Source organism: Galleria mellonella, unplaced genomic scaffold (assembly GCF_026898425.1).
Source record: "Galleria mellonella isolate WM207_F2 unplaced genomic scaffold, CSIRO_AGI_GalMel_v1 utg4031, whole genome shotgun sequence".
NCBI classification, from domain to species: domain Eukaryota; kingdom Metazoa; phylum Arthropoda; class Insecta; order Lepidoptera; family Pyralidae; genus Galleria; species Galleria mellonella.
Genome location: NW_026442096.1, coordinates 270,706 through 330,281, shown reverse-complemented (window position 1 = coordinate 330,281; position 59,576 = coordinate 270,706). Strand labels below are relative to the sequence as shown.

Genomic DNA, 59,576 nt, shown 5'->3' with positions numbered 1-59,576 from the left:
TATCGCATATATTTTGGGTTTCTTTGCCTTACATTGTTCTACTATATTACATTGTTATTTTATACCTGCCGAGGTTTTCCCAAGAGACTACAGCCAAGACAAGAACCCCATATTCTTCAAGGGGTAAAGAGGTTTCTTCAGGGTCAGCAACGCGCGCGTAATACCTCAGGTATTGCAGGCGTTCATAGGCTACGGTAACCGCTTACCATCAGGTGGGCTGTATGCTTGTTTGCCACCTCAGTGGTATAAAAAAAATACCGCAATAATTATTATAAAACATATTCGAATCCGCAACCATCAGAAAGTGTTACAGTTGAACTAATGACGTCATAGTAAATTAGTCAGGTAAGTAAAGATATAAGTTTGGTAATAGTTAAAAAAGTTCGCTATTCATTCATTCATACATTCTTATCAGCCGTTAACTTGTTACTGAACATATCCCTCCCCATAAGGAGGATTTCGCCAGTAGTTGCACGTTTGGCAGTTGGGTTGGTTACCGCAGTTGAGCTTTATTCATGTTTTAAAAGAGAGGCTGCTGCTCATCTTTAGACCATTAAGTTTCTTTAGTCGCCTCTTACGATACCCATGGGAAAGAAAGAGGTAAATTATTCTGTGCTGTTACCACACGGTAAAAGGGTGGGATATGATAGGTAAATCATAGGATACGAATAATTATGTCTATACAACTCTCCTAAGGAATGGCAACACATGAGAATTGCTGTGGTCATTACAGTGTACTGTGATACTGATGGTGCTGTTCATGTATATGAAGACGGTTACCAATTTCCATTATCGGCCACTTGTTGCTTGTTTACTGTTGCCTAAAAAAAATTGAGCCTGTATTAATATTATAAAATACACGATAATGATTCCACTATTTTAGGTTTCGTATCAAAAAGTTACAAAGGATTCTACTCTACTCTTATGGTGCGTCTTTTTCCGTTTGCCTGTCTTGTTTGTCTATATGTCTGTTGTGACATACAAACCTTCCTCTTAAATCACTCTATCTATTAAAAAAAAACTGCTTCAAAATCCGTTGCGCATTTTTTAAGATATAAGTATACATAGGGACGCACAGACAGCGCCGTCGCTGTGTCGCTTTGTTTTGTACTATGTAGTGCTTATAGGAAAAATAAAACGAAATTTTTAACTAGCACTATTTTTGAGAAATTATCAAAAAAACCTTAAAATAAACTTATGCGGTCCAGTTTTTAACCACAGTTATGACCCAAAATAAGTAATATTAACATTATGAGTAATATTATTAAAATAAATAATATTTATACATTTATTCAAGGAACCCTAGGCGTGTGAATTTAATTCGCACTTGGTCGACTTTATTTTAGTGTGTTAATAAAAGTAGCATTAGATACTCATAAATGTAAGGAATCGAAGGTTATATGGGAAGTAAACAGTTGTATCGAATTACGTTGTTTGATACAGCGATATTGTTAAGAACAGGATTGAAACAAAATTATTCACTTGTTTTTCGTTGAAAAAAGTTCATACAAATAGGGAAGAGCAAACAGAATGTGCTTTATTCATGCGTGTTTTTATTTTGATTTTGCTTTTGATGATTTCTTTTCCTAGGATTATAAAAATACTGTTTAGTTGCAAATTCAATTTTTTCATGCTCGACATTAAGTACCGATAAGTATTTTTATATTGCTACATATAAATGTTTGATGTTCATTTTCCGAGTTTACATTTGATTTACCTTTCTCAGTTAGTGGGAAGGAAAAAGTAGCTAATTATAAACAGGGATCCTAAATAATAAAATGTTTTTAATAATAAAGAAATAACATATACACAATGTAATTTAATCTTTCTAACTTTTGTCGTGCCCCTTGATACTTATTTCACATCTGTCGCTTAAGAATTTCGTGAAAGTGTACATTTTTAAAAACATTTAGAGGTACGTTTTGTAAAGTTAATTAATAACTCAGTGAGAACACGTCGATATTGTGAATATTAAAATCCCAAATTTTTCAAATAAATTATGATTTAATTTTACTAGCGCGAAGAGAGAGCACAAAAGTGATTTGTATGAGTATCTTTATTCCACTCGTGTCTCTACCATCAAGTATCTATGCTTGCATAGATATATTTATATTGTTGTAAATAGCAGGATGCAGTAATTAAACATATATGTATTTGTGATATAAAATAATAAGTTTAGTGAAAAAAAAAATACGAGGCATGTCTTATAAAAATCTGACACAGAACAAACTTAAAAATAATACATTGTTCTAAAAAATCTCAATGTCAATAGTTATGTCAATAGTTGTCACTATTAAAACTCCAACATATATTGCTCTACTGCTCGACTATTATATTCTTATAGTTTTCATTTGAAGAGTAAGTACAAGTATTTTAGAATAAGACGATAAACTTACAGGGCACCGAGACATTGATATTTTTTTTTTTTATGGATGATAATGAAATGGCAACCCCACCCGCGCTATCGGTATACACCGGCGGGGCACCAGTGAAGTATGATAGGTGAGGATGAAGCAGGTCAGTTAGCCCATCGTGACGAATTCAGCAAGAATTGTTCACGATGGTTTTCCAAGGGGAACCACGTGGAGATCGACCTAATAAGGCATATTGCTAGCAATGGGGCTGTCAAACTCCATTGCTAACAATCCCTTTCCCCCGAGACATTGATATTGAGATATTATAGCTATAGCGTATTCTGTGATATCCATGGCTCGTATCTATAGGGGACAGTTACCACTTTCCGTCTGGTAGGTTGTCAGCTTGGTTGAAAACTTACCAATTCCTCTATTACCTAATCTAACATTGTACAGTCGAGTGTATATTTGTTTATTTAATTCGTTGTATATTTGAGCCCATGACACCATGTTCTATATTCGCATAGACAACTGATTGATGCCGTTCGATAAGCGCTTTGCCTACGTTCATATATTATGTCAATTTGATCTATTTGCATCTCGCTTGATCCTATCAATTGGGACAAATATATGACCGTCATTTAACAACTAGCAGTTTATAAGAATATAGCATCTATATACCTGCCTAGTACTACTTTATATTGTCATACCTTGAGCCCATACATTGCATACAAGAATTATGTTACGTGAACAATATAATACACAATTGTGATTTCGTTCGCATGAGTGGTATATGTTGATTGACCATGCTAAATAGAAAAAGGAAAATATCAAGAGGATTGGTTGAGCAGTTTCTTCCTTGTACATTTATAATATATTATTAGTGAGAATAATAATAATGGTGATGGATCGGGCACTCTCGAAGGTGTTTTTGGTGGATGTCACCATACCGCATGACGAGAACCTCGTGAAAGCCGAAACCGAGAAAAAGAGAAAATATCTCGACCTGGCTCATGAGGTGACGGAAATGTGGGGGGTGACGTCCACCGAAATCATTCCAATCGTTTTGTCGGTGAGCGATCTTATCTCAACCAGTCTAGAATAACATCTCAGACGGTTGGGATTCCGAGGCGGCTTACTCCCGGGAAAGATGCAGATAGCGGTGCTCTTAGATTCTGCCCGCATTGTACGCCGGTTTCTCTCCCTGGGCCCCTGAACCCCGGCCGACTGTGCTTCAGCCGGGGGTTAGTTTGCCATCTCCTCTCCTTAAGAGGGGAGATGTGAATTTTCTAAAAATTTTTTAAGAATCGGAGGGATGAAAACATAACTTCCAGTATGTGTGTGAGATATATTTCTAATTGACTCTATTCAAATTTCCATCTTCATATCTCACGTGATGGGTTCATGGTTTAGGGCTTCTATCGAGTCAGAAATTAGTTGGGCAACTCCACAGATGAAAATGTTATTAAAACGGATATTTAAGTAATTGTATTTCTACTAGTACAGGTATCAGTTATGATTTATGATAGTTAAAAAATAATAATGTCCACATATATATTGGGAAACAAAAATATTAGGCATTATCACAAGTGCTAAGTTACGATATACCCTTTCCGTGTACTAAATTTAATTCGAATCCGTTCAGTAGTTTTTGTGTGAAACAGTAATAAATACCTATCTATCCATCTTTACAAACTTTCGTAATACGTACAAACACGTGTTCAGCTACCAACTTAGAGAGGCCTAAAATTTGATATTATTTTTTCAATATATATTTTGTAGGATACCTACTCTTGATTTTCTGTTGTATAATTACATATATTGAAAAACGCATTTTGTATACTGTATACCTATTGCATACTTAGACATTTATAAACTGTCAGTACCAAGAAAATATTAAAGAGATAGAACACAATTTTGTGATTTTTATCTCATATTGTTTGATATTTAATTAGGTACTTCTAATTGAATTGGCCAGACTGATACAAGAAATGTCTTACATATCGTTTCCGCCCGCGCGCTGCCTACAAATAACTTGGCGAATATTTATGTGAAACGTACCGTAACACTGTGGAATTACCTTTTCCGTAACGTGTTTTCTTGATTCTATAACCTCGAATCCTTCAAACGTAGCGTGAAAAAGCACTTAGTGAGCCGACATAGCGCGGCCAAACGTTGAGAGAAGAACATTCTTTTTTCGGTTGATCGCATTCATAGACTATATAGTTCCTGTTTAAATATGATATAAAACTACTTTTGTTACTATTTATTGTATAAAACAAATAGCTAATAGTTATTATTATTTGTTTGTAATTTTATATTTTGTATCATAATTGTAATCAAAGACTATGTAATAAATTTATTTTCTCAAAAACGGTGCTGATACACTTTTATTTTCTGTAATAATTAAATATACCTTTTTAGCTTCAAAAATTTCCGAGATAAGATGGGAGGATTGTTTTGTTTCTCACATTTTTAATCATAACTTAATAATAATTATACAAAAAACAAATACAGTCCTTTCATATGACACCCCATTTGGACTAGCAGGTAAATATTGAAATTTGGAATACTCCTTTTGGACAAAGAAAATTAAAGTCCCTTTTCAAATCTTTTAATTGTATATATGCAAGTAAAATGTCAAGTCTTTTCATATGATAACATGGTAAATGCAGCAGGTCATCATGGTTTCGACGCAGAATACAGCATCGTATCATACGAGTAAAGCCGAATCTTTGTGTGGGAAGCATCTTACGAGAGATTTTTTTTTATACAACTTAGAATGGCAAACAAGCTGATGGACCACCTGATAGAAAGTGGTAATCGTCGCCTATGGACATGAGCAGTACAATGGACATAACAGAGTATACTGTTTCGCCCATGATATCCCACATGCGTTGCCATTCCTGAGGACTCAGGTGTTATTCCTCTGTACCTAGTAAATTCACGCCATATTCCACCCTTCAAACCGAAACACAGCCATGCAAACACAACTGCTTCACGGTAGAAACACAAATGGGACAGAGGTACCCAAGCAATCGACTTGTGTACAAAGTCTCCCTCTGGTGAATAAATAAAGTAATAGATAGAACACGACTTGTGAAATAACTTGTGAACCACATTCAATGCTCATTTATTTTTTATCCATAAAATGGTAGTAAAGCCAAATTTGAAATCACCTCTGTTTTTCATTTGAACTTTCAAGGCGCGAAAAAGTCTGTCATTTGTCTGTTGTTTTTATATATAAAATCCTGTGAGCAAAGCCATGATTTGTAGCAAATAGGTAGGTATTACATAATAACTGTAAATCACGACTTTGCCCCCGCGGGATTCGTAATAAAAGATGGTCTATGTGCAGGAGGGTGTCTCGGTGAGTTGTGGAGCAGCTAGTTCACAGATTTGTACTAGGTACTTTGGTGTTAACTATCAAGTCTTTGTAAATTAAAACATCACAGCGTCTTCGCTTGTATGTGAAGTGGCTTATAGCGTAGATAAAGTAATAATTTCTATGCTTATGGAACCATATTCAGCAGGATCCTTTTTAGCAGCGTATGCAGTTACCAGCACTGTCCAAGATCAGTATGTTTATGTAAGTATATAATTCTTAAAATATTTTTTATTACGTAGAGTTATTATTAGAATTATTATTGAATAGAAAACTTTAACATTTTAAAAGATCTCTTAAAAAAAACTGTCTGAAGTATAAATTATTTAAAAACAGGATTCTTTCGAAGGTAATTTTATGGCTTTCCATCGACTTTAAAAAAGTGATTCTCAATTACATTATAATATTATATTACTTTTTAGGCGTATATTTCTGTCAATTATATGAATTGATTTTTTCATTATTTTATTTTTTCTTGATAAAGTTAAATTCTGTGACGGTCCATATTATATAGAACATAACTATGTTGAAAATTTATACTGTGTTCTTTCTAACGCAAAACAACTGATTTCATTTACAAGTTAATGGATTTCTACAATACTGTTATTTTTTAGTTTTTATTTAGAATAAAATTCTAAGAAAAGAAATATATTGCCTGTTCGATTAATTAAAGAGCTCAAGTAATTCAATACGGGTGTAATGATCCCCCCCCCCCCCCTTCATAAAAATATTTTGGAAAGTAATATAGGTCGTCAACCTTTTAAACCCTAAACACATAAATATAATTAAATCACTACAGTGACATAAATATAATTAGATCATTACACTTGATCATTTGGCCAAATTAATAAATGTGTAATCATCTAGCAATGTTATTCAACTAACTCAGGGACTGACAAGAACTTGTCGATGACATCTACGTCGCTAAAATAAATCCTGCCATTTTTGATTTACGGAGGTATTTATTGCACGCCTGCGAGACGTTTGATTAGGCTTTGTGTAACTTTTAACTAATCTCTCTTTTTTAAGTTTTTCGATGGTCTTATATATGTACGGCGTTGTTTTAAATACCAGTATGTCGCGATCTCAGAGGCATATAATGACAATATATTAACCATATTAGAAAAGGAAGAAAATAGTTTTTCTATGGCAGAATCAGTTTCAGAAGATGACGATGAATAAATACCAAATACTCGTAAAACCAAATAATTTAGCGAATGATTACAGTATGGTGAACTTGAAGTAAAAAAGCGTAAATGTTGTATTTTTTGCTCATACAAAAAAAAAGCATATCAAAATTAGTGTGCATTCGATGCAAACATTCTGTGTGCATAAAGTTGATGGCTGTATAGACTGCTCCAAAATGATAAGTAGTTTTTAAAAGTCTGATTACTTTTAAAGATTAAATTAGGCATTATCCATTAATGGTAAAAAAGTTAATTATAATATTAAAAATAAAAACAATACTTTTGTTATTCCTTGAAAAGTAAATTTATAGCAAATAGGTACTAGTACTTGTTATTTAATTTTAATAAAAACTATGATTGCTGTCAACTTCGATAAAACTGCGTTTTATTATAAGATAATACTCCACCCTTACATATACCTTTAAAATTGGGACATAAATACGCATATTTTGGCTCACAGGTTAAAATTTATAATGTACGCCTCCGAAGCGTATAATTAGGCATACAAACCTCTGAGATAGATTAGGCTTCTAGGGTTAAAAAACTAATCTACCTAGTAGTAAAGTAATAAATAAATACCACATAACTATAATAACTATTTAGAAATGGTTAGATAAATTTATGCGCTTAAAATTAAAGTTTGCTTAAAATTAAGATTATTTGGATAATGAACTGAAACGGAGTTTAAGTTAAGAAATATCAAGTATACCTAATAATTAACGCATAACTATAATAACTAAATAGGAAAATAAATGAAATCGGTTTATGTAAACTCAGTATTTAGATAAATGATTCGTTAAAGTCGGCTTCGCGATCGATACATATAATAAAATTGCAACTGGTCGCCGTCCATACATGGAAGACGTAAATAGAAAAAAACCCATTATATTTATGAATGTGATAAAGCCAAAACAAATGTTTTCTAGAACTTGATGGATTGGGATTGTCGTGCATAACATTCTCTGTACGTTTGTGCACGACAATCCCAAAAACGGCTCAACTAATTTAAACGCGGTTTTTACTAATGCATTGCGATTTACTTTACTAGACATTTAGTGTTTGTTTTATTTCAATCGGTTCAAAAATAAAAAAAATATTTCAATCTTAATAATCGTGTACGAAATGCTATGAAATGACCGATCAGTTGAAATGGCCGAAACTTTATGAAGGTATTAGGTACATAATTAGCATATATCTAATATACAGAGGGAGACTTTGTACAAAAGTCGATTGCTTGGGTACCTCTGTCCCATTCGTGTTTCAACCGTGAAGCAGTTGTGTTTGCATGGCTGTGTTTCGGTTTGAAGGGTGGGATATGGCGTGAATTTACTGGGTACAGAGGAATAACACCTGAGTCCTCAGGAATGGCAACGCATGTGGGGTATCATGGGCGAAACAGTATACTCTGTTATGTCCATGGTACTGCTCATGTCTATAGGCGACGGTTACCACTTTCCATCAGGTGGGCCGTCAGCTTGTTTGCCATTGTAAGTTCTATAAAAAAAAAAAAAAAAAAAAGAATATAAAATTCTCGTGTCACGGTGTTTGTTACCAAACTCCTCCGAAACGGCTTTACCGATTTACATGAAATTTTGTGTGCATATTGGGTAGGTCTGAGAATCGGGCAACATCTATTTTTTATACCACACAATGATAAGGGTGACCCACCACTAACATTTTTTTTTTTAATTTTTTTGACAAAATTTAGTATTTTTATTTTAATATGATTTAGCATTGAAAAATACATACAAATTCAAATTTTCACGCTTTTACGATTATTCCCTGTTTTTTAATCGCGATCTTTATATTCTGCATTAGGGTTGCAAGATGACAATCGAACATAATAATTGTAGTACGATAAATTTTCATATACAGTTCTAGAAAACATGTATATGATAAAACAACGTTTGCCGAGTTAGCTAGTATATATATATATATATATATATATATATATATATATATATATATATATATATATATATATATATATATATATATATATATATATATAATACTATATAAAATTGAATTATGAGTACTACTTTTGGGAATGATATACGAAACTACATAGTTAGAAGCGGGTAATGCCGCTGGGAACGACTAATGGTTAGATAAAAAGTAATTATCATCAGTTTATTAGATAATGTAAAAGATGGTTAATACAAAAAATCTTCAAAATAGACCTAATCGAAATCGCTCTATATAAAATGTAGTATTTAGATAAGGATTTCGCTAAATTCGGGTTAAAATTCTGTTTATTTGGATAATAAAGTTAAATAATATTTAAGTAAAGAATAATCGAATCTACATAATTAGTATTACATTACTATAATAACTAGATAAAAGAGTCGTTAAAATGGGCTTAATCGAGAACAAAATAAATCATTAAATTCAACTTAACAGACAACAAAATGGCATTTAAATAAAGCATCATAAAAATTGATCTAATAGATGAAATAAAACCATAATAACTATTTAAACAAGGCTACCAATATCCTAATTTTAGTTAAATGAATTACTGAAATAGACTTATCGAAAGAGTATTGTATTATTGTTTGAATAAAATGTTATTTCAAAATATCATTAAAAGCGACTAAATTTTTTTTAAACAATAACAAAACGTTGAATCCAATTTACTTGATTATGTAAATTATTATAAATTCTAATTCAATGTAATACGTTCGAGACCTACACTAGCATTACGTTAAAATAAAATCTAACCAAAATGGACTTGGTAACAGACGTATAATAAAAATACAACGCGAATTATAGATTGACGAAAATGGTATTGAGCAAATGAGTAATTCAGAGATAGCATGTTTATAAAATATTCATAGGCAGATTAATGTTACGATAATTCATATTAAGTAGTCAGGTAATATATCAGCATGAATAGTTTCGAGGATTACAGTGAATTAAGAATATTACAGATTGCAAATTGTTCCCTATACCATACTCTGACGTTGAACCAGGCTCAGAACAACGCATCTGTATGACAATAAGTCACTATATAAAGCAACAATCGTCCCACAGATGGATTAAAGGAGTCTTGATATCAGAGTATTACGAATCGTTTCTAATATCAAAGCAACACGATAAACCAAATTATGAAATAAGAAAAATAACATTATTAGTCATACAATTAATAATTATTTAGGTCACACAAAGCATTATTTCCTTAATCAGTTTATGTTTTAATATCTTAAATATTCTCCTACGCTAGCTGAAATCTCTAGCAAAACCCTAGCTAGTCCTAAATCATTGAGCAAAATCTATTAATATTTAAATACCTTCTGAATTTATTATTTATAAAACTATACCTAGCTATTCGCTAAACCTAATGATAAAAGTTCTTCTCAATTTCAATAATCTTCGCTAGCTGAAAACCCTATTAAAACCCTAGCTATTCCTATATCTAATGTAAAATTGAATTTAAATTATTAAAATTAAAACTTGATTATAATGAATTTAAACTACTCTAAGTTGATTGAATCCTATTCTAAATATCCTGAAAACACGAAGAAATAATATGGATTAGTATAGTCAAGAAAACGGAACGGATTCACTGGATTATGCCAACTTCGAACCTGCTACACGCTAATCAGGTACCAGCAATCGGGAACCCGCATTACGCCACCCAGGAGTCACTCGCGACTTCCGAATTTAATTAAATTTAACACTATAACATTTAAAATAAATGAGCGAATCGGGCAGAGTCTCGATCAGCACGAAGGGGAGCCTTCCTTACGGATCCGATGAGTGTTCTTACAATTTTCGCTGCTAGCGCGCCGAATGAGAAAAGAGACCGAGCCCCTCCATTCAGGCTCTTTTATATGGTTTCCCTTCGTCATTCCTTCGTCACTCTATCCTTCGTTCATTTTTCCCTCCAATTTCCTATTGGTTATTTTTTTATTTTTTTTATACCACTGTGGTGGCAAACAAGCATACGGTCCACCTGATGGTAAGTGGTTACCGTAGCCTATGAACACCTGCAATAGCAGAGGTCTATTTTTTAGATATATGGCCATAAAATAATAGGGGTATTTGGAGGTTAATAGGGAAAGATTGTGCCGATATCAAAGGAACGAAGTGGTGTCCACTCCGTCCCCGCACTAAATAGGTTGTGCAAATTGCCAACACGGCGGCCGGAAGGGCTCCCGGTCCCCCACTGATACAGTAGCCGGGTCCACTCCGGTCTCGTCCTCCGGCACGACCACTACACCAGGGATTATGCACAGGCGGCGGTTCAATCTAGGGCGGAGATTAAGTAATCCCTGGGTTCGGGAACCCAACAACCTGCGGGCGGCCAGCGAACAACCGTTTCACCGGGTCTCCCTGAACGCCGTGTCGGCACCTCGCGCCTGCCCAACATGAAGACAGTATTAAAACACGCTGGTCCCACAAATATCGGCACAACCCCTCCCCAAGATGAAACTGGAAACCTTACTCACCGCAGGAACACAACACTATTAAAACAGCTTTGTTTGGCTGCGAACTTCTGCAAGGTGGAGGTCCTTCCCCAGGCGGGCGTTTCCATATATGAGCGAGAGTCCCGCTGTGCTCTACATCTCTTAGGTTATCTATGTGTATTATCTATGTGTGTATATTTAGGTTACCTATGTGCTCTATTTCTATCGGTTCGCGCCGGAATACCACGCTTTACATTATCCAACTACCTTCATAAATTATAAATGTATTATTCCTCCAAAATCATTCCGAATCAAAACATATACTAATATCATAGTTTTATCAAATTCATCACATATATAATTTAAATTTTAATCTACTATAACATTAATTACTATCCTTTCTTCCATTATTTTTCCTATTCAGGAGATAAATTTAAATTCTTCTCACCTATGTACATAAAATATCATTCAATTCATAGTGTATCTGTGGTAGTAAATTTAGTGTCCGATTAAATAGATTTTCTTTTTAAAGTTAATTTAGTAATCATATTTTCACGATAATGCTTTCTTATTTTATTACTAACTTTTATCATTAAATAATATCTTATAATTATTGAATTTCTATTAATTTATATACGCAATGCGCCCTTTTCACGTAAAAATGTAGAATATGTTTCCAACTTCCTATTCTTCTGTAAAATTCGACAGAGAAATAATTAATTTTAAGTCCTTATTGTATTTGCCTATAAGTTCACTAAATCCTACTCAAAATTTATTAAATTTTCTAATTTATAAATTTTGTAATATATATGATTTTCATATGAAAATTATTATTATTTATTTATTCAGATCCATTATGATGTACAATTTTTTCAAACGAGCATACGGCCCACCCGATGGTAAGTGGTTACCGTAGCCATTTTGATCATCGATTTAACAATGCATCAATATCAAACATCATAAATTAATATTAAATGGACGTTCATATAGTATTAATTTTGTTAGATCGTTTTCTAGCTTTATAAATTTTTCTGTAAACATTAAAATATTAATTTATTATTTAAATTTCTTGCAAGTTCAACACTTCTCCACAAGACGGCGTTTTTACGGTTAACGTGTAACGGTTCGTCATATGTGTATTTTTACACATATGACGAACCGTTACACGGGGACGAATCGATCCTGTATGTATACCGATTGGAGTTTTGAATATTGCAATTGCTTAATTGTAAATTGTTTATTGGAAAACTTTGGGAATTCAAATGATTAGTATGGAAAAATTTTAGCCGTAACAATGTATAAGGGAATTTCATATTGCATGCAGATCTGTTCTATACATTTTTTGACATATCGCCTTTGTTTATATTTCAGCAGCCTATATAAATAAAACACAGCTTTACTATTGTGAATTAATTTAATAAGTATAATTATAATTAAAAAAAAAAATTTAACTACTTTGCCCAAAAGAAACTATTTAAAAAAATAGCCACATATATTTAAATCTGTTGAGGTATTTAGTAGTTATTAGGTTAGTTAAGAGGGACGCTGCTGCTCATCTCTCTATAATTCAATTTCCTTAATCGCCTCTTACGACATCCACGAGAAAGGAAGGGGTGGCGTATTCTTGGATTGCTAAATATATTCGCGGATTGATATACAGTAAAGGTAAAATAGATTATTTAGGCCAACTTTTTCATACAATTTTGTGCGATAAATAGTTACGAGTGATTCCTTTATAACTTCTATATTTGTTTTGTCTTATAATTTCTGCATTTTTTTTAATGTGTAAAAAAACGAGTCAGCTTATTGTCAAATAAGCTGGCTGGTTTTTTTTTGTTTCAACAAAATTTCGAAAAAAGTTGACCCGTTTTTGAGGCTCGATGCTCTATCTATATAATTCAAGTAAAATATATATTGCTATATTTCTGTGTTAATAATTTTGTCTATTTTTAGTATGTAAAATTACTAATAAAGGTTAGGCTATGATGGAGCAGACCTTATAGAATAAAAGACCTTAAAAAATGTTTAAAAAATATAATTCAAATATAATCGATTTAGGCTGGCAAGATAACTTGGTCTAAAGATTTTTTTTTTTCAGTTTTTCGTCTCTTACATTGAAGTATTGTGTTTTGACTTCTACTTATCTGACGATACTAAGGGAGTGAAACGAGTGGAATATTTGCAACATTGTATTTATTATAATAATCAGCATAAAATTATAATCATTGTGATAAATATAAATATGCAAAGTACCTATCTACTTCACGATACCAATGTAAGTAGTAAGTTATTTAAGGAACGTTAGTAGAAAATCTAAATTTAAAATCAATAAAATTTATGGAAGTTATATTTTGTCCTTAGTTTGGTTGTCTGCAAACTGTTTACAACTCAAGAAATAATTTGCAAAGATTTTTTTGTAACTAAATAAGAGACTTCCGTATATAAAGAATAAGTGTATGATGGCTTTTATAAGTTTGTGAAGATTTATAGCAATAGTTTGGATTCACAAAAGTGCGTCCTTAACAACAGATACGTTACCTTTTATGTAATCCTATTCACACTTTTGTATATTTATAATAGAATAATTTTAAGGAAGAAATAGACTATTCAATATTGAGCCGAAATTGCTAGTTTCAGTAACAGGCAATTTTGTACAGGGATTTCTTGTAAATAATAACTACAGTATTAAGAAATGGTTTTTGGAAATAATTTATTATAAATGTTCGTGTGCTTTGGGAAATAATAGTTACTATGTAAACTATTACGTACGTTGTTACTATAATAAACTACTAGTGTTTCATCACGTTATCAATATTATAAATGATTACATAACAATTCGGGTTTTTACGATGCTGAGAAAAAAATTATCGTCTTCATGTCAATGGTGATTTTACATTTTTCAAGCTCGTGCTTCCCAAAATTGGGCAATTGCAAGATAAATCAAAATAACACCACAGAATGAAATATTATTTTTATTGTCAGTATTCTTTTTTCTAAGTACAGTACATCTTGATTATCCGAATCAAATAAAACCAGAGGTATTCCATATAATCGAAAATATAGATAATCAATTTCAAAGTCAAATGAAACAATAATTAAATTTTAATATTTTTTTTATTATATAAAGGGGTTTAAATACATTCATTTAGTCAATACGACATAAAAAAATGTGACCTATAGATAATATATTACATACTACCTATGTAATACATTATCTATAGGTAAATATTAATAAAAAAATATCATTTTTAAATCGGTAATTAGAGTCGAGAGAATGTATAAGTCTGGATAATCGAATATACATGAACGAGATTCTACTGTATCTACTCAAATAGAGCTGGCATCATATTATAATCTTATTTAAATACTAGTTAATTATTGATAAGGTGCAAAAGTCGAGACGCAATTCCCGAAACACAGACGTGGCACCCATAGTATTGCAGATGTCCATAGACTAGGGTAATCATTTGTGATTAGGCGGATTGTATATTTATTTAGCCACTATTGTGGTATACCATACTCACATTCTTCATTTTACAGTAAATAAAATTGCGTATTCAATAGAGAATAGAATTCAGCGCTATTCATTATTTTAATATTGACTGTTTATTATAATTGTAACAGATTATTGATTGAGATTTATACTAAGTCTGTGTGTAGATATAAAATATATTTATTTTATGTTTGATGATTTATTAATGCAAAAAGAACGGCAATAATGAAATATTATTTTTAATTTACAGAAGTATTAAGGATGATATTTAAGATATATACAATACTAAAATAGAGCTTGAACTGTAATTTTCTTATTTTTTAGAGACGGTTAAACTGAATATTTACCTATATTTCTATTTCTAACTTTAGTCTATGTTTAAATAATCGCTTATACATTAAAATTATCAGAAAATATAGTAAGAAGTTACAAAATATTTTTTAATAATGTCAAAATATGTTCTGTAATAAATAGTTTTCAAAAATACATAGACAACATAAGTCATCTAAATAATTATTGAAATGTTTATATTGTTTAAGTCATTATTATTTTTAATATTTGATAATTTTCATGCAATATACGAAAGAAGAATTTGAATGAAGTTTGGTTATATCACGTGGACGAAGCTAGAAAACAATTTCATAATTTGGCCACAGTACCTAATATTGAGTACAAGTAACGTTATGTCAGTGAAAACTGGCAGTTCCGATTCGTAACAAAGCGTAGCTACGCCGCGATATACAAGTATAAGTATAAGATATACAAGTAACACTGTGTAATTAAAGTGAGCTACGCTATCTAGCTATGGAACCATATCTCAACAAAAGTTACGTACATCATGCTCCAGCTATGCCGTGTATCGAAAGATATCCTATGATTAAATTCTAAAATTATGACTAATCATACTGCTGAACGAAGAGATGTTTTATACACAGATTAGACTGACGAACTGGCTAGAAGAGGCTCAGGAACGAGGGTGGTAGGCTCGTATCCACTTCTTCCTCTTCCGTTCTCGCAATTTCGAATATGGATTCGTCAACGATCCGCTGACATACAAAATCAAAGATGGATACAGGCTACTGATTGCAGACAATCAAAATTGGCCGTACCTACGTTGAATCAATGACTATCAAAAAGTTTATTACATCTAGATAGAAAAAACCTCAAAATAATGATAAGGACAATAACGGGCCATTGTCCATTAAACAAACATTTATACACAATAGGAGCCACAGACAGCCCTCTATGTCGAGGCTGTTTCAATGCTGAAGAAACGGCTGCTCACGTAATCCTGGAATGTGAGGTTGTGGCCCATCAACGTTTAAAAATCCTCGGAACGGTGAGGTCGCTCCGTGAGGCCTGTGAAGAACCCAGGAAGTTTCTGCGCTTCTGGGCGGAGCTAGGTTGGCTGTACTAGCCACGACTCATACGCACAACGGCCCAAATGAGAGGCTAAGCGCGGAAAACAAAGTCTTTCTCACATTCACATTCACCATTTATTATATTTTGGGATTTTAATTTTGGACTTGTTCTGGATTTAAATATATTGACACAAGTATTCTTATAAATATTAATTTGAAATAATTTAATATTAGAATGTTAATCAATGTTAATTATATTAAAAATATAATGTAACGGATTCATTATGTTTGATGGACAGTACTTATAAACATTTGCAATCTATTAAATATGGCGAAAAATGCTGAACATTAAAAAATAAACTGTAACATCATATTATCTATGTTTCTGGCAAATAAGTTACTATTATTATTATTATCGTTTAATAGATTTGAAACATGCCAAAATAATATTTAATTTTTTGTAAAATCATGACGTCTACACAACAACATCAAGATATAAAACGAAGGTAACTTATGTTATATTAAAACTGTATTACTAAGAAACTATTTGCTTTTATTTTACAAAAGCTACTTATTGTTGTAAAACCCCTTTTCGCACTAAATTCTTTCGAAAATATTATTTATAGTATAATACTGTTATGGCGATTCTATGAATTTTTTCGAGTAGAATTATATAAACTAAATACTAATTAAAATTGAATTATGATTTAGCCGGAATAAATTAAGCTCTATTAAGCCTGATTTAGTTCTTAAAATGTATACTATATTTTGATATAAGGTGATAAAAAAAGATGTACTTATATAACTTTACTAGCATTTTGCTAGTTACTTCATACATTATATCATGCGATATCCAGAAATACGAAAATTAATGAAATAGGTCCCTTCTAGATGGCATATCAAAATTCTATTCTATTTTTTATTGTATCTTTTATTATATAAAAACCTATACACACACATATATATATATACATACATATGTATATATATATATATATATATATATATATATATATATATATATATATGTGTTGTATACATATTTTTTTTTCAAATATCTTTCACGTATAGACATAATTTTATTATATAAATAAGAAGTAAGATTATAAGTATAATTATGACATCTATTTTCGAATAATTGATCAGATTATAAGATAGTCTGTCAATATCCAATAGTATAAATAAAAAAATGACTAAATAATTGGATGTTTCGATTAATTTATATTTTTGTTTTAATTAGAGAGCAGTTCTGTGATAATTTCAACAAAATATTTAAATTCTGTTAATTTATTGAATAAATATTTTTAATATAAGTGAATAGAATTTAATGAAATAAGAATAAGCCATGTTTACCTTGGGATACACATTTTGATGACGTCGTATTTATCAAAATATCAGAAAAATAAGGCTTTCTCTTGCTGTTTTGATGGGAAGAAAGACTTTAGGAAAAGTAAGAAATGGTTAAAATGTAAAAAAATCTCTTTTATGGATATTGGGCATATTTTGGAAGTAAACGATTTTAGTAAGTTTGGTATGTTAATAGTTATTGAAAAAAATACAACTATTCATTTTAAATGGTAGAAATGCGATTATATTCGCCGAAATCGTAAACAATTTAGAAAGTAGATCTTTCGAGGACTTCCAATAGATATGTAATAGAATATACACTACTTTCGATTGCATTTTCCAATTTCTTAATTAGATTTTATACAAATTTAATAGTATAATAATAATTTTCATTAAGAACTATTTGATTTGATTTAACCGCTTATATTTTGATCACCATATTACATGTGAATTGCGATGGGTACGAGTATAAATTGAATAGACACATAAATTACTTTATTACTTTACTATTACAGATAAATTGACAGATAATTACAGTCTAAAACTTGAATTTTATACTCTAAAATTAAAAATACGTTAAAATTGATCTAATTAAATATAAATATTATATATAAAAAAAATCACAATTCCCAGTGACTACTGTTGCTATCATCATATCAAATCATACTCGTAATCATGTCGGTGCAGAGAACTCCCACAAAGTATTCATCAAATCCAATCCTAACTGCTGAAAATATAATGAGATTCACATCTCGAAAAAGAAAACAACCAGAAGATTTTGTTTGCGAACAAATTGAGTGATTATTTGAAAAGTTTCTCGAAAAAATTAAAACTCCGACAAATTCGAATCAACAATCTCAAAACTGCAGGTATGCCAAACTAAAATTATTAAAGACATACATGATTTTAATGATGGTATGGTGGTATGAAAGTCTAACTAACCTACAGTGCGATGTGCAAAAGCGAGTATGCGAGTTAGAATCGGCAAATAAAACTTTAATGAAAACGAATGAAAACGTTTATAGTTTAAATAACCAGGTGGGTTAGCTAAGAAATGAAATAAACATCTACCAACAAAGGGAGCGTATGCTTAATTTAGAAATAATTGGTATACCTGAAATTAAAAATGACAACTGAAAGATCTGACAGTCAAGGTTGCGCAGTATGCAGAAGTGGTCATCATTAAGGGTAGCATAAAACATGCTAACCGTGTTCAACCTAGACAGATTGTGCAATGACGACCCAAGACTATATAATAAAGCTAAAAATTCGGCTGCATAAAGATAACATCGTGCATAAAGATAGCATGAGTAACTCGTGGACTGAAGACTAAAGACATGGATACTCCAGGCGAAGATCATCGTATATATGTTAAAGAATATATATAATAAAAATAGTGACTGTAATTGTTACTCAAAGAGGTAAAAGATAAGCTATTATAAAACAAAATTATATAAATTCGTATGCGTAAAAAACCTGTAAAATTTTCGTAAGACGAAACGAAAATTCACCGGCTTTATTGTGGAAATACGATACCGACATAACCAAAATTTCATAAAAGTGTCCGTATTGGATCTCATCATATATGTTGTTCATTTTTCTATCAAAAATCTCGGTCGTCATTTTTTAAATTTCTATTATATATACTGATATCAGGAATTATTTAAATCATATAACCATTAAAACATACACACGTGACAAAAAACCGACAGGGGTTAACTTTTTTTCGTTTTTCTTCTGTAATTATACTCATAATTACACTTAACATACACAATACCAGTTTTCTTTATATAACTAAAACTTTAATAATTTTATTTTTCTTATTTTTATTTTTTTTATTTTATTATCAATAAAAATACAAGTTACAGAATTTATGTTCCATTAGCATTTAGAAACCACGTAGGTTTATATTAATACTAAATACATTAAAATTATTTAGATTGTATTAAAACCATGCAAGAAGTATCGTTTTAATTTACACTTGATGTTGCTAATAGTAATATTATCTCGTACATCGGTGGGTAGTTCATTAATAAATCGAGGAACCAGGTAGTCAGCCGTACGCTCACCATAACAGTTATTTACGCGAGCGCTATTGGTACAAAGTTGCTTCCGTGCGACCGCCCTCGTATATACAGCATGATTAATTTCGTTCCAATATTTATTGTTAAAAAAGTTTTCCTTAAGAAATGTGTATTTAAATTGTAGATGTACAGGTAAAATATTGCAATGTCGAAAAAGACCAGTATCATCGTCATAATACTGCATCTTAATTTTGGGAGATACAATAGTTCTTAAAATTCTACGTTGAAGTTTAAAAATATCATTTAAATATGTTTTATAAGTGCGGCCATAACTTGACAACCCATATTGAACATAAGATTCGACCAATGAATTATACAGCATCAGTTTTACTTTAAAGGGAATTCGGTGTCTAAGGATGACTATATTAGCTAAAAATTGTCTTAATTTGTTACAAATTTTTTCGATGTGTTTACTCCAATTAAACTTACTATCTATAGTTAAGCCAAGATATGTTTGGCTGTCCTTGACCGTTATACAGGGGCAGCTGCAAAAGTTCCTTTCATTAGTTATATGTAGACACTTGTGGTTGTGAGCAATGATAGGTTTATATAGAGGACGAAATTTTAAATAGGGTGATTTTATGATCAAAAGTTGTGTTTTAATTGGATTTAATACCAATCCGGCATCATGACACCATTCAAGAAGGACATTGACATCAGATTGTAGAAGGTCTCGTGCTTTTTTGAATATTTTTGTCAGACAATACTAGACACGTATCATCTGCAAATTGGTAACATGAACTGTGTTTCAAGATATTATGCATATTATTAACATAAGACAAAAAATGTAGCGGACCTAATACAGATCCTTGTGCCGTACCTTCAGTTACTGGTACTTCATTTGTTGCTTTGTCGAGAATCAGACTGGTAAGAAAATAAAGCGACTTCGTAGCGACAATGGTACAGAATATACAAATAAAGAATTTTAAAATTATTTAGAACGTCGCGGTATTAAACACGAGAGAACTGTACCTCACACCAGAAGATAAGGAACGGTGTAGCGGAACGAACCAATAGGACGATAGTTTAAAAGGCTAGGTGCATGTTACATGATAATAATCTTGATCAGAGATTTTGGGGTGAAGCTTTGAATTGTGCTATATATTTAAAGAACAGATCACCCACTATGGCTCTTTCAAATAAAGTTCCTGAAGAAGTTTGGACAGGTAAGAAAGTAGATCTCTCTCATCTTAGAGTATTTGGATCATCTGCACAAGTTCTTATAAAAGATGGTAGTAGAAAAGAAGATGGATTCAAGACAGTAGAGATGACAATGATTAGATATAGTGATATGGGTTATAAATTCGTAAACTTGGCCAACCCAAAGCGATTTATAGTTGCTCGTGATACGATTTTTAATGAAATAATAACAGAGAGTTATATAGATCGAGAAAATAATAATTCTTTTAAATTTGGTCCAATAACATCAGATGTAGTGGTGGTTCCATGTGAAAGTAAAAGACTTCAGAAATCTTGAGAATATAAATGTGCCTATTGATATTGAAGGTCACACAACAACTACACACAGAACCTGTACGCCAAGATGTTCAAGCACAACAGACGTGGATGAAGTATTTCATGATTCTATTTGTACTGAACCAGGTGAAATTATGGTTGACTCTACAGAATCGGCTGAAAGAGGTATAAATGATCGAAATGGTATACAAGAGCTAAGCTCAGAAAGAAGGTATCCATTGAGATAGACGTTTGATTAGAGATCCAGATATGGTCTATAACTTTTATATGTCTGATGGTGCTGACCCTGTGTCTGTACAAGATGCTGAACAACGTTCAGATAGAGAGCTGTGGCGAAAAGCCATGGAAGACGAATACAGTTCTTTGATAGCAAATCATACATGGGAACTAGTTGATCGACCTAGAGATGCAAATGTTGTTAAATGTAAATGGGTTTTTAAACTTAAGACAAATACTGATGGCTCGATTCAACGTTAAAAAGCGAGGCTTGTGGCAAAAGGTTTTTCGCAAAAGTGGGGTAAAGATTATTTTGAGACTTTTGCTCCAGTAGTGAAATTATCTTCTATGAGACTATTGATAGCCTTGGCAGCTGAAATGGATCTAAAAATTCATCATATAGACGTAACAACGGCTTTTCTTCATGGAGATCTTAGTGAAGATATATATATGGAACAGCCAGAATCATTCGTTCAAAACCCTATTAAAGTATGTAAGTTAAAAAAGGCTATTTATGGATTAAAACAGGCTGCGCGATGTTGGAATGAGAAGATTCATTCTTGCATTGTTGATATTGGTTTTGAAAAGGTCTAAATATGATCCTTGCGTATATTTGAAGCGATCAAGCAAATATTTTATAGCGATAGGTCTTTATGTAGATGATTTCTATATTTTTGGAACTGATTTAAAACAAATACAATCAGTTAAAGACAAAATTGGAAAAGCTTTTAAGATTAAAGATTTAGGAGAAGCCAAAGACTGTCTTGGAATGCGAATTACGCGAAATCTGGATAAAGGTGAAATTAGTTTAGATCAAAGCCATTACACACAAAAGATTTTGAGTAAATTTGGAATGCAGGATTGCAAGTCTCTGAAGACTCCTATGGAGTGCGGCTTGAAGTTGGAAAAGGAAACCAACGAGATTGCCAACTATCAAGAAATCATAGGTTCCTTAATGTATCTGTCATGTGCTACAAGACCAGATATTAGTTTTGCAGGTGAGCTACTTAAGTCAATTTTGTTCTTGTGCTGGATCATCACACATGTCTGCCGTAAAAAGACTATTGGTATCTTAAGGGTACTATAGATGCGAGGCTCACTTTCCAGAAAAGCAAGACTGAGTTAGTTGCCTATGCAGATGCTGACTGGGGTGCTAATGCTGATGGACATTCGTTTACTGGCTACACGTTAATTTATGCAGGTGGGACAATTTCATGGCAGGCTTGTAAACAACGGTGTGTAGCACTAAGTACTGCAGAGGCTGAATACATTGCGATCTGTGAAGCAGCTAAAGACGTTATGTTTATTAAAGGTCTATATGGAGAGTTAACTGGTCATGTAGGATGTGTAACTATTTTTAGTGACAGTCAAAGTGCCAGATCATTGACATATTCCCCGGTAATTGGTAAACGGTCTAAACATAAATATTAAGTTTCATTATGTTAGAGAGTTAGCCGAAGGTAAGGACATTAAAGTTGAATATTGTGATACAGGCTCTATGCCTACTGATGTTCTGACTAAATCCCTTGGTGCTATTAAACACAGTTTTTGTGTGCAACGCATGGGACTCAGTGGGGGTGTTGAAGTAGGTTTTATGTGTTATGTTGGTCTGTGGAGCTCACGCGTTGCTAAGGTTACCTTTTACTGTTTACTCTCAATCTAAAGTTAAATAAAATATAATATACTATATAGATTTCTCCCTTTATTTAATTTCATCAATAATAATAAATTAAACAAAGATGATGATATATGAATGATACAAAGAATAACAAATTAAAAAGTTATTGAAACGGACACTGCCCATATATTTACAAAACTGGAAGATAAATCTATACAACCACTTAAAAAGGCAACATAATAAAATAAATAAAATACTCAGTGCACAACTTTATCGATCGTAGGTACTTTTGATTATGAATCGGAGGCACTATCACTCAATACATACATTGAGGATAGTAACTGATAGTAGTGATTACCCAGATTTCATACAAATGGTTCTTTGTTTAAAGTGGCGTGTCAAATGCAGCGCAGTTTTTTATTTCAAGAAAAATGAAATGGCGGTTACGGTTGTAGTTGAGTATATGTATATAAATATGCGATGTGACAAAGCGTAATCGTTTTATAATCTGAGTATGCTTTGAATATTATTTGTAGAAAAATTATAATTTTCAATAAGCCTCTTATATAACGCTGGCAGAAATAGTTATAAAAAATGACGATCAATTGCCACTGAGGAAAAGAACAGTTTCTTTTTTAATAAATGTAAATGGAATGGTAAACCCGCTTGCGCTATTGGTATACGCTTGCGGGGCATCAGTGAAGGATGATAAGTGAGGATGAAAACAAGTCAATTAGCCCATCATGACGAATTTTACAAGATTTAATCATGATTATATCAGAGAAAACATAAATTGATCGACTTGTTTATGCTTTGCAGTTTAACCTTCATTTATATATTTTTTGTAATTCCATAAATTTATATAAGAAAATTTATTATGTGAAGTACGGTAGTCTCACCTTCATAACACAGAATTTTCCTAGCATGAAGGCCAGATACATATATACTGGTAACCCCACCTGCGCTATCGGTATCTGTAAATCAATATGTAATGATATACACATGCAATTACAAGATTTATCTTATAATTGCATCTAATGCATCTTGCTTGAATCAATTATTATTATTATTGCTATTAACTATATTACATAAAAGTTGACGACCGCTGTTATTATTGGATGTCTATGGGTTTGTTTTTGTCCATGTTAAGGTATAGAGTAAGTTATTATAACAATAATACGTAATCTGTGTAATGCCTGTTCTCATAATTTGTAGCTGTCATTACGGTAGTCAACACTTGCCAACCAACAAATGCAATTTTATAGACTGTATTGTACTTAATAGATTTTTTTTATTTTATTTATTTTTATCAATCAATTACCTACAAATATTGATTAAACAAAGATATAAATTAACGATAAATATAAAATTATAGAGAACTATAGAGAAAAACCTTAGATTATAAAGTATATAGATTGGCGATGTACGAGACAGAATATATAAAAACCTGTATGTTAGAGAAAGAGAGAAAGACAAAACGATAACTATTTGCACAACATAAGCTCGAAGCTGTTTGGCGGGTGGTACGTGCTGATGTCTCCAACAGATCGTTAGAGGTCAATTTCGAATTGCACACTTGCTTGAATTATTCGATTTTATTTACGAATAGTTATAGAAATATAAATTTAGACGAAAGAGCCATTGCGTTGATCCATTTGAATTTTCAAAATCGTGCGTTGACACATACAGCAAAGTTTTTTAAAGTAAATGAAGTGGACCAATCCTGGGGCACAACCGGTGTTGCTATCATTCGCTTCTTACTGTACGCGACATACCTCAGCCTTGGAAACACTTGCATCTTCTTGGAATAAGGGACATATTTTTGTAAACAAACGGTGTATTGTGTCTGATGCTGTGCGTATGTCTGCTATTCGCGAGATGCTGTCCTTGCCCAGGATGGTAGCTATGATGCGCCTTCACTTCAATGGAGGTAACTTGTCTTCCTTAATAACCACGAGAGTATTAGGTTACAATGAGTCCATATTCTCCTTCTATTTGCTTCGGATCTGGAGTTCAGATTCCTGTTGGAGATTCCTGTGCTCATCTTGACCAGAAGTGATGACAAATCTCTTTTATTTTTTTATAGCGACTTAGGAAATTTCCTAAATGATTTCGTATATCTTCATGGCGTCGTGAGTTGACGACCAACTAGGAAGTGTGCAGGACTCGAGGAAAAAAGGTCATGAGGATCTGATGACATAGGGGAAAGTGGTCACGAGTTTAGAATCCTTTTACTTATCTAATCGTTTTTCTAAGAATAAGATCGGTTTAGAGCTTGAGTATATGACTCGCCTAACTAATTTGGTGATGATTTAAGAGGAATGCTTATAAAAAACTTTCCATCGTCATTGCGCGTTGTAGTTTTAATGAAAAGATTTTCCACTGTCTTTAATCATCCGTTAACGTCTCACACGGTTTATTGATTTCCTCAAGCTCCCAATTTATCTTAGTTGTGTATCAATATTACGAGTAAAATTACACTGGATTTGGCCCGTATTCTGCATGTTTACTTTTACGGAACTCGAAATAATCTAGCCTAGACGCGTATTTTGTAAAAACGGACCATTCGGTAATCGCATTGTACCGTTACTTAATAAATCCGAGAATTTTAAATTATTAATTATAAAAGCCTATTAAAATATCGATACTCTGGGGTTCGTAGAAGTGTGGATCTGCTAGTTGAACGTTGTTAGGGATTCGAAACTGCGCGTGTTGTTTCGGTATCGCTGGCAAGTAGATGTGATATGCAGCAACATAAAGCATCGCATGCGCATAGTGTAAAGGCTGGTACGGGATTTAATTTTAATATCGCACGTCTGTGTCGACTGAATTATTGAATTTCCAATCCCTGAATTTCTTAAGTAGACTGTATAAATGGCTAGTCTAGTAATTCGCATAGAGATCGCGTCATAATGCAATGTTCGCTTCCCGAGTCTAAGAGCACGCACACAGAATGAATAATGTTATATTTATCGTAAACATCAACTAACGCCGTTGACAAGAGAACACGTCGCATGCAGAATACTCAGCCGGCGCCTTGGTGGTCGCCGGCTCTGATGGAACGCGCGCTGGATTGCACGCCGTTGACGCGATAGCGAAAAGTGCGATTCGACAAGAGGATGACGTGTGAAGTGTGAAGTATGACGTGCACGAGCCTGTTTGGGACTCCCCCATTTTATGTAGCTTGTAAATCGGGTCGCTGTGCCAGATTTTATAAAAAGGCCTTTATCACGACAAAGATCAGGACGTCTGTGGCCCCTTTGAGCCTGAAGTGTCGGGCGTGTTATTATAATTCAATTTCAGTTCATATGGTTCGTATCCATAGCATGATAGGAACAACAATAATTGATATTAGTTCATTTCACAAGTTCGGCAAAATTTTTAATATAGCATAAAAATTAGCTCTAATACTATATGAACGAACATATTATTTTCGAACACATTTTTTCTTTTACATTATATAAAAAAAAAACGGTGTTTTTTATGTTTGTTGCCTTTTAACTCCATTAGTTATAAACCAATTTGGAAAATTCTTTTATTTTTCTGAAAGGATATACTTTTAGACTGATGTCATAGAAATTTTGCTAAAATCGATTCTGTAGTTAGTTATAAAATCAAAATAAGTGGTTTTAACATTTATTATTGTGTACTATGTAAATCTGACTTACAATACACCTGCCCCTGAGACAAAGTACACACAGACGAATTTATTGATAGAATCATTGTTTGTCGTTAGCGAGTCCATAAGATACCTAGCACGAGGTGGCTATGTGTGCTGTTTTGTTTTTTCACATGGGAGCGCTGGCCGAAACGATTTTATCGATATATTCGTTTCTACATTGTTTAGGGAGGATTCATACACATATAATACGCTTTTGTTTTTTTCATTAAATAACTGGTAAGATCCAAAACTAAAAATGGATAAGTAGTAGTCCTTGCCTAGTGGGGAAACACTGGTAGGGACAATCGTAACTGGCTTAAAAATCTCAATTATTATTTATAATTTATCGTAGTATGGCACAACATTGTACAATTATTCTGTTTAAGTATGTCAGGAAAGCAGAATTCTATTTATACATATCATAAATGTGAAAATTTATAAAGATATTTGTGTTTATTACTTAATCACGCTTAAACGACTGAATACCTATAATTAATTAAAACTTGGTACACGAGTAGGTTATATTCTAAATTATTACATAGGATATTTCAGGATAGTTCATGTGCTGAATCACGTAAGCAAAGAAGCAAAATGTGATTAGTAAATATTAAATACTCGTACGTTTGTAAGTACTTTGAGTACTATATTATATTAAATTTCAAAATTTTTTATTTATACTTATATATTATACATAGAAAAATACCTAGACATACACACATCCATGTGTAACATGGATATAAATATTTTGTATTGTGTGGTGATCGACTTGCGATCATCGGAAGGTAGTACCTAATCCAAATGTGTACAAAATGCTTTAGAATTTTCTGGCTGTCCATCGTCGTGTCTCCATAATAAAATTATAAATGCGTTATGTATGTAGTTTCAAATTTCCCTATAAAATAAGAAAGTGTACTTTTTATATAAGTACTTTTATTCTGATATATGTCTTATGCTTAGTGAGGTATTACCTTAATCTATTTTTTTTACGGTTGTTCATAGCAACAAATAAACAAAGTTAATATTGATAAATATTGCAAAATTAAATTCAAGTAAGTATTTATATTAACTAATATTAAAGCTACCCCAATTCCGACTATTCGTATTTTGTAAATAATAACAATTATTTGACAAAATGAATTTCTACTTTATTTCATGAATACAAACAATATTTAAGTCTTACACACACGTCCATGTTAGACTAATTTACTTTGATATTTGTACTTGGTTATTGCATAGTAAATTATAAAATAGGTTAGATTACTTCTGTACTAATACCTGAATTATAATAAATATTAAGTTTAAGGTCTTTAAGTTCAAGACATAAGTAAATAGGTATACTCTTATATGTGTCGTGTATTTTAATGTCTGTCCTTGTCCACACATTTGGCCTTCCTATTGTATTTATCTATTTAGGAGTAGGTACAGTATCTAATTTGTACTACAATGTATTAGGTTATTACCATGAGAATGAAGACTATATGCTTGTCATTAGATTGGTACGCTGGTACCGCTTATACCTGGTACCTACTGTCATCGCGCGCAGTTATAATTTATAGAACTGAAACATTGTGTCATACTGCTAATCATTTGAGAATAGGAAACTCTTGTCTTGATGTGTTTTAAAGAGTCTCGCTGCATGAGAATATTTAAAATGAGTATTTGTATGTCCGTAGAAGTACCAAAAACTGATATATAATTCGAAGGATTTGTAGACTAAAGGATCAAGAACTAATAATTGGTTGGGAAGAAATCTAGGGTAGGTATAGTAACTCCTCATTCACTATATGACACCACTACTTCAAGTCAAATGTGTTGTAAAGCGTCAATGAATGCTTAGGTTTGTTCGTTGTACTCTTCGTTAAATCACAATCGCATCTGTTTCTTCATTCTGTTCAGTTTACAATATCTAAAATGTCAAAATGACACATTTTATAATTCAAAAAAATTCCAGGTATCAGCGTGATTACGCAGAAATTATGGTTGATTTTTAAAAGCTATTTTTAAAAATATCTCTAAAATTAAAATTTTACTTTAATAATTAGTGAAATGTATATATTTATGCATCATGATTTATTATAATGTTATAATGAAGTTACCTATTTTTATTAGAATATGCCTGCTCACGAAGCTCCGTGCGTGGAACTAGGTAGTGCCCCACAGACGCCGAATATCGCACTATCGCCTTCACCGTCGGAAATATCAGCACTAGTTCAACCTGAACCACCGCTTATGAGAGCTACTCCCTTATTTAGGTAAATGACAAGAAATATAAAAGATATAACAGACTTTAGTTGTGACAACAATGTCACGAATTATGTGAGCAAATTCTATCGATAATTTAATCAAAATTTAAGATTTTGCTGCGCAAAACAGCCTTAAAATTAATAAACAGGAATAGGCAACTTTCTTATTTGTTTTAAAAAGCATCTGTAGCGCAGCGGTAATATGGTTGACGCAAACGATATTTTGATTTCAATTTTATGGTAAAATTATGGACGATTTCGTCCATAGTAAAACTAAGAAAAAGTTTAAACGTATGATACTTTAAACTTATGATCTCCGTACTTACAGCAAGGTTCGCTAACGTACTAGTGACGCCTTTACTGTTGTAAGCACTCGTTGGCTTTTGGCTTCTTACTATTAGGCTGAGCAATTGATATCTTTGATTGCTCCTTATTATATAAAAACTGGGCATTGATGAAAAGATTTTTTTTTATTGAGTTACAAATAATAAAGTAAATATTAAATATTGTGTAGCTTCATTTGATTATTACAGGGTATTGGCAATGCCCCCACCAGAGCCAGTGCAACCTCCTGGCCAAGATGAGTTGGAACGCCGTTTACCCGTTTGGCGCATTGTTATTCCTCGAGAATTGACTTTAATCGAATTACTTGTACGTATAATTTATATATGTATAGGGCTAAATCGAAATCATTTAGCATCGTTTTAAAGTGATATAGCATAGAAACAAAATATTTTCTTCAAAGAAACAGAGTTTGAAAAAGGATAAAATAAAATGCAACTATTGATAATTGTGTAAGGAAAATTATTTTGCATAAAAAAAGTGGCTGCGTATGTCGCGAAAATTCTCCATTGCTTTCAAAAAGGATTAATCGAGTGAGAGTCGGGATTAATTAATAGAATAGGAGATGGCGTATATACCAAATACTATTATTTCACTTGTGCCTTTTCATGGAAAAGGCCTGAAACAGTGCAGTAGCATGATACATATGATTACTATTGAGTACTTTTATAAATGATTACGAATACTGCAAATGTTTTGTCCATGTCGGATACTAATTTCCTCTAACGGAAGTTTGGTTGTTAATGTTTATTGGTTGCCTTTACTGATGGCTATGATCTTCGTAGCTTGGTGATCACATGCATACTAAATTGTAACGGACCTAAAAAAATTAGTACTATTATTTAGCAGTTCACATTAGAAATTGTCATTTTTTTTAAAGAAACAATGTAGTGGTGTTACCACTGACGAAGAGGTACTTCGCATCCGAGAGGCAAAACTTCAGTGGTAGCTGAACGTGTGGGATTGAGGAGACTTCATGTGCTTACACCGAGACTACGTTCCCTAATTTTGGATGGGAGCGCTTTGTCATCCTAAGAGAGACTTGGCATTGGCTTAGTTCATTTGAAAGTAATGTACAACATGTATTCACATATTCGCGACTTCTCAGTGAATTTTTAAACACAATCTGCAAAATTTAATTCAATTTGGTTCGGTAGGTTTTCTTTAAAATAAAAGAACTTAAGAAGTGTTAGTTCTGCAGGTTATACTTACAAAGAGAAGGCAGATCGTTTAAAAAATTATAACGATTCTATTTCAAAGTATCTAATTCTATTTCTCACGTTACAGGGGTTTGATGTTTTGGCATAAGTAAAAAATACGGGTGAGGATGTACATTCAAGGCATAGAGAAGGGAGTGCTATATATATTTAATTAAAAGAACTGAAATGTTAATCAAAATTAATGTTGCAGATATTGAGTATAAGCCGTTGTGGCCTGGCCTCTTTGGATGGTGTGTGTGGGCTTAGGGGCGCTACAGGAAATGTATGCTAGTGGAAATAAAATTAAAGACTTACAGCCTTTAGGGGCATTGCAAAAACTGCATACATTAAATTTAGCAAGTACGTATATTCGGTTATTTTAATAATCATTTCTTGATATCACTAAGATTTAAATTAGGTAAATTCAGTTTAATGCACCACTACATAAATAGCAAATGAAGAATTATAAGTTGATATACTTTCGTTTTGAAAGTATAAGACGCCGGCTGTCTCTGTCTCATTTGAGCGGTAGCGATAACGTATATATAGATATATTTTTTTAATGGGTGATAATGGTATGGTAACCACGCCCGTGCTATTGGTATACGCTGGCGGGGCACTAGTGCACACTAGTGATAGGTGACGATGAAAGCAGGTCAATTAACCCTTTGTGATGAATTCCATTGGAATTAACCACAATAGTTTCAGGGGAAATCGCGTGCAGGTTGACCTGATAGGGTGTATTGGTAGCAATGGGTCAGTTAGACCCCATTACTAACAATCCCTTTCCCCCATATATATATATATATATATATATATATATATATATATATATATATATATATATATATATATATATATATATATATATATATATATATATATATATATATATATATATATATATATATATATATATATATATATATATATATATATGTGTAATTTGCAAACATTCTATGTATCTTTCAGTAATCCAGTAGCAGAGTCTAGTCGTCTTTGGACTTTAGGGGTCTGTGGTTCGCTGCGTCGATTAACATTAAGCGGAACTCCGGTGGCTGATTCACCACATTATAGAACGAATGTTGCTTCATGTTACCCATGTTGGTCTACTTGGACGATCATCCATTGCATACAGATATTGAGTGTATGTTATATATTTCAATTTAGTTGATATTTATCTACATCAGGCCCATTCATTGTTTGATGATATCACACAAGTCTTATGTCCTTTAGTGACTTTGATCTGCACTGTCATTGATTTTTTGTTGAAACTTGAAAAAAAAAAGGTTCAACTATATACAGTCAGACATGTGTTTGCGCATACGTACTAGAGAACTTTGGGATAAGTACGGTTCACACGCTCCCCCCCCTCTCTCCTTAAATATACCAGTAAATAAGCCTTTGAGATTGAAATCTACAAAATCGGTTAACAGTTTGTTAAAAATAGTGTGTAATATGTAGTTTGTATTTGTATACTTATCTTACGAATATGTTTATGCAATGTACACAAATCGTATGACTGGCAATTTTTTTTTGGAAATACATTTTGATTCTTTAATTGTATAGATAGATTTTTATCTCAAAAGATAGCGTTTATAAATTATTATTTTGCTACGCAATAGTGTATTAAAATCTTTTTAAGTTCTAAAGCAGTTTATTATAGAACGTTGAAACGCAAATTTTAAGGTCGTTATTGGTTAATAAACTAATGTGAAGTTAAAACCTAATCGTGTTGTTCAAATTAAGACTACATTGTCAATTTTTTATTTTGAAATCTAAATACTTAAGTAAAGTAGCTCTTAATTGGAACTATTTTTTTTCCAAATTTAAAATAAAACAAAAAATAAACAGTAATAATAAATAAAGTTATATATTATACTTTGTTGTGAAACTCAATGCGCACCAGCAGCAATCTTGAGATTCATCATTTTGTAATAGTCCGCTTAAAGAAAAATATAATTGAACTTTCTGAAGTCATTTGAAAAAGGTACTTATAAATCTTAATCTTAATGATTTTCTTCAAAGAAGAATGGCAAAGAAATATCACATGTAATGTATTTTAGAATACACATATTAAACGGGGTTATTTTTTAGAAAAATATACATTATTATTTATGTTCAATTCATGCATTATTATTTACAGATGGAACTGATGATGAGTTTGGTCCACCGTCATCGAGCTCAGGTAGTGATGCGGAAGACGAGGAATTAGGCAGCTGTTGCCCAAACTCTGTCTGCTACACCCGAGCCTGGTCCATCTTCGCAGTTTCCAAAGGTTGATTTTGGTGTTCTATAAATCTACAAATTTTAATTGTAATAAAAACATAACGACATTTTTATATGCAACGTGGAGTGTTAAAGAAACTAAGGGGATTCTCATCTGATGGAAAGTAGTAATCACCGCATATAGACACGAATAGTACCATGCATAAAGATAAACAAAATAAAGATAAATTTATTTGCATTAACATGTGTTAGACAAACACAAACTAAAATAAAACAACAACTATGTTATAGTTCTGTTTGCCTAGCTAGGATGGGCAACGTTCGGAAACCTACGTCGCATCTTTTCATCCAAAATACCACAGTGCGTCCTACAACGTTACCCGTATGAAAAAGCTTCAAATTATTTAGTGGGCTATGCTCACTTAGAGAGCTTTGCTCAGACTTTCTTTGCGTGATAGAATCCGATGTGAGAATATCCGCAAAAGAACCAAAGTAACCGATATATCCCAAAGGATAAGCAAGTGAAGTGGCAATGGTTTGATCATATAGCTCGAAGATTCGACAACCGATAGAGAAGAAAGATTCTTGAGTGGCGATCCCGTACGGACAAACGTAGTGTAGGACGACTTCCTACTAGATAGAGTGACGATCTCAAATACATTGCAGGGGGCCTGTAGATGCAGGTGCCTCAGGACCGTTCCTTATGGCAGTCTATAGAGAGCTTATATTTAGGAGTGGACAGATAATTGCTGAATTGATAATGATGATAGTTCTAACGTGTTTTGCCAACATTAGCATGCACATTTTTTTGACGAAGAGTTTTACAAAAAGAAATATTGCAAATTATATAATGTAAATAATAATACAATAATAACAAATATTAATATTCAAAAAGAAATGTCAAAAGTTTAAATATTGTTGTAAATGTCAAATATTTAAATAATATTTCAACAGAGAGTAATATCTATAATTAAAAATTTATGTATGTCTTATTAAAATTTGTATTTTAAAAATTCATTAACATTATAATAACATTTGTTAATTAGCATTTTTTTCATTATTTTCTTGAACAAATTTGTTTTTAAACATTTGTATTGCTCTGGAATTTTATATAGACTTTTAGGACCGTACACATAAAACATCTCTGTACACATGTTGCTTTGGCTGGATGTATACATACATAAACGATTCTTATATCATCTGTTTCTAATCACCCTGTCAGATAATCGAGGAAATAAATGTGTGTTGACTGTTACAAATACAATACAATATATTTTAAATATATATAGGGACGCAATGTCAATGCAAATGTTAGAATATTAAGTTTGATAAATAGTGGCTTATAGCACTTTGATTTTTAGTCCAAACATAGACCTTATATATAGCGTATTTGAATCTTAAATGCCGTATCTTAATATTGATTCGACAAGACCGTGATACTGTGAGCAGTGTATTAATATTTACAGTCTTAGGTAATTTATAAAGAGTGTATGCTAAACAATAAAGTTTTCTATTTAGATCATCAATGTTACTTTTCCAATTTAGCTTCAATTTCTAGTCCAAGAAATTTGGCTGTGTCAACTTCTTTAATGCTGTCATATATTAATTTTAGGCCGAAAAATATTGAGATTTTTGATTGACATGCATAACAATGATTTTCTTTAAGTTAATTTTTAAATTATTATTGTTAAGCCTTTTAATTACTAATGGTAATGATCTATTAATGTCGGCTTCATAAAGGTTAATGCCAATACAATTTGTTGTAATTGTGCTATCATCAGCAAATCATGTCATAGGTTGATCAATAGAATTTGGCAAGTCATTAATATATGTAAGGAAAAGGAGGGGGATCGGTACACTTCCTTGGGGTAGGTACACCAAATATAAATACAACAATACGCAGTTTTGATTTAAAAGCTTGTTGTTGTTTTGTTTTATAGTTTTATTGTTATTTCAGTAATTTGTTTGCGACAGTAAATAACTGCGAAGTAAATTAAGGACATTGCCCTTAATTCATAAGTTTAAAGTTTACGTTGGATAACGGATAACGCAAAATACTACTGTGATGCCTGTTGAGTTCCTCATATGCTGCCTGTATTGAGGACAACCAAGATATTGTAATGATAATTCCGCACTGTGTAATTTTATTGCTTTATTCCACCTTTCAAACCGAAACAGCTATGCCGCTTAGTAGCGGAATTGCGAGTGGGACAAAAATACCCAAGCAGACTAAAAAATACTGATATTAACTAATTATTTTGTTTAATTCTTCTACCATTAGTATATGTATAACTGTCAAAATTCGAAACCACTATTCAACCAGAAGTTCCACAACCTTTCATATTAACCATCAATCTCCGACTGCCATTTTGTTCACGTACGTTTTGCGATACGTGTTTCACCTCTAAATGAGATATCCTCTGTTCGGACCCTAGTGTGTCGATAGTGGTGGTCAATCTTTGAGTGTTGGCAGCCACACACATACTAATGGTAGTGAAATTAAACAAAATAATTCTAAGCAAATAACCAGTGATGTGGATTTCCGCTAGGTAACAACTAGTTCAGAAAAATACTGCTAAAATATGCAGGGATCTTCATCTTATCAGGCATAATAATTTTTATAATTTGTATAATATAACTTTTTTTTACAACTTAGAATGGCAAACAAGCTGACGGCCCACCTGATGAAAAGTGGTAACCGTCGCCTATAGTCATGAGCAGTACCATGGACATAACAGAGTATACTGTTTCGCCCATGATACCCCCCATGCGTTGCCATTCCTGAGGACTCAGATGTTATTCCTCTGTACCCAGTAAATTCACGCCATATCCCACCCTTCAAACCGAAACACAGCCATTTTTGATTATGATTATACATATATACAATAGGTATAATCATAATCAAAAAGTCTAGACATAACTTGATAAATTATAAGAACATTATTTTTGTAGCCAAATTTAGAGCAGGCTTCTGATAGTGAGAGTAAGGCGTCTAAACTAGAAAGGTTGGTGCGTCGTCGGCCAGCCACCACGGAATGTGTTGGGATGCGTCCCACAAGGCCGTCTCTTCCTGAAAGACCAAGGACCGCTCACAGCAAACCTTCCCTGGAGGCGCCGAGCAAACTGCAGATATTGAATACACTAATGGGTACGTTGCTGACAATTATAATTTTTTTTTTTTTTTATACAACTTAGAATGGCAAACAAGCTGACGGCCCACCTGATGGAAAGTGGTTACCTGACGGTAAGTGATAATTATAAGCTGGCAAGAGGTACAATTTTGTTACATAAATAGGTTCTTACTTTTTATATTTCAATTAATTATATTTTTATAATTTCAAAAATTAATATATTTAATAAATATAAATGATCCATTAGGTAAAAAAAGTGTTTAAAATAAAAATAAAAAGTGATTAAATTCTCTATATTTATGTCCTTAAACTAATAACTTTATAATAGTGTTAATATAACTCTGAAAAAGTTTTTGATGAATAACCCCTTATTCATAAAAGTAACCACGCATATTTAAAATATATTAAAAGAAATGTTATACCTATATTTTAAGATGAGGAATGGCGATGCAGTGGAAGCAAATTGACTTCGCATGAACCGGTGTGTGGAAACTTGGCGAGGGCTTTACGCAGACCTGCTACAGCAAGACAAACTTCAGGTAAGACTTTTATATAGAATGGCAAATGGCCAACTTGATGGAAAGTGGTAATCGTCGCTTGTTTATAGACATTACAGAATATATTATGACCAACGTGTTAAGGGTGGGAGGAAGGACGTGTTCAGCTCAGGGAGCAAGGAAAGTTTTGAAATGATATTTGAGAGAACATATGCGCCTTTTGAGGCGCTAGATCCCTTTTGGAAAATTAAGTACATCAATGTTGAGGACTATGATTTTTTACTTCCGTATCTTCTAATATCACTGCTATATTATCTCATCCTTTAAACCAACACTCAGTTGCTTCATGACAAAAGTACCAATGTGACAGAGGTACCCTAGCACTAAGATGATTTTTGCACAAAGTCTCTTACTAGCAGTCTCGAGTTTGTAAATTACTGCTAACGGTAAACAAGTTATTTTGAACATTAATAAAATAAGATTATTATTCATATTTTTAAATTACTTTAAAAAGGAAGAGGTTCTCTAATTGGTTGTACTCTTTATGTTACGTGCTTAAATTATAAATATAGTGGGTCTCCATAGAAATGCTTCGAAAAAAACGGGTAAACTTTTTCATACAATTTTGTGTGATAAATAGTTATGAGTGATTCCTTTATGACTTCTATATTTATTTTGTCTTATAATTTTTACATCTTTTTAATGCGAAAACACTCATTTTATTTAATAATACGTCAAGCATAAAATGTATATTTTATGCGTAAGTATAGAGAATACTAATAAAAAAAAGAGCCAGCTAATTTGACAATTAGCTGACAAAAAGTTGATCCCTTTTTGAGGCTTGACGTTCTATCTATATAATCTAAGGTTACGTGATATTCCACTAATTTTAAACTTGGTAAATATGTTCAAAATTAATATGATTTATTCTCCCATTGTTTTCATATTAATTTTGGCATAACTGAAGTTACTGTTATTTTATCCTATTTGTTATGTAAAATGTTAGGCAATTTTGATATATTTACATCAGCTGTTAAGTGTCCACTGTTGAATATGAGCATCTATCCTGTAAGGGGGTTATGTCAGTAGTTGCCACGCTAAGTAGAGGGTTAGCAACCGCTGTTAGGGTTTTGGTAATGTTTTAAAAGCGACACTGTTACCTATCCCTCGACCTTTAACTTCTCTTAGTTCCTCTTATGACATCTACAGGAAAGGAAGGGCTGGCCCATTTTATATTGGGGTCACACGGCATAGAATGGGATTTTAATATATATGATATATACATTTTAATCGCTCTATCCACATTAAATATTATGTTAAAAGTGAAATCGGTCAAGATAAGAAAATATTAAAATTATATTAGTATCTATAGTGCCTATTAAGCTTTATTCTTTAAACTAGAGAGAATTATAATTAATTAATTTTTATTATAATGATATTTGAATATTTAAAGGCGATATATTTTATTTATTTGTATTGTAGAAAGCTTATAACTAAAATATATATTTAATATATGCTACTATGAGTATATAGTTAGCCAGAATCGTTTTACAATTTTATGAGAGGACAATTTATTTCATAGCGGACATCGCCCATTATCATTACTATACCTAGTTACTTGAGACTATGAAATTATCTTTGGTGTTCGGTTGAAAAACTTAATTAAGTTTAACTTTGTTGCTGTCAATTATAAATAATCAATAACTATAACGCTTACAAAATAGTATAATCTCAATAATTCCTTACACTAACTTTTTGGCTTCTTGGTATTAAGTAAAAATATCATTAAAAACGTTATTTATTGAGCAACACTAGCCCCTTGCTAATATTAAAAAAGTCGAATAACTCAGTTTTTAGATAATTCTTGGAAATGTGAACACATGATGGCTGACACGAGCGTCGAGTATTTCGTGTTATCTATATGTTCGTTTATAAGTGATGAAGATTACCACTTTCCATCTGTAGCATGTTTGCTGTTCTAAAACAATCAATCGTTGGAGCCTTTGTAAGATTTAGGTTTTTCTCCACAGAAGCAGATTTAGAGAAGTATTTGGTAGAACAATCAATGGAGGGAGCCGACTGGGCAATGGCGGCGGAAATTCCGCGCGCACCTCGTCTTGAAGATTGGGTTAAGTTCAAAGAATTAACTGGGTAAATACGCAATGTTTACTTAGAAACTAGGTAAAGTTATGTAAGCGAGCGACTACATCTGTCACGTATTCAAGCACCAAGGTATTTTAGGTTCGAATTTCGCCCGCTTCGTATTTTTATTTACTTCTCTACCATAGTGAAGTTTGTATAAAAAAATTTATACTTTTAACGAAATAACGAAGATGAAACTAATAATAAATATTTAAAAGAGTAGAAAGAAAAATAAAATCGTCCTAATATACTTTTTTAACCGACTACACAAAGAAGGAGTTTCTCAATTTGTTTTTTTTTATTTTATGTTTGTTACCTCGTAACTACTTCAGTTGCAAACGGATTTGAATTTTTTTATTTAAAATACTTACAGATTAATCCCATAGATTTTTTATCAAAATTAGTTTAATAGTTTAGTTTTTAGATGAAAGTAACTGATTTTACCGCAATTGAAGACTTTTTTTATAGAACACTAGTTACACAAATAACTATATAAATTCTGATTACAAAATTAGAATGAAATTTCATGTTTCTTATTTTGTAAATCACATACTTCTATACAACTGTTTATCTTTTAATTATACTTACGTACGAGCAAAGTCGCGGGTAACGGCTACTTGAATAATAAATATCCAAATATCTTCAGTAACTTTCACATTTATAAGTTACTAACGAATCGGCCCAGCTTAGCATAGGTAGATAGAATTTTCGAAAGTAATATACAGCCAATGTTACTTGCTGATAATGCAGCTTTCTATAGGTGAAAGAATTTTTAAAATAGGTTGAGTAGTTTTTGAGTTTATCCATTACAAATAAACAATGAAATCCTTTCTCTTTATAGTATTAGTATAGATAAAGTTTAAAGATAACTATAGTACTAAATATCATATCAGCCTTTAACTGTCCATTGGAGAACATTGGCGTCCCCCGGGGGGCGGGGGGGTTGACATTAATTGCTACGTTTGGCAAGCAAACTGGCAACCGCAGTTAGGCTTTAGAGGTGTTTTAAGAAGGATGCTGCTGCCCATCCCTCGTTCTCTCTTAGTCGCCTCTTACGACGATAGAAAGGTAGCTTATTCTATGCCGGAATCAACATGGCAGGTATTAATTATATACAGATATTAAATACATAGAGGTCTTAATTAGATTAATGGATGTCAAAACAATGCTTTAGTAATTTTGTCTATTTGTCTGTATATTTGTTTTAGTATTACGCAAAAACTATTGCAACAAATCAATGCGATTTTCATTGTTGTATTCCTGAAGGTCTGATATAAAAATTGGTATATGTTTCATCTTAATACGACATTTAAAAGTGCTCTATTTCATTTGTTTTCTACCTACCTACCACCTACTTCTGAAATAGCAGGCAAAAATCTAGTCGAATATAAAATTTTAATACAAACATTATTAGATATTCAAAGCATTCATTGACAGCCTTGAATAATATGTCACAGGAGAAAAATAAGCAGTAGGTAGGTACAATAGAAAGTATAAACATAACACAAAAATGCAATTCTTGTGTTAAATAATTCAACAATAGGTTACATATTTATTGCCCCGTAATGTAATCGTAATGTATTTACCTAAGAGGCTTCTTTTACATAAACATGCAATTCTCCATATTTGTATTACTGTTTCTGTAAAAAGAAAAGGTACAGAGGAACCCTTATAGTGCGATATTATCCGTCCGTCTATCATAGTGCTATGTCTCAGTTAGTACTAATGATATTGATTAGAAATAGTTTTACATATTGTTAGTCCATACATATTGCAATGGAAATAACTGAAAAAATATTTTTATTATTTTTGCTAGGGGGTCCAAAAGGGATGCTCAAAATTTCAAAATGGACTTCCTAGTTCAAGTATGATATTATATGATAGGGCTTCATTTGTATTTAATTTTAAAATTAATATTTATTTATTTTTAGGCTATTTTTAGTTTTTAAATTATGATCGAAAATGCGAGAAAAAAATCCATTTCATCAGCCTCTAATCGTTTTTAGCAAATAGATAGGGGTTGCTCTGATTTAGATTTTGATACGAAGATATATTCTTATAGTGAAGTGTAAATATCCTAGTACTATCATTGAAGATATTTTATTTAAGATTATTTTTTGTATATAATAGTAATTGCGAATTTTAAACACGTTTACATTCGTAAGGCGGGCCTGTGTTTCTGTTCTAGAGTATAATTCAGAAGTACAGATACAGGCCTACCCTACTTCCTCCTTCAGAGGGGGTGGGGGGGCGTGGTCTTGAGGGAGAGCGCAGAAGTCGTGTAGATCCTCAAGGCAAGTGCGGTAGACTAGCCTTCACGAGGTTGCCGCCTTGTTATTGGTCTAGTTCCTTAAGAAATAGACGTAACTAAAACTGCCGTGCGTCCAATGCAGGGATGGAGAGGTCATGTCCTTGCGTGTTCATCATCAAACAAGACTGATGGTGGATAGTAATGACCTCCCGCGTGTTTGTGCCGTGCGCGGAGACCCGTACGGAGGGATGAAGGAGTCCTGGAGATTGAGTGCAGCAGTGTGCCGGCGGTAGTTGTACGCTGCTCACAACACATCTCTTCGGTCTGGATTTCCTCTCAAACGGGCGGTCGTGGAGTAGCTAACCACGATCAATCGGCTGCGACATCCCATAAGCGGGTTGTTAAGCGAGGATCGGCGATTTGGGGAGGGGTAGTCGGCGCGGCACGGCGTCTCGAGGTAGAGCCTATGGTATTGTCTCGTGCCGTAGGTGCGCTCTTGATGCTTTGCTGCGTGCAGATTCACCTTCTTCTCAAGTTGCTGAGCCTATACCAAGGGAGTAGCTCTGGCGATCATTCGTAGAACGAATGACGTCCCCGACGTGAGGGCTCCGTGGCGGGTGGAGAGCTCCTGAGGTGAATAAAACCAAACAACCTCATGGACAATGAGACAAATAACGAAACAACAAAACCAACATCACAGGCTGCGTCATTGGATGCGCCTGAACATCAATTACCAAAGGCTGCGTCGTCGGATGCGCCTAAACATTCAGAACAAAGGGTTGCGTCTCAGGATGCGCTTAAGCGACAACCGCTCAAGGCTGCGTCCTCCGATGCCCCTAAGTCTAAAAATGCAAATGATGCGCCGAAGAAGGCTGCGTCCAAGGATACGATGAGGAAGGTAGCGGTACGGAATGCGCCAACCCAGGCAGCGTCCCGAGATGCACCATCCACGTCGTTGTCCAAGGATGCGCCGTGCAAGGCAACTCCCTCTACCCGACCAAGGACGGCTACTACAACGGTGGAACCAAGGAAAGACGCACTCCGAGATGCGCCAATTAAGGCTGCGTCAAAGGAAGCGTCCTCCAAGGGAAAACCAGTGGTGCTGACCGAGGCTGTGGCGGAGGGTTTGTCTTCAAAGGCTGCGTCAGATGCAGAAATAGACTATCCAACGATGGATATGTCATCCCTTAAGGATGCCATACAATCACCATCAGACTCAACCTGGAAAACAATAACAAAACCAATGTCGGCCTCTAAGAAGCGGCGCCTTAAAGCCAAAGCGAAGGCAGCGGCACAACGTGCATTGGCAGCAGATGCTGCGAGGCAGATCGCGGGACCGGGTTCTCGCCCAGTGGAAACCAAACCAGTAGGAGAGGTAACATTGGGCGGGCCCTCGGCACCTGCGTCTGTCGGTGCGAGTGCTACGCCTTCCACAGGCATACGCAAGCGCAGCATGAAACCAAGAGGTCGAAAGAAATCAGGTAATAATCAACAAAAACCAGAACCGAGGGTGCAGAAGCGTGCACGTCCAGAGGATTCTGTAACACCGACTGGGGTTGGTAAAAAACCCAAAACCAACAAACCCCGAACGGTGAGAGGAACCGCTGCGTCGTACGCTGAAGCGGCCGCAACCTTCATCGCTAACGAGCTCTGCGTTGCTGTTATGATGGAACCCTTCTCTGACATGACGCAAGAGCAAGCTGAAGGTATTCGGCAAGAAATAGAAGGCAAGCTTCGGGATGAGCTCATGGCGGAACCGGATGCTTCCCTTGAAACTGAACCAAACGATATAAGGTTCCGAGGCCGAGCACATTATGCGGATGGCGTCCTCAAAACCTGGTGCGAGGATGCTTTCACGCTAGCCTGGCTTAATCGGACCGTTCAAAACATGGCCTCACCGGTAGCTAATTCAAAATTGGTTGTCAGGCCACAATCAGCTATCCCAAAGAAAGTACCGTGTCTGCTATTCGTACCGGGTCATACTGGCGACTCAGCTGCACTACGGAAGCTTTTGGCGCGGCAGAACCGCAACTTGAACATTAACTCCTGGACACTGACACACGAGAGGGCCAGATCGGATCCCCCAGGAACCTGTCTGTTCTTCCGGGTGCCGGAAACGGATGCCAATCTGTTAAAGGCCCAGGACAGAAGATTATATTACCTCATGGGGAACATTTATATTCGGTTTCTGGATAAAGATGCTTCCCCACAACCCAATACAAACCCCACGCAACAACCGGAGGAGGCGCGAACCTTGACGCGGAGCGCGACACCTAAGCCGACATTGTCGACGAGGGAAGCTGCGACCGTGCCTGGGCACGCGGAACCCCCGATTGCGATGGAAGTGCAAAATCTGCCTTCTCCGAGATCTATCTCGGATGAAGAGTGCTTTCCGGAAGGGGGGAGAGAGTGAAACCAGCGATGGTGTCCTCTACTCCTCCCCTCTCCGGGAAGACTAAAATCATACAGATCAACCTCCAGCACAGCCAAACTGCAACGGCTTCCTTACGCAGAGTGCTGGAAAACAACACACAGACCATATCGCTGATCCAAGAGCCGTGGATCAGGAAAAACAGGATATGTGGTCTTGGAAACAGCGGAGGAAAACTTCTTCTAGACACCTCCGTAAGTAAACCGAGAACATGTATACTAGTACCGAAACATGTACCAACATTACTAATCAACGAATTCTGTTCAAGGAACCTGACAGTAGTCAGATTAACTAGGACAGAACAGCATCTCCCGGATATTGTCCTTGCCTCCGCATACCTGCCGAGCGACGAGGACATACCAACTCCGGAGCTCAATCTATTGGTCGAGTTTTGTGAGAGGGAGAAGCTGGATCTGGTCATCGCTGCCGACTCCAACGCGCATCATACCCTTTGGGGTAACGGCAAGTGCAATAACAGAGGTGAGGAAATGCTGCATTTTATTTTTAGTAATAACCTTACTCTAATTAACAAAGGTTCTGAACCTACCTTTATAAACGCTCGATCACAAACTATTATAGATTTAACTCTAACGACTGTTGGTATTTCGGAATCTGTTTGTGACTGGCATGTATCCAATGAAATATCATGCTCAGATCATAGATGGATTCGATTCTCCATTAATATGGAGTTACCCAAACCACAGCCTAGACGTATACCTCGAAGGACTGACCAACATAAATTTCTTACACTGGTCAGGGAAAAATTTGACAATCAACTGCTACTACTAGACGATTTAGCGGTAACAGATCTGGACGATAGTGCAAACTACATCACGTCCATTTTAACCTCAAGCTATGAACAGTCCTGTGCCCTAACCACACCACAGTATGGGGAGGCAACACTGGTGGTGTCCAAAATTGGAAAGACACCGTCGTAAGTTAAGGAAATTGTTTAACATAGCCATGAACAAACGGTCACAAGAAGACTGGAATAAATACACAACATCCAAAAAACAATATAAGAAACTCATACGCCAGAGAAAGCAAGAATGCTGGAGGCGTTTTTGTACAAATATAGAAAACAATAACCAGGCGATTAAAGTAAAAGCATGTCTCTCTAATGAGAAAGATCATACAATAGGTTGCCTCAAGAAACCTGATAATAATTATACAAAGAACGACACAGAAACAACCGAATTGCTACTAACCACACATTTTCCAGGTTTCCAGACTACTGCGGAGTGGTCATGGGAACCATACAAGGAAAGGGAAACCAGCAGCTCGGACTGGGAAGTAGCAAACAGAGTTATAGATAAAGAAAAACTACTATGGGCAATCAGTACCTTTCTACCATTTAAAGCGGCAGGCCTGGATGGAATATTTCCAGCCCTTCTGAAATGGAGCGGGAGCGTCATAGCTGACTACTTAGTACAGCTGTTCCGAGCGTGCATAGCTCACCGTTACATACCTTTGAAATGGCGTGAGGTAAAAATTATATTTATTCCTAAACCAGGTAGAGGAGATTACACTGTGGCCAAATCCTTTCGACCCATCAGTCTCACCTCGTTCTTTTTGAAAATTTTGGAGAGACTATGTGACAAAGAGATTAGATGTCAAGTCTCCCTGTGCAAACCTTTACATCCTAACCAACATGCTTACAGTGAAGGCAAGTCAACTGAATCAGCACTTCATAACGTAGTATCCCGAATAGGCAATGCATTGCAATCGAAGCAGCCAACCTTAGGTGCATTTATAGACATCGAAGGGGCATTCGACAAAACAAACTTTGCCAGTATAAGTCGGGCACTAGCTACACATGGAGTAGAAATAACACTTAGAGAATGGATACATAACATGCTTAAACAACGAGCTATACAATTTACTGTAAATACTACCACACGAGGAATCGTCGGTAGGGGCTGTCCACTAGGCGGTGTACTGTCACCACTATTGTGGAATATAGTCGTAAATGAGCTCATAATAGAGCTCAACGATAACAGCCTCTACACGGTAGGTTATGCGGATGATACGAGGTTTGTCCGGAAAGTACGTATAAAAGTTTTTTAAAAATTTTATTTTACAATTATTCAGGTAAATCAATTTTATCCCCTTCAAAGTACTCCCCCTGTGACATAATGCACTTGTGCCAACGCCGTTTCCACTGTGAGAAGGCTCCTTGAAAGTCCTCTGGTTGTAGGTTTCTCAGCTGCCCCGTCGTAGCTTTTTTTATCTCATTTATGTCCCCCAAATGCCGCCCCCGAAGTACCAATTTGGTTTTGGGAACAAGAAGAAGTCACACGGGGCCAAATCCGGCGAATAGGGGGGTGTTCGGTCACCGTAATGGAATTTTTACTCAAAAACTCACGGACAACAAGAGAGGTGTGGGCAGGGGCATTGTCGTGGTGAAGAATCCAACGCCCCTCTCGCGCCAATTCTGGACGAACTCGTGCCACACGAGCTTTGAGGCGTCTGAGCACATCGACGTAGAATTTTCCATCAACTGTCTGGCCTGGAGGGACGAATTCTTGATGGACAATCCCCCGAACATCGAAAAAAACAATCAACATTGTCTTGAACGCTTTCTCGGCCCTCTTTGAATCTTTTTAGCCACTTGTGGACGGTTGGTTCCTTCACAGCATCATCCTCATAAACTGTTCTGAGATCGGCAAAAATTTCACGGCCATTCTTGCCGAGTTTCGAGAGAAACTTGATTACGACGCGCTGCTCTTCAACGGAAGCGGGCTCCATGCCGACGGGGTTTCGTTAAGAGGTAACTTCACAGATGGCGTGACAAGCCAGTTCGCACCGCACGGCGGTCAGACCAGAACTGAAGCATTGTTAGGGACATAAGGAAGGGGTCCTGCGCTTACCTGGCCTCCCCACTTCTCTTTCTCGCATTCCAGAACACTTTTATACGAACTTTCCGGACAGACCTCGTATAGCTGTACTTTTAACAGGAAGCTTCGAAGGTACTCTGTGTGATCGCATGAGAGTAGCTTTTGAAATAATTGAGAGATGGTGCGCACAGCATGAATCCTACAAAAACAGAATTAATCATGTTCACAAATAGAAGAGTTACATGTCCTTACAGACTACCAAAACTCTTCAATACAGAACTGAAACTTAAGAAAGAAGTCAAGTACCTTGGCATAATACTAGACAGTAAATTGCTTTGGAATAAACATCTTGACTACAAACTTAACAAAAGCACAATTGCATTCTACCAGTGCAAAAAGATGCTAGGAAACAAATGAGGTCTTTCGCCAAAAATAACTCTATGGCTGTACAGAGCTGTAATCAGGCCAATGTTGGTCTATGGTGCACTGGTTTGGTGGCCGAGGACAAAACTATCGACCACCGCCGCCAAACTAAAAAGCTTTCAGAGACTGTTTTGCTCTTCTGTCAGCGGCTGCATGAAAACAGCTCCTACAACAGCAATAGAGTTGGCCCTCAACATAACACCCCTAGACCTGCACATACAGCAGGAAGCGGCGTTAGCCGCTATCCGACTAATGCATCTGGATCTATGGGGTAAAAATCACTACAGTCCCCACACTTCTATTCTGAACCAGGCAATCGAATATGAACCTTTGATTGCGGCTCCGTGTGACAGGACTCATAATCATTATATATTTAACAAAAAATACCAAATACAAATTCAAGAAGAGGAAAAGGACCAATCCGGTGTACATGAATTACGCATATACACCGATGGCTCCAAAACCGAGAACGGTTCAGGAGCCGGAGTCTTTTCCTTAGACCTGAATATAAACGTGCACATACCGCTTGGCGTACACAGCTCAATATTCCAATGCGAATGTGTTGCAATAACCGAGGCTGCTGCAGCTGTACATAAGCTAGGAATAAATGGTTTTAGCATTAGATTCTTATCTGACAGCGCAGCAGTACTAAAAGCATTACGAAACAACAAGACAAACAACAAATTGATAATTGAATGCCACCATTCACTGGATAGGATATCTTCCAATAACCGAGTTATCCTCCAATGGATAAGAGGGCACAGTGGATCTTATGGTAACGATGCCGCAGACGAACTGGCTAGAAGAGGCTCAGGAACGAGGGTGGTAGGCCCGTATCCACTTCTTCCTCTTCCGTTCTCGCAATTTCGAATGTGGATTCGTCAAAGATCCGCTGACATACAAAACCAAAGATGGATACAGGCTACTGATTGCAGACAATCAAAATTGGCCGTACCTACGTTGAATCAACGACTATCAAAACGTTTATTACATCTAGATAGAAAAAACCTCAAAATAATGATAGGGACAATAACGGGTCATTGTCCATTAAACAAACATTTATACACAATAGGAGCCACAGACAGCCCTCTATGTCGAGGCTGTTTCGACGCTGAAGAAACGGCTGCTCACGTAATCCTGGAATGTGAGGCTGTGGCCTATCAACGTTTAGAAATCCTCGGAACGGTGAGGTCGCTTCGTGAAGCCTGTGAAGAACCCAGGAAGCTTCTGCGCTTCTGGGCGGAGCTAGGTTGGCTGTACTAGCCACGACTCACACGCACAACGGCCCAAATGAGAGGCTAAGTGCGGAAAACAGAGTCTTTCTTACATTCTTACATTCAACCTAATTTTTTTACTATCTTTGGTCTTTTCTCAAAAATTACAATTAAATTTCATTATTTATTTAAGTTTTTTTTTTATTATATTACATTATTTTTCCATCAACGGAATAAAAAATGAAAAGAAATATTGTTAGCTTTTATTCACTTTTATATTTCATTTTTATCTATCCACATGTTAGCAAAGAGCAGTAGATCATGGAAAAATTTCATTGAATAGTTTCCAGTGTCCACTAACATAAATTTATTGTCAGATTTGGATAGGAACAGAGCATAATAATTCGTTGTTCAATATAAACACTCGTAGTATATTTAAAAAAAAACCGAGTTAAAAATTATTGCAATACGGTTACAGTTTACTGCTATTAGCGACAAGTTTAATGAATTAATAAACTATGTGTAATAACATTTCTTATTTCCGTTATAAAGTTCCCCAGCGGAGAATTTATAGATAAAAAATAACATGAAACTTACTCGTTACAATTTTCCATTAGAAATGTAAGATATTCGTAATGTAATGTACAATGTGTCTTTATATTCATAATAGCTACAATTTATATAGCCGAGTTTTTTTTATTGATCGAGTCTAACGTAATTTCAAATTAACCATTTATTTCTCTTCTTTTTACTCGTATAAGCCGATCTACATATATATATATATATATATATATCTTAGTGATAAGATCGTCTTTTGTATTATTTCATCTAAATTATTAACTGTAATCCTTATTATGGTATCTGGTGCAATAAAGTCTAAATACACAAATATTACACGACTATATGATTAGTTTGCTCATCTAAAACCAGTAGTTTAACAATTCTTCGTAATATGAAATTAAAATTAATATTAAATTTGATGATCATCGATCTAAAAGATATTTTTATGAGGAAAAATGCTCATATAACGAGGACTTCTTTGCCCAGAACTTACATTTATTATAGATGATAGCAAACGCATATAATGTATCCTAATCCTCTTACCTCAGCTTAAATTAGCTTGAACAATGTCAACGCTTTCTATCACAGAATTATTGATAAAGAATGTACAATAACAGCATTTTAAGCTTTATCGATATCAATCGCGGCTTTGACCCCCGGAGGCAGCATCAAATCAACTGTAATAACGGTAACTTCCGCGCAGTGTCCCAAGAGATAATGTAATGCAATATTTGGAGTAACAAATAGCTTGATTCTCATTAGAAGACAATCAATGTCTTAACACTGAGAAGTGGAAGTTAAAAAAAGTGAGAGAAAGAAAAAATAAATAAATAAAATAATTGTATTATACAGATTAGTTACACAATTGTGAGTACTGCTAAAAAGCCTGTGTTTAATATCTATATGCATGTATATGATAACACGAGTACTATATCGCCTCCATTACATAAGAGAGCCTTTTATGTGACTTTTTAGACGACGACTTAACATACACAGAAGCATGAACCAAGTGATAATAAATTTCGACTTGAAAAAAGGAGGTTCTCAATTTGGAGATGTTCTTTTTATGTTTGTAACCTTATAACTCTATCAGATTTGATTTTTTTTTCTTTTGTTTGAAAACATGTACAATTCAGTAGTTTAATTTTAAAATCAAAATAATTGGTTTTGCCACAATTGAATTGTTTTTTTTTGTGGAACGGAATCATAAATTATTGGATGACGACTTGATAAATACAAAAGATCTAAGGATAAATTTGATAATCCAAAATTTTGATTGGGATTTTGTGATTATCGGACCACCGTCAATCGTTATCCGATTGAACTGTCACCGCTGATTCTAATAATAAGTAGTTTCAGTCATCAATATTCTTTAAGCAAATCTGAACCCGTATAACATAATACTGAATTTATTAAAATATCGAAATAGGTATCTACTCTTCGTAATATCGGAAATTTCAAATTACATCGACTTGGAACTTGTTTGGATGCCGCAATGAATAATAATGTCTCACCTCTGTGCCACGGTTTACATTGTAAATCTGCCACGCTGTGTATACAAGCGCGACTTCTAATTAACATTTTAGTAGGGAGTGTATTATTAACGCGTTTTAATTAGAAATTAGATTGTTTAAGTCCTTGTTTATCAATGGATAACCCACTGTCGATCGATCGATCTTGGTGAGCGGTGCATTACGCTCTCTTATTACTTATTACATATATCTCTATGCTAAAACTCACTTCACGTTATACAGAATTATTCTAATATTTTTGATATTTTATAAGCCATCTGATAATACTGATTCAGTTAAATTTTCACTTCCTCTTTATATGCTTTATTTCATTTATTTTCCAACTGATTTCGTATTGCATAGTCTTTTCGAACCTTACATGTTTCCCCGTATCATTTTTAACCGACTTAAAAAAATAAAATACTTACATGTTTCAAATTGCTTTTTTTTTTACTCCAATACGACCATTTTTATCAACGGTATAGCTATTTGTGAAATCGCCGAAAATTTAGATTTTTTTAGTCTCTTAATTTTTCCCATAAATATAGTATATTTTTTTGTCTTTGTCCATCTATTTCTCTGTTAATTGTGGATCGAATTCCAAAATTCTTTTGTTTTCGTTACACAAGGTAAAACGGAGTTTTTAATTCGCTTTTTTATACGTATATTATGTAATATGTTTATAAATTCTAAACTGATTTCGATAACTCTTGTTAGCTCCCGTGTAGCTCTTATATATTCATTTTATCAACGATTAAAATTACCACATTTTCATGGAGACAAATTGTTAATTAAGCATTATACTCTCCCATGAACGCGTTCTGCTAGAATGCTTATTTTTTGCAGTACACGCAATTTCAGCAACATTTATTCAACTTATAATATCTTCCTTGGATATTTAAATTAATATCATATCCATGAAACAGTGCAAGAACCTTAATAACCCATTATTATTCCTTAATATTACACTCTTTCAAATAGCAGTCGTTACTTACAACATTCTGGGCATGAAAAGGAATAGTAACACATAATATTATTATTCTTTCTTAATGGCGCGGATATATATTACGGAAAATCGCTATGGAGCCTCTAGGATAGGATACAATTTTTCAAAGGCTAAAATAAACTATATTGTAACCAGGTATCATATTAGAGTACAGAGCTCGTCAACGTAACATTAATATTTGTACAGAAAAGTTAGGCGTCATATATTTTTATAGGTATATACAGGAGTATAAAAACTAGGAGATCTAAATTGTTTGAAAATTGTCTTGTGTCGTTGTATTATCTGAACGCTACATTGTTATCATAATAATGATTCAGCTTTCACACCTAGTCCCGGATGAAAATATCACAAACGAACGTTCCAGGTTCGTCGGACGAATAAAAACAAAATACAATTTAAGTGCACGGTAAAGATGTAATAAATAACTAATGTTAAATTGACTGCGAAGAGCTTATGGTCTGAAACTCGAAAGAAAAACTAAAAGGGAAATTCGGGCTTCATTCTCATGCTTTTATTTAATGAGAGCGTTAAGAGAAATAAATTGCTTTTCATTGTAATAATTACCCATACAGAAGTTCGAAAACAACAATACATTTGATAAGAAATAATTATTGTTCTAGAGATATGAAATGTTAAGTAATAAATATGGTAGAGGTAAAAGTATTTATATAAAAATAAGAGCTAATACAAAGCACATAGTACCGTTGATGTTTAGTATTTATTTTAAATATAAAAAAAATGTCGGTCTATAATAATGATGGTTATATATATAAATAAATAATTATATTTATACCAAAACGTAAATTATTATTGTGAACTTTAAATATGGATTTTATTTTATAAGTAATGTATATCTATAGGCGTAGAATCTTAGATTTTATAGATAGTGTTTCCATACAAATGCTTCAATAAAAACAGGCTAACCTTAACGTACATGAATTGGACTACAAGATTATAAGTTATTACTTTAAGGTAAGTGGATAAAGGTTACATAAAATATCATTATTGTTATTTGTTTAATTTTCTATAATGTTTAAATTTATTTATATATTTGATTGTTATTCTTTAGTTATTATATTAAGAGTAATACAATCTTGAATATAACAATATTGAAAAAAAATCCTCTCGATTGGAAAATTTTGATTCCATTACGAAGATTTCGAGTATTTGCAACACAGGAAAGAGGCTCTAATTTTTTTATTATGGAGTACACTTTAAAAAACAATCAAGTTAGTTAATTTGAGAATTGGCTGACTAAATGTTCACTTGTTTTTGATACTCCATCTATATAATCTAAGCATTCGATATAATAGCATATTATAAAATTATTTACTGTAACATCATATTTATCTCCGCGACATTATTTTCATAACCGAGATATGATTGATCAGAATAAAAAGTTGCCTATATTTTTCTCCATCATAAATGTTGCGTTTATACCAAATTTCATGACAATGAGTTGAACTGTTAGATAGACGTAACAAACAATCTTATTTTTATTTCTAATATTAGTAAGTACATATAAATTCTATATTACTTATACCTACACGTACATGAATATTTATTATTTATAGAATCTCTACCTAAAAATGTAATATTAGGATACCTAAATAATTTCGTATAGATACTGGAACGTCTTAATAGCTGATAAACATCGAACGTCAAAGTTTACGATTCCATTATCCTAGCTTATTTACCTCTATACAAACACGAAGCACCAATCTACAGCCACAAGTACTATCAGGTAAAGGAATTTGGGGAAGCTATGATACTATTAATCCCGGGGGACAATGTAGTTACCTATGACCCACTTTATCTATATTTCTTGGGGCCACCGGCTCCCTGCCCGATTAGAGCTGCTGATATTGGTTCGAGGAAGCAATTAGGTTAGCTTATAACTTTCTATCTGATATATATATTTTTTTATTTAACAGTATTTTACAATAGAGAAGAATAGGATTGTTAATAAAGGGGACTAACAATTGCTAGTATGGGTAACAGGTCGGCCTCCACGCGGTTCCCCCTGTAAAATCGTAGTTATTTTTAATGAATTCGTCATAATGGTCCAATTGACCTGCTTCATCCTCACTCATCATCCCTCACTAATACCCCGCCAGTGAATATCAATGATCTAACGAGGTTACCATTTGATTATCACATATTAAAAAAAAGTATTTTACAATGTCAACGTCGGGCCCAGTGTTATTAAAAGTAACCGACTTATAGACAAAAAAAGGTATTGAGTTCAAATATAGTCCATACCAACTTATATATCAATTTAAATTTCTGACTAACTCTCCTATGTTGCAATATACCGATAATCAACTAAAGTAATCCAAGTGACAGCGATAGGCTTGCCTCCTACCACGTTATAGGTACTAATATACTTAGCAAGGTGGGAAGGGATTTTTAGTAATACGATATATTAGTCCCATTGCTTGCAATATAACCTGTCAAGTTGACCTCCACGTGGTCCCCCCTGAAAACCATCGTGCTGAAATCCCGATATATTCATCACGATAGGCTAACTGACCTGCATTTTCATTCTCATCTATCCCTCACTGCTGCCCTGCTAGCGTATACCGTTAACGCAGGCAGAGTTATCGTTCGTTATTATTCATTAAAAAAATAAGCTCTGCAAAGTGTGAGTGTATACCACCAACAATAGAGTGTGCGTGCGTGTATGCGTGCGTGCGTGCGTGCGTTCAACGTGCGTATTCGTGTGTTCAGTGAAGCTATAATTAAATAGAATCAACTCAATGTTGTCATACGTTAATGTCATTAGCCAATTTTCAAGTCCTTTTTACTTTTTTGTTGGAGAAAAAGTTTTAAATGCTATCTTATAATTTTGTATACAGCTAATAAACTAGTAACCAAACTAAGTGGCTTAGTAGTTGGACTTAGTTCACCGAATTAAGTTAATGCCTTTACCCACATAAAACGAGCGGGATGTTATATAATCCTATTACTGTTTTTTTAGATTTACGACTTGGAAACATGCTGATGGTCCGCTTGGTGGAAAGCTGTAACTAAACGTCATATATAGAAAGTAAACATTAATAGGATCATAGGCATCACAGAATACACTATTACACCTATGGTATCCCTCATGTGTCGCCACTTCTGAGGACTAACGTGTTGTTTCCGTAATTGTGCTACCGTATCTTTCCGTATTCTATCGTAACTAAAACCTGAAAAGGATGGGTTTTCAATTACATTTAAATTTTGTGTGTTTACATGATATCTTTATCGATTGATGAACGAACTTTTATATTTAAATCATTATTATCATATTAGCCTTTATCTTTCCATTGCTGAATATAGGCCTTTTTTATACTACTGAGGTGTCAATCAAAGCATACGATCCACCTGATAGTAAGTAGGTACCATAGCCTATGAACGCCTGCAATACCAGAGGCATTATCCACCTGACCTGGACTTGACCTGACCTGAAGAAATCTCTTATTCCCTTTTTTGATTAATTTCATACTGTAGTCTCTTGGAAAAAACTTAATAGGGAGCTCATTCCATAACCTAAGCGTTCGTGGAAGGAAACAATTCCGAAATTTTAATTGTTGATCCGGCGTGAAGTATTGCTTCGCTCTATGAAGCACAGTGAGTTTTATTGCCTTCTCCATAAACTACCATAAGGAACGGTTCTGAGGCACCTGCATGCACTGACTTCTTGTAATGCATTTGAGGTCATCACTCTATCCTAGTAAAGGGTTGTCCTATACTACGTTTGCCCGTAAAAAGTCGCTACTTAAAAACTTTCCTCATATATCGTTGGTTCTTCGAGTTGTGAGATCACATTGCCACTTCAGCTTGCTTATCCTTCGGGCTATGTCGGTAGCTTTGTTTTTTTCTTATTTGCGGATATCCTCATTTCAGATTCTGTCACGTAAAGAAACTACGTGTATAGCCCTCTCTATAGCTCACTGAGTAACTTGAAGCTTTTGCATACGGACAACCATGTAGAACTATGTTTCAGCTCCATAGATGATCATTGGCAACATGCACTGGTCATTAACTATTAATGATTGATGAAAAAAAAAATTGAAATATTCAAAATAGAAGAAAGATTTCAAATCATATTTTCTTACAAAGTATAAAAACTATTTTTCCCATAGACACGAATCTCTATTCGATAAAGTGATTGACTAAGTTTCCGGTGCTCGATTTGCCGGCATAAAACTAATATTATTGATATTTGTCCCGTTCACTTTTACAATTCTACTCCGACCGTTGCTTTTATAAGCTATGAGGCTATAAAATTGACCTTGGTCGACAATTTTGGCGGAATTTCGAATACCTATATCAAAAATCTACTGATTCGGCGGATTTTTATAAAGTAATTTTATTACACTGCCTCTTATGGATACGTCATAAAATATATAGAACTTTTTAAATGATTTTAAAAAAAGGAGCTTCTACAATTACTTTTTAAAATTTGCCTTCCATACTTACGATTTTGATAATTCTTTTGCATTCAATTATTTTCAATCAATGATTAATTCTGTTTGTGTACTTTGTGGAGCAGAAAACTGCTTGTTACTGCCGTTGGAACTTAATACAATGCTGTTGCTAATAAATAGTACCTACATACATAATTTTTTGTTGACGTTTAGAAACTTTAATCTGCATATATTTTTAGTATTTTTTCGCAGAGTATACTCGTATATCAAAAAAATTGAGTTACGCAAAGATAGCTATGCTATTGTTACTACTAGCAACTCCTTTTATCTAACGATCACACGCAAAAAATAATCACAAAATCTGGACCATTATGGGAGCTTTCCCTTACGCAGCCTTTTATTGTGTACCTTAGATAAGATGGCTTTGTTTCACGAATCTAGGGATGAAAATGGTCTATTTACTGTTTTAATTTTGTTCTAGTACTAACCAGAGGAATTAAATTAGATATTTTGATTTTGTACTATAATATTTAATTAATGTTACGTTTAACATAGACCTGCAATAACAGTATAATATAGTGTATTTTAAATCTTTATTATTTTTGTGGTTTTTTTATAACTTAGAAAAAGTTTATGGTCAATATCTTTTTTCTTTATTTCTTTTAAAATTTAAAATATAACACGATTGACTTAATATTTTTCAATGATAGAAAACTCCATTAATACACAAAATTATTCGATAATATAGCAGCAGTAATCTCACTCCCTGCCATGTTTGATTCAAATGTGCTCGGCGAAATGTGGTTATGTTATATTACGATCATCGCAATGATTTATTAATAGTCCATAAATATCTCTTACTGCCAATATTAATCAATATTATAGACTATCTACATCTTTCGAAACAATTTAGATTATTAACGGTATTATTTTTTATTGTTTTGATATCATTTGGATTAGAACCATTTGCGACATATAAGGCAACGACCCTTATTCCCAATATATAAATTCTATGTTAATTGAGTATTTATGATTAATAACATGGAATTAATCGGCGCGCCTAGCATCACACGCTATTGTTTTTTAATAAAATATCCTCTGTTATTCACCGATAATGTAACTATATTCTATAGGTAAAAGAATTTTGGAAATCGATTAAGTTTTTGTGTTTATCCATTACCAAAAAATAATAAAATCTTCCCTCCATATAATATTATATATATAGATTAATAATTGATTATATTAAAGATTACAGCTTAGGCACAAATAATATAATACTATACTAGGCTTAGGAAATTTATGATGTATGTATAATGATGATTATATATTTAAGATTCTTTCGAAATATTACAGATTCAATATATATGTACATAATTTTAACTTCAAAATTAGTAACATTAAATTAAAATAATATATTATTTTACGAATATAAATAAAAATCCTTTATTTTTTATGATCTAAAATATGAATATTTTAGATCATAAAATATGAAGAATTTTCATAAATCTTTGATTAATTAAGAAGAACTAACCTATTCTAAAGATCTGTTCAGTCAACATGGTATTTGCTTAACTTTACCCACGTCCATAAATATTTTGATGTATGTATATATTTATTTTATTAGTTAAAATAGCACTTATTATATTTTTCTTATTATGATTACAAATATAGTTGAAGTAACATATTTATCAGGATTTTTATTAAAATTACTTAATATCTTTAACATTCACTAATAAATAAATAAACCTATTTTAGTTATTGAATTCTATTATAAACGTTTGATAGTGTTATGGACATTTTTTTTATACAACTTTTATACAACTTAGAATGGCAAACAAGCTGACGGCCCACCTGATCGAAAGTGGTAACCGTCGCCTATAGACATGAGCAGTACCATGGATATAACAGAGTATACTGTTTCGCCCATGATACCCCCCATGCGTTGCCATTCCTGAGGACTCAGGTATTATTCCTCTGTACCCAGTAAATTAACGCCATATCCCACCCTTCAAACCGAAATACAGCCATGCAAACACAACTGCTTCACGGTTGAAACACGAATGGGACGGAGGTACCCAAGCAATCGACTTTTGTACAAAGTCTCCCTCTGGAGAGCTCTTTAAATATTATAATTTTTTTTTATGAATAAGACTGTCAGTTTGCAAGGTAAAAACGACCTACTTTAATATGAAAGAGAGAAAGTTAAAATAAGAGAAATGAAATTCATTGTCAATAATTTTCAATGGCCTTTTCCTTCAAATGTAACAATTCTGCGAGGAATACAATTATACAGATGAAAGCCAATTCAGAAAATTATAATCTGGAATTGAACGCAGACCTTATTTATGCTAAAAAATTTGATATTAAACTTTTTTTTGTAATAAGATATTATTATAATATTGTATTTACAATATATATTTATATATATAACCTGAACAAAAAAAGCAGTTTAAAATACCAAAAGTGAAAAAGGCTTATACATAATTGAAATTGTGAGTAGATGTGATAATGAAAATTAATCTGATGGTATTATTTTATTAATTAATTATATTTCATCACCACCATAACAGTCATTAACTGTCCACTGCTGAACATAGCCTCCCTCATAAGGGGAGTTTTGCGAATAGTTGCCACGCTTATATTTATGTTAACATTATATTTGTTACTAATATATTAAATACAAGTACCTATTTTGCTCGGCACAATCAATTATGACAAAATCAATATAGAACCATCATAAGATTAAACCTTATCTAATTACTAATGAATTATATAAATTGGTGCCAAATTAGCAAATATGTTACGTAACATCTTTAAATATCTATTGAAGTACAATAAAATAAACTGACGTGTTCTGCTCGCGACACAATGTTAAATTGTGCTCATGAATAAGGGGACCTATTGAGTCTGAAACTAGTCGGGCATCTCCGAATTTAAAACGTAAATAATATGGACTCAAATAATTACAAAATAAAATAAAGGCCAATGGAGCACTTTCTTTTTGGAAGTCGCTTAAAAATACAGAAATAGGGCTTTGATTTTTCCAAATTTCAATTCTGCAGTTAGTTGACTGTTCGCAAACAAATGGTCCGTGGCAAACACCAATCTTTGCTTTGTTTCATCAAAGCTGCTATAAATCTGTTCAGTAGTGCGACAATCAGGAAGTGAATTGTGCGAGTTTTTTGTTTAGACGTATTTTATAGAGTGTCTTATGTAGACGAGTAGGATAGGAATTCTGTTATTAAAATTTTAATTGGGCGTGTTTTTTCCCATAAGTGGTTTAGTTGTTATTATAGCTTATTTTAATATTATGCTGACAAAGCTGACTAAAATAAAATTGACATTTGACTTGATATAGAATTTTATTTTGAGGTTTCCTACTCTTATACTGTCGTAATATACGTTGTTCCTATGATCGCCTTTTACTAGACATAAAAAAGATTGTTTATGTTATTTTTATATTTTTAGGATGTATCGAGGATTTATAAGTATTTGTTTTCAGATTTCATATTATTTAAATAATAGGTTAATAGGAGTAAAATGTAATGAAAACACAGCGATTTAAATAGATGAAAAAAAAAAACTGATTAATATAAACTCGTAATTGTCTCTGCCTTAACTCCAATCCCGCACAATTCTACCGTCACAATATAATAGGAAAACAAAATGTATGCTGGTATATGAAAACGCTTTTAATTTTCCGCGACGATGCCGTGGACTTGCAAATTTAAAAGCATTCTCAACTCTCCTCGAATAATTGCTTTTTATATTATATCATAACAGTAGAATCGTATAATACTATGTAATTCTACGGTAAATTATAAAAACTTCCTTAGCAATAAATCCATTTTTTAATTAGTATTAGGTATTATAGTTGTTTTAGCAACAACATGTTCTGGCCAGAATTAAATGCAATAAAAAAAAAATAAACTACTTTTAATTTCGAATAATCGAATAAAAAGTTTTTTTTTACATTTTTCATTTAATCATTTGCATTCATCAGAAGTATTTAATACAAGGACTTAATAATATAAACATGCATGCATTCGGATTAAACAAACATACGATGTGTTTCACGAAACGGCCGAAGGCAATTACATAGGTAATACGGCAACAGAACTGGTTATTTCATATCAACGCTGAGATTAATGTCCTGTTCTGTTTGTTAATGAAATTGATGGTCAATGTTTGTGAATTTAATTTCAACGTTTTCGAATGGTTTCATTAAAATATTTATTTATTCAAATTTCACAACGTTATTATTAGTATTACAGACGTAGGAAAATCAAAGAATAGACCATTTCTAGGTGGCGTATTAATTTAAAGTTTTACACCAGTTTTTAATTTAGACCTTCAGAAAGACAACTGTGAGAACGGAAACCAAATTCGTGTAGTAGTTTTTGCGTGATGCCGGAATAAACACACTTACAGGCAGACAGACAGACAGACAAAAAGACAAAAATTTTCATAATTATTGTTGGGACATCTGTTGGTTTGTTAAAAACCTTTATACATATAATTTTTTACAGATATCGTCTTGTTACAATTTTATT

At 33.6% G+C, this 59,576-nt stretch overlaps 2 protein-coding genes and 1 pseudogene across 2 annotated transcripts; all 3 read left to right on the top strand.

Annotated features, from left to right (window-relative positions):
* Nucleotides 1–24,651: 24,651 nt before the first annotated feature.
* LOC128199978 (uncharacterized) lies at nucleotides 24,652–41,205 on the top strand (annotated as a pseudogene).
* Nucleotides 41,206–41,280: 75 nt separating this feature from the next.
* On the top strand, nucleotides 41,281–42,082 carry LOC128201405 (uncharacterized). The gene is made up of 2 exons (XM_052898219.1): nucleotides 41,281–42,000; nucleotides 42,062–42,082. Exons 1-2 carry the CDS (start codon nucleotides 41,281–41,283, stop codon nucleotides 42,080–42,082), a joined length of 741 nt encoding a protein of 246 aa, XP_052754179.1.
* Nucleotides 42,083–43,046: 964 nt separating this feature from the next.
* LOC128201404 (uncharacterized) lies at nucleotides 43,047–43,994 on the top strand. The gene has a single exon (XM_052898218.1). The coding sequence runs from the start codon at nucleotides 43,047–43,049 to the stop codon at nucleotides 43,992–43,994; it is 948 nt and encodes a 315-aa protein (XP_052754178.1).
* Nucleotides 43,995–59,576: the final 15,582 nt, after the last annotated feature.

Coding starts and splice junctions, on each gene's coding strand:
- LOC128201404 (XM_052898218.1), top strand. CDS start 43,047: ATGGTGTCCTCTACTCCTCCCCTCTCCGGGAAGACTAAAATCATACAG.
- LOC128201405 (XM_052898219.1), top strand. CDS start 41,281: ATGGACAATGAGACAAATAACGAAACAACAAAACCAACATCACAGGCT. Junction 42,001..42,061: donor AAACCAAACCAGTAGGAGAG/GTAACATTGGGC, acceptor CGCCTTCCACAG/GCATACGCAAGCGCAGCATG.